Source organism: Cydia amplana, chromosome 1 (assembly GCF_948474715.1).
Source record: "Cydia amplana chromosome 1, ilCydAmpl1.1, whole genome shotgun sequence".
NCBI lineage: Eukaryota > Metazoa > Arthropoda > Insecta > Lepidoptera > Tortricidae > Cydia > Cydia amplana.
Genome location: NC_086069.1, coordinates 11,214,705 through 11,272,136, shown reverse-complemented (window position 1 = coordinate 11,272,136; position 57,432 = coordinate 11,214,705). Strand labels below are relative to the sequence as shown.

General features: G+C 39.8%; 3 protein-coding genes across 3 annotated transcripts; 2 read left to right on the top strand and 1 right to left on the bottom strand.

Moving 5' to 3' along the window:
• Positions 1-9,987: 9,987 nt before the first annotated feature.
• LOC134663200 (uncharacterized) lies at positions 9,988-16,224 on the top strand. Its single transcript, XM_063519621.1, has 7 exons — positions 9,988-10,020; positions 11,517-11,639; positions 11,774-11,881; positions 12,137-12,244; positions 14,414-14,453; positions 15,350-15,553; positions 15,941-16,224. Exons 1-7 carry the CDS (start codon positions 9,988-9,990, stop codon positions 16,138-16,140), a joined length of 816 nt encoding a protein of 271 aa, XP_063375691.1. The 3' UTR covers positions 16,141-16,224.
• Positions 16,225-23,765: 7,541 nt separating this feature from the next.
• On the bottom strand, positions 23,766-29,461 carry LOC134663128 (uncharacterized). The gene is made up of 3 exons (XM_063519497.1): positions 29,220-29,461; positions 28,682-29,093; positions 23,766-23,795 (listed from the first exon to the last, which is right to left on the bottom strand). Exons 1-3 carry the CDS (start codon positions 29,459-29,461, stop codon positions 23,766-23,768), a joined length of 684 nt encoding a protein of 227 aa, XP_063375567.1.
• Positions 29,462-32,484: 3,023 nt separating this feature from the next.
• LOC134647787 (C2 domain-containing protein 5) lies at positions 32,485-54,726 on the top strand. Its single transcript, XM_063502112.1, has 20 exons — positions 32,485-33,246; positions 35,195-35,354; positions 36,832-36,972; positions 37,640-37,800; positions 38,108-38,219; positions 38,645-38,714; positions 38,989-41,702; positions 41,990-42,136; positions 42,268-42,427; positions 42,837-42,998; positions 44,106-44,316; positions 45,533-45,658; positions 45,971-46,061; positions 46,377-46,504; positions 49,217-49,318; positions 49,643-49,798; positions 51,491-51,673; positions 52,634-52,789; positions 53,774-53,878; positions 54,656-54,726. Exons 1-20 carry the CDS (start codon positions 33,067-33,069, stop codon positions 54,704-54,706), a joined length of 5,316 nt encoding a protein of 1,771 aa, XP_063358182.1. The 5' UTR covers positions 32,485-33,066; the 3' UTR covers positions 54,707-54,726.
• The last annotated feature ends 2,706 nt before the right edge of the window (positions 54,727-57,432 follow it).

Sequence of the window (57,432 nt, the reverse complement as noted above, 5' to 3'; positions counted from 1 at the left end):
GTTATTTAATGAATAAAACTTGTTATTAAAAAAATAAGCATAAATTAAATTTATTAAAAATATACATATTTATATTGCTATATATAATCGAATAGTAGAGGGCTAAAAGTATATAGAGTCTGTGCGGAAAGAGAAGAGTTGTGGCTGAAACGGGAACTAACATTTTCAATTTTATATGGCAATCAAACCTTTGACACCTGTCTTGTAAAGAGAGAACCGGACTTAAACCTTAAACTTATGCACTATTTTTATATCCCAGATAGTTCTAGTTTTAGTAGTTTTGTCAATCGCACTGTCACTTTAGTATCGGAGACATTAAAACAAGAGTTTGTTTTAAAAAAATTAAGAAGAGGGTAGAAGAAAACTATTGCCTGCGAGCCACCACCACCAGGCTCCCTTTAGTAAGCCGTGGCAAAACACCGGAATAAAGGGATTCAAGTATCATGACCTTTAGTGTCGTACTATAATCACGTGACCAGTGTTGTCAGCATAGCAAAAAACATAAAATAGCACTGGCGCGCCCTCAAATCCCACGACTCTTCTCTTTCCGCACAGACTCTACCAATATTTTTTTTATTTTTTTCCCTTAAATAATAAAAAATTAGACATCCTTTTAGAGGGGTTCCATTGCTTTTGCTATATTCATGAATTTTGGATTTCGCTCCACCCTATTACTCATGGCCACAGACTAGCCGAGGCGAAGACGTGGCCTACGATGGAGCGAGTCTGCCCAGAAGGTGCCTGTTCACCCTTGATTTGAAGGTTGGAAAAATAAATTATGAAAGTCAGTATTTTAAAAATAAAACTCATTTACACCTCCAAATTACATATACGCAATTATATATTAAAATTAACGTAACATATAACTCTACATAAAGTAATCGTATTCGATTACTTTAGGTTACTATAATTCATTCAGTCTAAACTTGAACGAATGTTCAATACTTAATAGTTATTTAAGTCTTTTATTCGAATAAGTTATTTATTAGGGTTTCCCGCGACTGGGTTAAATTTAAAATCCCCTCCGTTTGCGTAAGTTACGGGTTACTAACTCGTAAAACGGAATATTATTACTTATGTATTAATGTACCTATATGAATACTTGGCGGTGGTGGAAAAATATATACTACCGAACTACCTGATGTTAAGCGGTCACCGCAGCCCGTAGACGTGTCTATGGTTCCATCACCGACAACAGTTTGGGCCGTCTAACTAAACCAACTTTGCACCGATGTGAATAGAACAAATTGTGGGAGTGTCATTATAGGAATTTTACATTAATCGTTGACAAATCGCAAATGCCATGCAGACTTATCTTGATCCGAAACACCTGTAGAACACATTCAACTAATGCCAAGGCGTGAGACAACTAAATATACTTATACAAAAGGGGATCTTTCTTTATGTAGGTATTTTCAGTTTCGAGATCTATTGGAAAGTTCGGATACTTAAAAGTTCGTCCAACAATGCACGCGTTCACTTCTTTATAGAATGGTTCCTAAATATTCGCGACGATTATAATGGGGTGTTGAAAGACTTGAAAGCACTTGAACACCAAGTCCAAAAACTTTCCAGCACGTAGATATAGTGCTGAAACTAGAGACAAGCAATCATGAATCGTAGTAATGTAACAAAAAGGTTATGCTTTGGAGATTGTGTTATAATATTATAATAACTCGTTTATCGTTAATTCGTAAGGTATATTACTACGTTCGATTAGTAGATACATTGAAATTTAACCTAGAAGTAGTTTACATTGCCTGTTTCCGCAATAAAACACAAAAAAAATCGGATAGGTACTTGTAAAATTTTAAGGCAGGTACTTATTTGTCGGCTTACGTTGTGTTTACGTTCCTCTGGCAACGTGCCAATAATTAGGCGGCCAATAATTTGGGTCTAATTTGACGCACTTTGGTCTACTCAGATATCAAAGTCACACATGTGGGTTTCACAGATACTGAAGTAACAATTTGAGATTAAAGAGCTATTTTGGGTTTTAAATTTTGTTTTGAAATAGTAGATTGTTCAACGAGGGACAAATGGCATCCACTTCAGTCAAAATTCGTTTGAGCCAATAGTCTATTGGAATTTCGCTTTCGAAGGTATCACGAAAACCATGAAATGATTAACGGAAGCATTTTTTGGAATTATTGAGTCATGAAGTACTCTTTCCCCCACCTACATACGGTATGTTACATTAAAAAAAGCGGGTTATAAATCTATATCCTCGTGCCTCGTGCCGCCCAAGAAAAAAAACGCGAGATCAGCTAAACGCCCAGTGTGCAATATATGAGACATAATATTTTGAAGTCGTAACTGCCCACGCACTTCAAACATTTTTTTTAATGAAAAATCCAAGCAGGATTATTTTTATTTTATTCTGGGTATATGTGAATAAAAATTAATACATTAAACTGAATTCCACCGCCATATCTTTTGTTCATTTAAATGAACATTGGGTTTTTGATTGATGTTATTTTAAATAATATAGGTATATATTTTTTTGAATCAACTTTTATTAAACTTTAAGGCACTTAATCAAACATTGCTATACTATTATAAATATCTGACTATTATAAATAGTTACATAAAAAGTAAAGAAAGTAAAAAAGGTATGTAATTTTTTTGTAAAGTACTATGTACTTTTTTATGTATGTTAAATTGTTAACCTTCATATCTGACACTAAAATGCTTTATAAAATGCTGCGTAAAATAGTTAAACAGCTTGCTTAACATAAAACTTAATATCCTTTTTATTTATATAAGTATGCTTTCTGTTTTTCAGTATCACTTTCTTCGAAACATTATTTTTAACATTATTTTTTAAATATTTGGCTCATCACCAGGAAGTTGGTATTCAGGATCGTAAATTTTATTATGTGATGGCAAAAGTCTTCCAGCTTGTATTCAACGAGTAAATCATCATGCAGACCTAAAAATAAATTCTGAAAGAAGAACCTTGAGTTGCAGGTTATGTATTTTTATAACAGTAACGCCCAGTGTGCAATACGATGTACATAATGTTACGATTAAGGAATAAAAATATTGATTAGTGCCTTTGTAAAAAAATAACAGTATATTTCAATAAAACAAACATTAAAGATAATTTTTATCTCACTCTCAAAACCAAAAAGTAATGATTCATTTAATAAATCAAGATTATATACCCATGTGTCGTGCGCGACGGCGGCATGTTTGAATAATTGCGGAAGTAGAACACTTGTCTATGAATATCTGCCAAACGTCAGCTGTCAAAATAGTCGGCAAAGAACTGACCATTCACGACCTCTAGGTAAATTCCAATTTAACGCGAAAATTTAAATCTGACATCTGATAAACTTTTATGTACAACGTATTGTACACTGGGCGTTTAGCTCTGAATTTAATTTCTAAAGTCTGGGCAGTTATGCTGAGTGTCACTTTGTACAATGTATTGCACATTGGGCGGCACGAGGATATACTTATCTTTAGGAAGTATTATTTATGACATTGACCTCCTGATCTATGCATACACATATCATAGTTATTTCTACGTCTCTGAGTTTACCAAACACTGTCTTAGATATTTGAGTCCGACCGAGATAAGTCTGCAATGATTTTGATAACACTCGCAGTGCGGGTGTTATTTTAAACGTCAAACTTCTATGAAGTTATGACGTACTTGCACTGCGTGTGCTATCAAAATCGTTGCAAACTTACCTCCGTCGTCTAACTATAGTGATATATTATAAAGGGTCAGTTATTACTCGCTTGTAACCCCGATGGAGTTGCTAGCGTCCATAGGCTAAAGTGTCCACTTATTTGTCACCGCCGTGGTATAAAAATAAAGCGAACGGCATATCCCAGCTGATCCTCGTACAAGTGTCGTGCAATGAGTGCCCTTATGAGCCGTGTAAGTGCCGATTGTTCTGTTTCAAGACTTGCAAACAATTGATTTTGAATATGGCCTTATTAATATGTAGTAGCTAGGTAGGTACTATTACCTACTTTATACTAATATTGTCAATACAAATATCTCTGATAGATTGACTGTGATGCTAAAATTCTCGAAATTCATGGAAATTAACAATTGAACTTATTTTAAATTCTATTCATCTATTATTGGAAATTCCGTATGACATCAGGACATCGGGTAATTCTAATAACCGCTAATAATTCCATCGTATCATTTTATCTATTTTAGGAATTGTCTAACGACCTAAGTTTAAACTGCCGTATTCAAACTTCAAGATATTCACAAGAGACGACACGTACTAGATCCATTCTAGATACGTTATAGTTTAGATTTCAACTAGTTCTCTTTTGCAGCGCAATTCGAGCAACCAATGTCACTTTTACGTTTAGATAGAGTTAGATATCTATTAGATGTGAATTGGATCTCTAAGCCATATTATGTGGAAATCGTTTAAGAGTATCTCCAGAATCGCGCAAATGTCAAATTTGACGGGTTAGATCTTAAACATATCGTTATCGTATCTTGGCGATGTCTAAAAGATATCTAACAGATGTCTATTTCAAAATCTGAATCGGGCCCAAAATGTACTTAAATATTTATTGTACTAGTACGATATAAATCTACTTGAAGCTAAGTACGGCTACGGGTGCTACGCCGTAGCCCGTAGCAGCAAGAACCTACTTAAGAGGGGGTTAACGCTAAATTGTAGGTAATTCTAATATGGATTTTGTATAGGTCTTAATCAAATGCAAATGCTATGAAATTTTTCACAAGAAAACTAGACTATATTTGCGAGGGCAAGTCTGCCCAGCCCACTGACAATCCAACCTCTAGACTGAGCTTAGGCCAATTCTTTCATGAAACCGATGCTGCCAAAAATACGGGGGTGCGGGGGGACGAGGTGAGCGAATCCCGTGCCGTGATTGGTCCGTTCAAAGACACGGACCAATCACGGCACGGAATTGACTCGAAGATGGAGTAACGCTACCGTATATGTGGCAGAGGGGGTAGCGCGACTATGCTATGTCTAGAGGTTGGATTGTCTGTGGCCCAGCCCAGCCTATGCAAAACGTGCAAAACCTTAAAAGGTTAACCTAAAAAGAACACGAAAACATGTATAATTTATTTTATAATAATAATAAAACGTTTAATTCAGGCAAGTACGGCTACCATCAGTTTGGCACTGACATAAACGCCGTCGAGAACGTAATTTACTTTCTATATACATCTCGCTCGTACTCGCTTATTAGTGCAAATGAGATGTATAGAAAGTAAATTACGTTCTCGATAGCGTAAATGTCAGTTATGACACTGTCAGTGACTCATGGTACGGGCTCAGGAGCCCATAAAGTTATTACATACAATTATTGTATGTAATAACTTTATGGGCTCCTTGTATTATACAATAATTAAAAATTAAATCACACAACTAACATTAAATAAAATAGAATTAAATTACACAATAATCATTCCATAAAAATGCAAAAATACAAAAAAAAAGGTAAGTAACAGCAAGAACATAAATCCATTTTCATTGTTTATTATTAGAGCCCTAGCATTATTGCCCTCCATTTATTATAAATAGGTCAAACTTACACGTCAAACTTATAATATAATTTATTTATTTATTTCAATTCCCATATAAGTGACATAACTTTCGTATTAAATAAATAGTTATATAGCCGAGGGATTTGGCGAGCATAATTTTAAACAGAACTAGGTATCTATACTTTCCGAGTTATTGGATTAAAACGATAAAAACCTCGCTTTTGATGTTTGAAGTTTAATGTTTGTTCAAAATTACGCTTGTTCATAAAACATGTTGATATTTCGCACAGAAATCGGAGACACAAGCATGTACACAATTTTTGCACAATTCCTCCAAAAACATCATTGCTGCGAAAAAGTGTGTACGGTTTGGCCAGTAAAATACGAGTGCCTATATAACAAATTGCCGATTAACTTTAAGTCACTAAATATATTATAACTAAATACATATATTATAAAATATAAGCTAATTAATGACAATATTGATTCATAAGTGCTATTTACGCTATTTGCAGATTATTAAAATGATGACTTAAAATTATATGCATATGAATGACAATTTTTTTTTGTTTCTTATTTAATTAATAGGCATCTAATTGACATAGTTAATATTTATTGATTATAATTTATACCTACTAATGATTGAAATTTCTATTTTATATTTTGACATCTAGAATAACTATAAGTACAAACTATGTACCTGATATTCATTGTTGAATTTCAATAGCTGTAGGATTGCATTAGTACTTGTACTCGGTGAGCATGTTAGTCTAGTTTCTAGCATTGGCAAGCGACAAGAGTGTGGAAGTGCCTCCATACGTTTCAAGATAGGTTAACGTTTCAAATGCAGAGTAATGAGCTTAGACAGACTATCTAGTTCAATTGCCGATACACTAAATAAACTCCTTTCAGAAAAAAAAAGCTGAATACATATTACATACCTAACCTACCAGTTGATTTTCAAAATGTCCGATCAATAGGTTAACCTATTAAGAGTTATCTCGCAAGACGATTGGCGCCGGCGGTAAGTGGCCCCCGATGGCCCAGCAGTTGTGACGTGCAAACACCTGAGAACGCCTAAATTGATTGAACGATAACAATGGCGAAAAGGGGAGTGGAGTCGACTTTATACTCTATTTTTAACCGACTTCCAAATCTCAAAGAAGGAGGTTATCAATTCGGTTGTATGTTTTTTTTTTTTTTTTTTTTTTTATGTTTGTTACTCCATATCTCCGTCATTACTGGACCGATTTTGAAAATTCTTTTTTGATTGTATGTATATGCATACAGATTGGTCCCGTTTTTGTCAAAACCCAGTTCTGATGATGGGATCCATGAGGAATCGAGGGAACTCCTCAAATCTTAAAGGCATACATATAGTGATTTTTGTGTTTTTATCAACAAATCAAGCATATACATTCAGAAACGTGACATTTGATGAAGTGGAACTGCTGATGATGATCAGAACAGAACTCTTCAACGACGCATAGTACATGTTTGGTGATTTCGAATTTCGACTTTGACTTGGACTGGGACCCGGACTCGGATCCAGATCCGGACTCGTACCCGGATCCGGTTCGGACCCGGGCCCGGACCTGGACTCGGACTCGGACCTGGACTAGACCCGGACTAGAACCCGGACTCGGACACAGACCCGGACCTTGACCCGGAAAACCACTATGATACCTAAACTAAATAAACCACTATGATTACCTACCATAAAATGTAGGTATAAAGTATGATGAGGCCAAACCCCTCCCGCTCAAACCCCCGTACACCGCACCGCATGCGCCGTTAAGTGGGTTAGGTTAGGTTTGAACTGCTATCCTCACAGAACCGAACAAAAGTGGGTTAGGTTAGGTTAGAACTGCGAGCCTTACAGAAACGAAATGCTTCCTTTTCTACATAGCGCACCATCTACAATAATCTTTCACCGGGCCGCATAGAAGTCGGTTTTTTTTTTCTTAAAAATTATTACATCCAAACTTCACTGTCGTCATACAACTTCAGAAGTTCTTGCACGCATATTGAAGATGTTAATTTGGTCCTGCCTTTAGCATGATTTAACATAATTAACTTAGTCTATTAAGCTAACTCTGTGCCGACTTTGCCAGAACAAAGTGCCACTATAACGTATAAATTTTGATTTATAGGATACAAATCTGGCTACCATATTGTTACACCAGTACCTTGTTAGTTGCTCTATTAATAGAATTTAGTATAGCAGTCAATGCAGCGTGTGTTCCACCCGAGCGTCAAAATAGTAGGTACCTACTAAGCCGATTTTGGTCAGTGAGATGTCAATCGATTCGTTTTTATGACGGGGGTGGCGTTGGCGTCATTTTTAACCGACTTACTATTTACGAGAATAACCTTAGTCCGGTTAAAGTTTTTCGAATGTTTTCCTTGTTCATTCTGGAATTGGCAGGCTGTATACCAGATTATTTTTAGCTAAAAGTTACACGTATCCTCACTTAAGATAAGCCAAGATAAAACCTGTATTTTTAAGGTTTACCTAACGTTGTACTGTTTCCTCAATCAATCGAATATACATACTTCTGAACCATTTAGTTTCTTAAACAAAATTTTATTAAGGAGTTATAGATTAGAACATAATTTTTATCGCTACTGTAACGCGTTGATGAAACTTATTACTCATCAAATACAAACAACGATTTTTAGTATACTTACGTATAAACATAAAATTAATACTTTAGTAAAATGTTACACTCCAAATAGGACCATAAATGTGCCATTCAGAAGGTGACTATGAAAGCATTAGGTACCTACTGTTGCAGCGTTATTGCTGCATTTTCGACTCGGGCGATATAACCGAATTGAAAATTCTAATCGCGACAGAGGTAAAACTGCAACGACATAAGGCAAGTGTTCTTGATAAGTGACATTGTAACAAACTAAAAAAAACTTATTAAACGCTGCTTTTCAATGGTTTTTCATGTTCCTAAGTCGATAGGAGAACAAGATAGACGTAAAACGGACGTCACATTAAATGTAAAGAGCATTTGTTAATCGAATTCGTCCTTATACCAATAGGTACTTTTCATAAATGTATTGATTTAATATTTCTTATATTTTATTTTTACAATCGGACTTAAATTTTTAAAATTAAATTTCATCGTGTATAATATAATTATCTATTTTTTAGCGCATAGAAACCCTTTAAAAATACCAACTTTAAGCGATATTTTTAAATCGCAATTAAACATGGCGTACTACGTGGTACTACAATAATTATACCTACCTGCCTAGTGCCTACATAGCTTCATCACTGACTGAATCTCTCGCAATAAGTTTGTTAGTAAATTGATCTACATTTAGTTTGTGAGATAGTACCTATGCAAATGTTCTATTTATGTAGATAGTGTTATGTGGGTAGGCTGAGACTGTTCATGCTAGTAATTACCGTGTGAAATTTGATTAATTTTAATAGTGATATTAGGGAACGCACATTGACTGAAGATTTAAATCCCTCCATTTTCTTGTATATAATAAACCTCCGTTTCTAATATCTAGTAATCTAATATACTCATTAGTTAGTAGGTAGTTAGGTCGCTACACCTAGCCAGTTAAATAGACACGCAGCGCGCAGTACTGTTCGATAATTTATGTAGGCGTATTTATATAGACATCATCTTACATGTTGTAAACCTGATAGTACTCTTCTCACGTTTTAACACATCGGCAAGCACTTTAGGTCTACCATTCACATCAATTTGTGTCGTGTCGCCAATCGCGTGACTAAACTTTCAATGTAGCAGTCATTCATAAATACCTACAGAACGAACCCCCATCACTTGCCGCGGACGTTCTGTTGAACGCACTGGCTTTTTACTGTTTTTTTTTTCTGCCATAGGAAATGCTATGGAACGCTCATTTGTTTCATACATAAAACATGCAGGGCGTTGTAAATATTTTACAGTAAAAAAAACTGGAACATATTATTTTAATACTTAATTCAATACCTATTTATTTAAAAGATTTCTAACAAACAATTTTTCAAGTAATACCTAATCTTACACTAAACTGAAAATCGTAATTAGATTCCAAAAAAAGTAAGACAATGTTGCCACTTTTTACTAGCTCGTCTTGTATTTATGTAAAAATAAGTAAATAAAACTATACTTTTTTAAATCGTAGGAGTAAAATTACCAATAAATAGACTGTCTTAGCGTGTTTATTTATAAAAAGGAATTTACTATTTAACAAACAAATTATTGCACTGGCAACATTGTCTTACTTTTTTGGAATCTAATTACGATTTTCAGTATACTGATTTTAGAATTCGTCCAATTCATATTGCAAAAAAATAAAATCAATAAATGTTCGCGAAGAAATAAATGTTTTCGCTCCGGCAGCGGAAGAATAACTGAGTACGTGAACACTGTGCGTGTGCCCCGCAGCGAGTCCATCGCTGGAATGAGTGCGCGCACACGAGTTCGCGGTTGTGCGCGAACATTGCCATAATGTGCGCGCACGTTTTGTTCATGTTCACGCGCGTGAGTCCTTCAAGTGATGTGCCATACAATGTGCAGCACAGTGCGGCACAGTGCCCCGCCTTCCGCCGCCGCCGCCTTTAAACTACTACAGTTTAAAGGCAAATCCGCAATTGGAGATGTCTGGTTGATGCAGGGTTTCGAAAACAGAATAAATAGATGATGCTAAAAATGTATCAAGTCGGTCAAAAGTAATTTAGCATTCAGTAATAAGAATAACCTTATTGCTGACAAAAGCTGTTACTATCAAATACATTACTTTGTTACTTATTACGTTGTGATGTTTAGATAAGGTACTGCTACATCTAGTTACACAGAGACGCTGCAACCTACTAGAGTCCGTTTAAGCTAACTTTGTCAAAAGTGACATTTCTTCAACCAAAAACATCACTTTTTACACTGACAGATCAGTATCGTGTCGGAATCGGGGTCCCGTTGTTTCCCATAAAGTTTTAAGTCATAATGTATTGTTTGTCATATTATCGTTAGTCATAAAACTGAAACCGTTAACATTTCAGGATTTTTGTTAGGTTATCCTATAGATAGGTTAGGTTAGGTTTGTTTTATGGCAATCCTGAAAAGTGACGCGTTTCTGAACCAAATTTATTATGAATAACGAAAATTCGGGCAAACAATACATTATGGCTTAAAACTATTTGGGAAACAATAGAGACCCGTCGGAATGAGATCGCATAACTAAAACTCGAATTGGCCCGTGGTGACAGTGACCTACGTAGTTATGACAAAATACATGAAGTTAACGGGGTGTGTTCACTAGCGTATATGAGTTGTACGTGGAAGTACGTCTTTGCAGTTTGTATGGTAATTTAACTGTTATCTCTGTTTCAGACCAAACGGGCTAACATACTGTTATGGTAAGTATGATGTCTTGTTTACACCTACATTTTATGTTTGTATCGTGTTATCAAAATTGTGTATGAATATTTAAGTGTGTGGTTGGACAAGCCGGAGCTATTTGGGTGACATTTTCTGATTATAAAATAAGTTTGTCTCAAATTAGATCGTCAAATATCTGTTCTAATATACCTATAGATTGATGTCTCTGAGGGTTGAGTCGATAAGTCGATACGACCATATGGTGTACCTAACGACACTGTCTCACTACTTCCGAGTTCCCTAGAGACTTGCTAGACAATTTTCAATGTGAGTAATTTAAGGTTTATGATTGAAAATTTAAAACCAAGCTTTCTATTAAGCGAAAACCCAACTGAATTACGGTTTCAGAAATACTTATGTACGTAGGTATAATATTAATAATACTTATGTTACACTGTAGGCGGTTTTGTCTGAAGCTGAATCTAGATCAAGGGCTTGTCTAACAACGCGCGGCTAGCTCAAATTGAGAGATTAATGTACAACCTAGGTATATATTGGTAACACAGATCATGGGACCTGAACCTAGTATAAAACCTTCACCAAAATTAGATATAACAGCTTCGCATATTGGTTCATAAGAACACCATAATTTACATCTGCAGAAATTCAAGTTCTGTTCGGATGGCGACTGCCCGCTGTGGGCGCTGGCGGCGCTGCACGCGCTCGGCAGCCTGCCCGCCGCCGTGTTCCGCGCGCTGCTGCAGCACATCGTGGAGGAGCTGCCTGTGAGTACACAAGTCCTGCTCGGCCTGCCCGCTGTGGGCGCTGGCGGCGCTGCACGCGCTCGGCAGCCTGCCCGCCGCCGTGTTCCGCGCGCTGCTGCAGCACATCGTGGACGAGCTGCCTGTGAATACACAAGTCCTGCTCGGCCTGCCCATTGAGGGCGCTGGCGGCGCAGCACGCGCTCGGCAGCCTGCTCGCCGCCGTGTTCCGCGCGCTGCTGCAGCACATCGTGGAGGAGCTGCCTGTGAGTACACAAGTTCTGCCCGGCCTGCCCGCTGTGGGCGCTGGCGGCGCTGCACGCGCTCGGCAGCCTGCCCGCCGCCATGTTCCGCGCGCTGCTGCAGCACATCGTGGAGGAGCTGCCTGTGAGTACACAAGTCCTGCTCGGCCTGCCCGCTGTGGGCGCTGGCGGCGCTGCACGCGCTCGGCAGCCTGCCCGCCGCCGTGTTCCGCGCGCTGCTGCAGCACATCGTGGACGAGCTGCCTGTGAATACACAAGTCCTGCTCGGCCTGCCCACTGAGGACGCTGGCGGCGCTGCACGCGCTCGGCATCCTGCCCGCCACCGTGTTCCGCGCGCTGCTGCAGCATATCGTGGACGAGCTGCCTGTGAGTACATAAGTATTGCCCGGAATACCCTACTGGAAATAACTTCAGACTTCTTTACTACTTTTACCTACATAGTTTTTGATGTTTGTGAATTTTTGAGGAAATAATAAAGTAAGGTCAATGTGTCTAATTCCGTCATAGGGTAGGTATATTCCGTCTACTAGCGTTTTTCTCGAACAACAAATAAAATTGATAATTTCATCGATAATTGCTTTTAGTTTCAGCAATCAAAAGACTGTGTTTGTTTCCTACGATTAATTGAATATCAAAGAAATACCGCTCGTGGACGGAAAAGTCCCTATGACGGAATTAGCCACATTTAGCTTACTTAGCTAGAGTTATAGCGTTTAGTATGCTAGAAGTATTGCATCGAGAAGTCTGTAGACTAGTCCGAAATAAAGTTGAAATACTCGTACACTGTTCACACGGAATATCATATTTTAAGACAGTTCAATTCAATTTTAAAAGACGCGACTAAATAAAGTTGCAAATTTGTGTTTATGGAATAGAAAAATATGCACACAAAATGTGTTTCATATTCACATATAAATGCATCCATTTTTCTACCTAGTTTGTGTTTTATTACATATACGAGTAGGTACATTCACTATTTTAATATAGGTACCTACTTAAATATAAAAATATGTTTAGAGGTGTGTTTCTTTTGTAAATAGATTGATATAAGTAAATATTTCTAAGCAACATGTTCCAGAACAGACGGATTTAGTTACATGGAGGCGGAAAAACGGCCTTTCCAATTTGACCACGCATTTTGTGAGAAAATAGCATTTGGCTTTTTGCTATAACTAATCCACTATTCTTCGTCACAAGGTAATTTCATTGTGTATCTTTTGAAGATTCATGACCTTCAGTGGAAAGTACCAACAACGCACTTTTACAACTAATTTTATTATTTCTTTGCTTGGTACTTTGCAGTTACAACTAGGTAATTTGAATTCCCGATTTTGTGACAATAGAAATACATTTTGTTATAGTTATTTGTACAAGAAGAGATCAAAGTTTGATATTTCTTCGAGTGCTTATTTTGAGTCCCGTGCAAGCGAAAGATTCTATAATAGATTCACTCGCTACGCTCGTGAATCTAATTTAGAATCTTGAGCGTAGTAAGGGACTCAAAAGCGCACGAGATGTAAATAACTTTGATCTCGTGTAGTTCACAAAACTTTTCACCTCAGCAGTGAGAATATATTAGAGAACCCGAAAAATGTATTCCTTCTTCATCACTTACCTCTATTCACTCATGTTTTCTTAAGATATACCAACAATTAAATTTTCACCTCAGCATCTCGAACAAGGGTACTTTGCTACTTAAAAACAGTGAGCAAAATCGCATATTGCTCATTTTGTCTCACTCAGTGAGCAAAATGCGATTTTGCTCACTGTTTTTAAGTAGCAAAGTACCCTTGTTCGAGCTGCTGAGGTGAAAAAGATTTTTCTCATGGTTATATTTTATCGTTGGTTAGTTGTTGTATTAGCTGGTTATATATTAGTTGTGTTAGCTGGTGGCCTAGCGGTAAGAGCGTGCGACTTGCAATCCGGAGGTCGCGGGTGCGAACCCCGGCTCGTACCAATGAGTTTTTCGGAACTTATGTACGAAATATCATTTGATATTTACCAGTCGCTTTTCGGTGAAGGAAAACATCGTGAGGAAACCGGACTAATCCCAATACGGGCCTAGTTTACCCTCTGGGTTGGAAGGTCAGATGGCAGTCGCTTTCGTAAAACTAGTGCCCACGCCAATTACTGGGATTAGTTGCCAAGCGGACCCCAGGCTCCCATGAGCCGTGGCAAAATGCCGGGACAACGCGAGGAAGATGATGGTTAGTTGTTGTATTAGGCAGGGATCGGATACCGGTATTTTTTGTATGGGAACGGAAACGGTATTTTTTCGTTCTTTGCTAATTGCTTCATTTCTAATTGGGCAATCTAATAATACGAAGTCGTAACCTAAAAACACAACTGAGTCCTACATTTCGAGTATAAAATAATTGGAAAAATATGGTTATTTCTAAGTTTTTGCAAAAAACCGGTTCCGATCCCTGGTATTAGGTACTCGTACATTTTCAAAAACCCTATCCTATGTGCATGCTGTAATGACTGTGATGTACTTACGTACTGCACAAAATTAACATGAGTTTATGTTTATAGGAAGACGGAATCATGGATATATTAAAGGACACTAGTTTATGTAAGTAACATACTTGTGTTTGTTTAGAAAAAATATTAATCGATGTACCTATGTAGGTACTTAATCATCCTATTTTGGACCACCTAAACAGGTTAATTATTTCTACATGCATTATACATCTGCATACATCTGCGAAGAAATTCAAAGGTGTATGTGAAGTCCCCAATCCGCATTGGGCTAGCGTGGCGACTATAGCCCAAGCCCTCTCGCACATGAGATGAGAGGAGGCCTGTGCCCAGCAGTGGGACGTATAAAGGCTGAATTATTATTATTTTATTATTTATGCATAACAAACTTGACACCTTAATACCTATAATGCATTATGTCTGGACGTAGGATGTATATTTAAATCTTACATCTTTTGTATGAATGCAAGGAACATGAGTCATGAGACATAAGTTCGGCAAGTTGTAAACGCATAGTGGAACTTGGCACCTATTGTCATAAAACGAGGCTGTGCGAGTTAGTTCGGATTTTACAAAGTTTCAGCGTCACTCATGAAGGGACGAATTCACTCTATCTGATATGCGTAAAGCCATTATGAAATTGTATTATCCTTTGATTAAGCCAGAAGTAAAACTAAATCAAGGCTTTCATCCAAAAATAAGTGCAGAACAAGATATGAGTACCTAATTTGACTAATATAGCTGCATTTCGTTTAGTAGTTTGGCCTATAAAAATATTTTCATCGCCCACACTGTTAACTATAGGTACATCGGTGGACCTTATGCCTTTTGTAATAAGGCTCTAGATCATCAAATTCATGTTGTCAATAATGTCAATAAATTCCGAACACGTTTTTTTTGTGATGTGCGGTTGGAAAGAAGTATTTTTTTTTTCTACCAAAAAGATCAAAACCAATCAAAGTGGATTGAAAAACGAATAATCTATTTTAGCGTCTCGCGAGGAATCCGCTAGAGCTGCAGCAGCCATTCGCTGGGTGTTGCGGCAGACCTGGCGCGGCGGCTGCCCCGGCTCCCAACTAACTCGTGATCTCCTGGTACTCGGTCTGCCGAGGACACACGCGTCAGCGCTGGCTGAAGCGGCAGACAATGGCAGGGAGGCGTATGAGGCCAAAATACTGACCAGCGGATTCATGGGTAAGTGCACATTGTTATCTATTGCCTTTTTCTGTTTCGTGAAGCAGCATTCATTCTGTCCTAGCTCATTCGTGACCTTCTCGGTCTGAGTGGAACACTTACGCCTGCGGCTGTGCGCTAAATAAGGCGGCCGCAACACTACGGAAGTTACGAAGTTACGAAGCTACGGTACTTATGGCGTTACGTATTCGCTTTTCAACTCTAACAAGCCCTTGATAATCGTTTGTCCGTATCCGTCATTTTGACATCCGTGTTTGATAGATTTTAACAAAGGTTTGCCAAGTTGTATATATAAGGGGGTTAGCCTGTAGACTTAAAAAGTATAAAGCTGTGTAATTCAGTAGCAGTAAAATTAGTATTAACACAATAAATATTCTTTTATTTCAGTCAACAGGCTGACAGACGTGACCACGAGCCCTGGACCCGAAGGAACAGTGGACACAATAAAGCTGGCACTACACTCGGAAGATGTCACCGGTGAACACGCGCAGGACACCTTGCTGGTTCACAAATCGCAGGTGACGACCCTGCTTAAGGAGTTGAAGCAGGCGTATCGGAAAATGGAAGGGTTGGATAATATGGAATAGACGCACTTGTTAATTATACGTGTAAACTCGCATATTTAATTAAGATTAAGCTATTTATTAAGGTATACAGATCGTTTGCCTCAATAACCCCACATTTCTGAAAATATATTTAGCCATAAATTCAGACCTTCAAGACTTGCTTATTTTAATTTAATAAATAAGTTGTCATCGATATCTGTGGTTAAAGTCTGGTGGACGACGGTTGAAAAAGACCTAAAAGATTGATGGAAATTGAGGACAAGGAAGGCCGACCCCAAGTACTTAAATGGGAACAGGTCTAGCAGGAAGAAGAAGATCTATGGTTAAAGTCTAATTAAGTACTGAGGCCTCAACTTTTTGTCAGTAATCTATATATATAAATGCAAGTGTCCTGACTGACTGACTGACTGACTGACTGACTGACTGATTCATCAACGCAGAGCCGAAACTACAAAAGCTAGAAAGTTGAAATTTGCACACTAGGTTGCATTTATAAAGTGTACAAGAGATAAGAAGCGATTTTGAAAAATTCAACCCCTAAGGGGGTTAAAAAGGGGATGAAAGGTTGTATGGGGTACAAGTTTTATTTTAAGCTAGGAATTTATAACTTTGTAAAAATGTATTATATTAAAAAACAAGAAAACTAATTACAGCGTTTTTGAAAATTCATCCCCCAAGGTGGTGAAAAAGGGGTTGAAAGTTTGTATGGAGATCAAATATTTTTGTGAGTGTGGGACTTGAAACTTTGTATATGGGGATATTATTATAAGACAAGAAAAGTAATTTCAGCGTTTTTGAAAATTCATCCCCTAACAGGGTTAAAAAGGGGTTGAAAGATTGAATCCATTACAAATGCTTTGAAACTTCTTAGAAAGGCATAATAGCCGATTACAAAATAAAGTAATTGCGACGTTTTTGGAAATCCAACCCCTAAGGGGGTTAAAAAGGGGATGAAAGTTCGTCTTGGGGTGCAAATTTCATTTTAAGCTAGGAACTTGAAACTTTGCAAATAGATATTAAATTTAAATACAAGAAAACTAATTTCAGCGTTTTTGAAAATTCATCCCCTAAGGTGGTGAAAAAAGGGTTGAAAGTTTGTATGGATATCAAACATTTTTTCGAGCGCGGGACTTGAATCTTTGTATTTGGGGATATTATTAAAAGACAAGAAAAGTAATTTCAGCCTTTTGTAAAATTCATCCCCTAACAGGGTTAAAAAGAGGTTGAAAGTTTGTATGTGGTTCAAATTTTATTTTAAGCTAGGTACTTAAAAGTTCGTAAAAAGATATATTATTAAAATACAAGAAAACTAATTTCAGCGTTTTTGAAAATTCATCCCTTAAGGTGGTGAAAAAAGGGTTGAAAGTTTGTATGGATATCAAACATTTTTTCGAGCGCGGGACTGGAATCTTTGTATTTGGGGATATTATTAAAAGACAGGAAAAGTAATTTCAGCGTTTTGTAAAATTCATCCCCTAACAGGGTTAAAAAGAGGTTGAAAGTTTGTATGTGGTTCAAATTTTATTTTAAGCTAGGTACTTGAAAGTTCGTAAAAAGATATATTATTAAAATGCAAGAAAACTAATTTCAGCGTTTTTGAAAGTTCATCCCCTAAGGTGGTGAAAAAAGGGTTGAAAGTTTGTATGGATATCAAACATTTTTTCGAGCGCGGGGACTTGAATCTTTGTATTTGGGGATATTATTAAAAGACAAGAAAAGTAATTTCAGCGTTTTGTAAAATTCATCCCCTAACAGGGTTAAAAAGAGGTTGAAAGTTTGTATGTGGTTCAAATTTTATTTTAAGCTAGGTACTTGAAAGTTCGTAAAAAGATATATTATTAAAATATAAGAAAACTAATTTCTGCGTTTTTGAAAATTCATCCCGTAAAGTGGTAAAAAAGGGGGTGAAAGTTTGTATGGATATCAAACATTTTTTCGAACGCGGGACTTGAATCTTTGTATTTGGGGATATTATTAAAAGACAGGAAAAGTAATTTCAGCGTTTTGTAAAATTCATCCCCTAACAGGGTTAAAAAGGGGTTAAAAGTTTGAATCCATAACAAATGCTTTGAAACTTCTTAGAAAGGCATAATAGCCGATTACAAAATAAAGTAATTGCAACGTTTTTGGAAGTTCAAACCCCTAAGGGATTTAAAAAGGGGATGAAAGTTCGTCTTGGGGTGCAAATTTTATTTTAAGGTAGGAACTTGAAAATTTGCAAAAAGATATTAAATTTAAACACAAGAAAACTAATTTCAGTGTTTTTGAAAATTCATCCCCTAAGGTGACGAAAAAGGGGTTGAAAGTTTGTATGGATATCAAAAATTTTTTAGAGCGCGGAACTTGAATCTTTGTATTTGGGGATATTATTAGAAGATAATACAAGTAATTTCAGCGTTTTGTAAAATTCATCCCCTAACAGGTTTAAAAAGGGGTTGAAAATTTGTACAGGGTACAAATTTTATTTTAAGCTAGGAACTTGAAACTTCATAAAAAGGTATTATTTTAAAACGAAAAAAAAAATTCAGCGTTTTTGAAAATTTATATCTCAAGGTGGTGAAAAAGGGGTTGAAAGTTTGTATGGAGTTCAAACATTTTTGTGAGAACGGGCTTGAATCTTTGTACAGAGGCATATTATTAGAATACAAGAAAAGTAATTTCAGCGTTTTTAAAAATTCATCCCCTAAAATGGTTAAAAAGGGGTTGAAAGTTTATTATAGGGTTCAAATTTTATTTACTATCAACTTCGTAAATAGGTAGTTAGGTAGTAGGTCTTATTAAATAGAGGACATGAAAATCTTCTAAGGGGGTTGAGAGGGATTATGTAGAGAACAATTTTATTTAGTTAGGGGCTAGAAACTTCGTAGGTTGTGAAAGACAAATCTCATGCGTTGTATAATATTAATAATTAACAAATGATTAACCGTCCTACTGCAATATTTTGCTGCATAATGTTCTAAGCTAATGTAGAATATATAACCACCAATATACAAATCCACGCGTACGAACTCGCGGGCAACAGCTATCTATCTATCTATTCTATATATATAAATGCACGTGTCCTGACTGATTGACTGACTGACTGACTCATCAACGCAGAGCCGAAACTACAAATGCTAGAAAGTTGAAATTTGGACACGAGGTTGCATTTATAAAATGTATAAGAGCTAAGAAGCGATTTTGAGAAATTCTACCCCTAAGGGGGTTAAAAAGGGCATGAAAGTTTGTATGGGGTTCAAGTTTATTTTGAACTAGGAATTAGAAACTTTATCAAAAGGTATAATATTAAAAAACAAGAAAACTAATTTCAGCGTCTTTGAAAATTCATCCCCTAAGGTGGTGAAAAAGGGGTTGAAAGTTTGTATGGAGAAGAAAAATTTTTTTGATTGCGGGACTTGAAACTTTGTATATGGAGATATTATTAGAATACAAGAAAAGTCATTTCAGCGTTTTTGAAAATTCATCCCCTAAAAGGGATAAAAAGGGGTTGAAAGTTTGAATCCATTACAAATGCTTTGAAACTTCTTAGAAAGGCATAATAGCCGATTACAAAAAAAAGCTATGGGACGTTTTTTGGAAATTCAACCCCTAAGGGGGTTAAAAAGGGGATGAAAGTTTGTCTTGGGGTTCAAATTTTATTGTAAGCTAGGAACTTGACACTTCGTAAAAAGGTATTATAATAAAAGAGAAGAAAACTAATTTCAGCGTTTTCGAAAATTCATCCCTCAAGGTGGTGAAAAAGGGGTTGAAAGTTTGTATGCACATCGAATATTTTTTGAGTGTTGAAAGTTTGTATGGAGATCAAACATTTTTTTTCAGTGCGGGACTTGAATCTTTGTATAAAGGCATATTATTAGAATACAAGAAAAGTAATTTCAGCGTTTTTGAAAATTCATCCCCCAAGGTGGTGAAAAAGGGGTTGAAAGTTTGTATGGATATCAAACATTTTTTCGAGCGCGGGACTTGAATCTTTGTATTTGGGGATATTATTAAAAGACAAGAAAAGTAATTTCAGCCTATTATAAGATACAAGAAAACTGATTTTAGCGTTTTTAAAAATTCATCCCTTAAAAGGGTTAAATAGGGGTTGAAAGTTTGTATGGAGATCAAACATTTTTGTGTGCGGGACTTGAATCTTTGTATAAAGACATATTATTAGAATACAAGAAAAGTAATTTCGGCATTTTTGAAAATTCTTCCCTCAAGTTGGTAAAAAAGGGGTTGAAAATTTGTATGGAGGTCAAACATTTTTTTGAGTGCGGGGCTTGAATCGTTGTATAAAGGCATATTATTATAATCAGGGGTCGGACAAAAAGTGCCGATGACGTAAAAATGACGTAGTCTTGCACACAGGATGATGTTTGAGTTTGTATTTAAACTTCCGTGTGACATGTAGTAACAAAGTAGTATTAATGAAGTAACAAAATAATCGTAAATAAATCCATGGAATTAATAATACAGGTGGTAGGGTGATGTAGTGAATGCCGGCCACAATATTCGAGTACAGATGACATTTTAGAGCGTTTTCTTATACATTAGTAAATATAAATTTTAGCTAAATATAATCGTGAAGATACAATAGCTAAACAATAACGATGTCAATTTATTGTTCATCTGATTGACAATGTGTCAGTCAAAAACGTACTTACTCATTTCAAGTGGCGATATCGTTTAATAAAGAGTTGATAAATGATAAGTGATAATTGTTTATGAAAATCAAAAATACTATTTGAAATCATCCTATAAGTGGTTTGACGTCATCCGCACTTTTTGTCCGACCCCTGATTATAATACATAATAAGTAATTTCAGCTTTTTTAAAAATTCATCCCCTAAAAGGTTTAAGAAGGGGTTGAAAGTTGGTAGAGAGTTCAAATTTTATTTAAAGCTAGGAACTTCAAACTTCGTAAATAGGTAGTTAGGTAGTAGGTTTTACTAAATAGTGGACTTGAAAATATGCTGGGGGTTGAGAGGGATTATATCGAGAACAATTTTATTCAGTTAGGGGCTTGAAACTTCGTAGCCAGGTTGTGTATAATAATTAACAAATGATTAACTGCAGTCCCTACTGCTGTCGTTTTCTGCATAATGTTCTAAGCTAATATAGAATATATAACCACCAATATACAAATCCACGCGTACGAAGTCGCGGGCAACAGCTAGTGATATATAATGACTGCACTCATAAATTAAACGACATTCCAAGAAAGAAAGATTTTTATTTTCTTTCCCTGAATTATCTTTGAACTCAATTTTTAAATAAAGTAAGCCAACTTTGCACTTTGAAATTCGCAAATTGCGGCGATCTTTCTCTTGTGCTCCAATGAAGGCATAATTAGAGTGACAGAGAAAGATGCCCGCAAATTTCGAACTTCGATTCTCGCGGTTATAGCCCTGATATCTACTATACTTAGGTACCTACTATTTAAAAAAGGATTTATGCGAAAAAATTACATGTTACAAATTTATCATCACTGTTCCCTTGTCGCATACGCCCGTAGATTTAAAATGTCTCTTGTTAGAAGGGCAAATTATATAGACGGTCGTAAAAATGTCGAAGGCGTTAACAACGCCATTTTCTTTTTACTCGCAACTTGCTAGGTTTGATAATTTAGTTAGGGGCTGTTCATAAATTACGTCATCTATTTTTGACGATTTTTGACCGTTTCCTCCTACGTCATGCTACCAGACCCCCCCCCCCCCCCCACATTTGAAATGACGTAATTTGTGAATAGCCCCTTACCTGTGTTGATTATTTAGGCACTACGGCATTTTGTGTATAATATGGTCATCGAAGTTATCATTTCATTTAAATCAGAATAAGAATAATAAATCGGCCAAGAACATGTCAGGCCATGCTCAGTGTAAGGTTCCGTAGTTACCATTCTGTTAGAATAGGCTAAACGGGGGCTACCTTTAGTAAGTATCTGTACATTACATAGCGCTTTGTACGTCTTCACTAAAAGAGCAGACTTTTTACAATAACTCAGAAACTGCTAGACAGATCATGTTCGCTATAGTTTTCATTGGAAGAATTTATTAAGCGTGTGTTTTACGACCTTTTTTATATTTTTGGACCCATGGTTCAAAAGATAGAGGGTTGCCTACGGACTAAAACCTCCGCCCTGTGCAGTTTTGATTGTACCCATGGTATAATTTATATTTATTTATTTATATTTATTGTGAAAACCAACAGCGATACAGAGTTTTTTATTTCCTTATGCTAATTTATACAATAGTATGGCCAATTACAGGTTTTCCTGTGTAACTTGAAATTGTATACAGAACATCGAACGGACTTATATCTAGTTAGTAATATAAGTTATTCAAGGAAGTTAGGTACATTGAGTGCAGATATATATATAATATATGTTGGGAACATGATGTGATTGGTGAGAATTGGGATAAGAAGTAACGATGTTATAATATTAATAGTTATAGTAGGTACTTATGTTTTAGAGGAGCCGTGCTGCTTACTTTTAACACTATTTATAATTCGTGTCTTAAAAGACCCTTTTGAAAATCTAAAGATGTCTATGTTAGCAAATACGGAGTTATATATACGAACAATCCGTGTGAGTACATTATTCTTGGCATAATTTGTACCATGTCTTGGCACGTGCAACATCGGAGTATGACGAGTGCGACGAAGCGGAGTATTAAACGTTACCAGAGCAACCAATTCGGGACTGTCTAAACGGCCGTTGAGAATATCATATAACAAACACATGTCCGTGACCTTGCGCCTGTCCTCCAAAGGCAGCAGATTGTGTCTGCGACAGGCATCCTCATAGGACGTAGGAGGTCTACGAAGTCGATAGTTAAGGTGGTTGACGAATTTTTTTTGGGTACGTTCAAGTTGATGGTTGTATGTAATATAGTGCGGGGACCAAATTGGAGAGGCATATTCGAGAGTACTGCGTACGTATGCAATGTAAAGTAGTTTAAGAACTTCTGTGTTTTTAAATACCTTACAGGATCTTAATATGAATCCAAGATTTTTATAGCCCTTATTACTAATATAATCTATATGATCGGAGAATGTCAATTTACTATCAAACAGAACACCTAAGTCTCGAACCACTTCAACTTTGCTAATTGTGATCCCATTAAAGTTATAAGAAAAATTCAAAGGTTGTTTTTTGCGAGTATAACTGACACTTTGACATTTTTTGACATTAACAGTTATTTTATTTTTAGTATAATATTCGTGTAGTTGATTTAGATCAGCTTGAAGGGCCGTACAGTCATCAATGTTCCTGATCCTATAATATATCTTTTTGTCATCGGCATAAAGTAAGTGTTTAGCGTGGGTTAGAGAGTCTGTTATGTCGTATAAGTATGCGCAGTAAAATAACGGTCCCAAATGTGAGCCTTGTGGGACTCCGCTAGGGACTTCACAAAAGTTTGACCGATACCCTCCAAGAACTACAGCCTGTGCCCTTTTAGAAAGGTACGATTTTACCCAACGTAAAAGGTCTCCGCGTATCCCCAATTTAAATAACTTTTCTAGTAGGATGACGTGGTCCACACGATCGAAAGCCTTTTCAAAATCAGTGTAGATCACGTCAACCTGACCACCTCTATCCATGTTGCTAAGAACGTAATTAGAGAACAAAGCCAGATTTGATATTGTAGAACGTTTCCTCAAGAACCCATGCTGTTTGTCGGATATACCTGCAATGATACATGAGTAAATAGCGTTATATACAATTTTTTCGAATACTTTACCAACAGTGTTTAACACAGAGATGCCCCTATAATTTTCTATGTTTGTACGAGACCCCTTTTTGTGTATGGGGACAATGTTAGCCTTTTTCCATGCTAGGGGAAATGTTCCTAGAGTAAGAGAACGATTAAATAGTATGGTGATAGGTAATGCAAGTGATTTCGCGCAGTTTTTCCAGAATATCGGTGGTATCCCGTCAGGGCCGGGACCTTTATCGGTAACCAGTTTGCTTAGTGACCATTCAACAGTAGTTTTAGATACATGTAACGTTGAAATCGAAGTATTACCATTGTCTACAAAGTCAGGTTCGATTGTATGGTCATCGGGAATTGAGCCTTCAATAAATACGGAGTTAAAAAAATTACTAAATGCTTCGCATATACTGATACCATCACAATACCTTCTGTTGTTGTAGGTTAACATTTGAGGATAGTTAGAACCACCGCGAATAGTTTTAATGTATGACCAGAAGTTTTTATTAGGATTAGTTTTCAAATTGTTTTCTGTTGTTTGTAGGTAATTATTAAAACAAGATTTTTGTACTTGTCGTTGTCTTGACCTTAGTAATGAAAATTCGTCATAGTCTATTAAGTTTCCATATTTTTTCCAACGCTTATGAGCTCTCATTTTTTCTTTAATAATTTTTATCAAAGGTGAACTATACCATTTTGGGAATTTTCGCGGGCCCGTGTTACGGTTTAAGGGAACGAATTGGTTAATACCTGCTTGAATTCGTTCATAAAAATAGTGCACAGCATCGTCTATTGAGTCTATTATATTTAACACTTGCCAGTCGTCATTACCGTAATGGTCATTTAAAGATTTGTAATCAGCTTTGCGGTAGTTAAATTTGGGATTTATCAACTCTCTGAGTGGGGAGACTTTCAAGTCACAGACTTCAGCGACGAACACGGGGTGGAAGGAGTCAACTATAGTTAGGGACTGTTCCGGTTGTAATTGTAACGGTAAGCTGGAGAAAATTAAGTCTAATGTGTTTCCTTTATGGTTCAAAAGAGTATTGTATTGAGTTAAACCTAGATAATAAAGTTCATTTACTAAATTTATGGCCGAATTCTGAATTTCTACAGGGCCCTTTTTATGAAATACGGGTCTCCCGGTCTCCCAGGATATGCACGGTAGGTTAAAATCGCCTACTAAGATATGATTCATGTGATTAAATGTTTCGCTACTGTCGGAAAGACTAGACTTGATACTTTGTAACACGTTATCAACATCAGAAGGTATTTTGTGGTGGTCAGGAGGTATATAGACTACGCTAACATAAAGGTCGGAGGTAGCGGACAGCGCGCGAGCAGGTATCACAATCGTTAACAATTCTGTGTCAGAATTCGCGTCGCGCTGGAGACACCAAGCGCCTAATTCGTGTCGCGAAAGTATCATAACACCACCCCCCTTTTTTTTACCCGAGGTAACAAAGTCACGATCGTTGCGAAATACGTCGTACCGGTCGTCACATAATTCACCGTCAAAAATACTAGAACATAACCAGGTTTCGGTAATTATTATTAAATCATACTGAATTTCCTGTATATGTTGACTAAACTGCGTTAGTTTCGTTCTTAATCCCCGACAGTTTTGGTAATATAAGATAAGGTTATGGGGAGTCACCGTGAATAGTCAGAACAAACAGTCGTATAACAATAAGCGTGTTTAAATGACAACATCGCAAAACCGGCGAGGAGCATTTGTAATAAAAAATAGTAGTTGTTTATTAGTACAAAAATGGCCAGCAAACATTTATGTGATAAGTTGCACCCTCCGGTTAAGTGATACTTTTTACAAACTTGTCTGAATGCAGCAAAAAGTGAAATATGTGAAAAAGGTTCAATTAATGAGTGTTTATTAGTCAGAATACACGATACACGATTATACATATTATTGGTTGCTATGAGGAATGTATTGTTTGAGGTATACCCGCGCTTCGGATGGTTAAAACGTAAACAACTTGAACATATGTAGTACAAGAATGCGCCACGGAGAATGGCCGTACAGTATTTATATTTTATTATTATGCGTAAAGGGTCGTTCTCGCATTTCGTGCAAATCGGTGTTTTCGGAAATTTACCAAAAATGTGGTGGCGTTTTCAAATATCTGTTAATGCAAGGTTGTAACATAGGGCCTAAAGTATATGTCTCTCCAATTAACAATTCTAAAAAGGTATGTATTTTCTTTATATGTACAATTAACACCCAATTTTTTCATTCATCTCTACATGTAACGCGTGAAGATATAACTTTGACCTACATTTTAACCTTAAGATACTACAAATAGAAAATTCGTTGTTTGTTCAATAAATGACTTATTTAGTTATGTTTTAAATCGTATAATATTAGAAGCTAGAAATAAATAATAAAAACTATACAGCCTTATAAGTGTATGGTTCAAGTAATTTCTTCATTACCGACGCGAGAAATAGATTAGCTATATTTTGCTATATAGCGAGGGTATATAGCGCCTACCGTCGATGCAACACATTGTTCGTCAGTCAGTTGGCCGCGTGATCTCGTAGCGGACGCCCGTGTGCCGCTGTTAGCGAAAATATATACGATCTCTCGGGTCGGGAAGGAGTGTGGTTCTCGTTAGTCTTCATCGCCATCGCATGATTTATACAGTAAGTAGCAAGTGTACATTATTATAATTATACGTAATGAAGTGTTTTAGTGTCGCCTTTCAGATGGTTTATTCTACAAAATTAAGGTCCGATGCCAACTGATGTAGGCGACAAAAACTTCCAAAACTTCATTCATATCGGTTTCATTCACTTCTTTTCCTTCCAATTTTACTGGGGAAGGTAATGAATGACTTAAGAAGGTAATGATAATATATTCGAGGCAATGCATTTAATGGAAAGAGGCTTAGTTATTATAAATATTACGTTGTTATAACATTTAAAACTGTATATGATAATAGGGGAGCCCAACCGGGGAGCCTTTGTAGTCTAAGATGGTCGAGCTTCACCGATATGTCTGACGGATGAAACTTACATATTATGAAAGAAAATATGTTCCTGAACATAAATAAATAGGGTTGCTTAAAGAAATATGGTCAAGACTATTTTTAATTATTTTTTGAAAAAAAAATTTTTTTCTTCAAATTTCACCGATCTGTCTGACAAACGAAATAAGTTCAATTGGAAAGTATACAACTTGTACAATATAAATCAACTAGGTTGCCTATCTTTTTCCGGTCACTATTATGTGGTTATAGGGTTTCTTGCGAAAATCCGGTCACAAATAAGGGTTGCCAGGCTTTTAAATAAAATAAGAAGGGAAGACTATTAGCGATAACTCATAAACGGCTTAACTTATCAAGTTTGCTTTAATTTTGTTTGAATGAGTTTATTAAGCACTATTTTTATGATTTTTTTCATATTTTTTGGATCGATTTTTCAAAAGTTAGAAGGAATAACCGTTTTTTATTCTTTCTAAATTATTATTTCCGAAATGATTCACTTTATCAAAAAATGTTGTTTGCAAACTCCTATTTATTTTTAAAGACCTATCCAACGACACCCCACACTATAGGGTTAAAACGATAAAAAAAAATTACATAGGTACAAAACGCGAATGATTTAAATATATTGGTCACTGCTAATTTTTGAAAATTTGAAAACTATGTTTTATGTGATATGGTGCGCAGATGATCAAACCGACTTAACAAACACTTGGGGTTAACAATCTCGACTTATAATGATGATAAGTAAATGGTAAATGTACCATCTAGCTTGAACATTATAAGTTGAGATTGTCAACTCCAAGTGTATGTCAAGTCGGTTTGATCATCTCCGCAGTGCTTAAGACACATGTTTTTAATATTGTTGATTTTAATTGGTGTTAATTTTCTTGAAATACAGTTTTTTTTATGTTCGATTTCATAAGTTTGTTTCATTACCGTCCACTGATAAAATTACCATCTCGGCCGAATTCATTACCAGCGCGTACTTCATTACCAGTAGCCTTATTAAATGAAAAGTAATAACGTTACAAAGGTGCCTTTAGCAGAAAAATGTTAATAAATGAATCCACAAATTGACGAAACTCAAAAGTTTACCATTTAAAAGAAAAATTACAAATCGAGAGAATCTCACCGATTTGCACGAAATGAGAGAATGACCCAAACACGTAAATATAACAGACATTTTTTTAACATTAGTATTTGTTACTTTAATGCTCCAGAATAGTACTATTATTCTAAGATGGTGATAATCGCAAGTGGCAGGTTGAAATTTAATTTGATTTAAGTGTATAAGTATGCGAATATTTGTGAGTTTTTGTATAATATAACCTGATAATAGGGCTGTAAGGGGATTATTAATATATGATTGTGTCGGGTATTTCAAGTTATGGAATGTATTCGTTAAGTGTCTACCTCTCATCGGCCGCGTGTTGTTTACACTTGCAAAACATAATGCACGGACAGGGGTCATAGACCACATGATATGAACAGAAGCGGCATTGAAAAATAATAAGTAAAAGTAAGCAGCATTAATCAAAAACACATGTAAGATAGAAATGAGTGAATAACGGTAATGACAAGGTGTGCATGGCACCAAAATGAGGATTCTTACTAAATATTCTCGCTCTAAGAAATCATAAAGCTCACCGAAATACCGTTCTAGTATTAAATAATTTTTTTGAGATCTTCTTCTGTCGTGATTAGAATTGCGGACATCGTCGGCGCTTTTCTCACATAGATTCTTCCGTTTTTTATCCATGTATACTGGTACTCCTTGAGATTCGCTACTTCCTTTGCTTTTTTAAGTAGATTTTTGTTGAAAAAGGTTAGGTGCTCGTTAACGTAGACCGGAGTTACCTTGCCTTGAATGTCCAGATCCTTGGTACTTAAGCGACATTTCCGAGCTTGAGAGATAATGTTGTCCTTAAGTTGACGCATACGCAGTTTGGCGATAATATTTCTAGGTCTGCCTTGAATCTTCAATTTGGGCGTTACTCTGTTAACTTGAATGATATCGGCTATTGTTAAGTGTACTTCAGTACATTCACCCAATTTCAGTATTACTCCAGTCAGGTCCTCGTTGTTGGTTTCAGGTACACCCACTATTTCGATGTTTAGCAATCTATCTCTTTGCTCATTAGAGTTGAAATCAGACAAGAGTTTCATATTCTGCTTTTTAAGTTCGGTTATTTCCGCGTTCATGGTGGAGATGGCCTTAATTTCTTTTGATTGGTCTTCTAACTTCTTTGCGACAGCATCGTATTGGTCACTGTTGAATTATACAGAGTTCTTCATAGTATTAAATTCTTGTTGTATGGCGTTGAAAGTACTTTGAAGGTTGCCCACTGAACTTCTGATTCCCAGGTAGTCATTTTTGATACTGGTAAGTTCCGACTTCAGTTCTTGAGAAGAGTCTTGTAGCTTGTTTAGTTTGTCGTTAATTTGCGAAGTTTCTTGTGTGAACTCGACCTTCCAATCTTTCATCATAGTTTTTATCTGGCTTGTGAACTGGGCGAAGGCTTCCGTGAATTCATCGTTATGGCCGCGCTTGCGGCGATTGGCGATCATTCTTTCTTCATGTGCTGGGTTTTCTGAAGAAAGATCAGGAGCCGAACCACTTAGTTTTTCATCACTCATCCTGTCTGTTTGTTGCTAGGTCTATGGTACAGCGATAACGTAGGTAGTAGATAATGCACAACAAAAAGTACTGCACCGCAACTTTGAACTGTCAAATATTATGATTATAAGGATCGTTTTCGACTGTAGCTATTTAAAGGATTTTTAGAAAAGTGTGAATGCGTCCGTTCGCGTCGAGTCTAAGCGTCTAAATAATAATATACTCCGCCTGGTACTCTCTTCCGAGATTCGCGAATGACCTAACTGGCACTTGCCTACGTCATCATGCTGTTTACAGGTTCTCAAACTTTAAAATGTGGGAGAATTTTAACCAACAGTGAAAATTATTTTAACGGCATTAATTTTAAGTTATTCATGTAGAAACATAGTAAAATAAATCAAATCTATACTGCGACTGCTGACACTGAGCGAGAAGGAAATAACAATTAACACGCGTTCGACAAGGACGGTCGGTCAGGGACAAAATGGCGGATTGTCATTAGTGACAGCGCTATCCTGTGTTGCCAGTAGTGTAAACAGAATTACCCGAACGTCTGAAATTTCTTTCGTAAATCGGAAGATATTGCTAACGAATAATTAAAAATGACGTGTTATTGTAAAATTTAAGATAAAATACATATAAATGAAAATTATTAAATTATAAAGAAATAAATTAACTTATTAACCATAGATATAATGTACCCATGTAACATGTTATGTTGAAATAAAGTGGCAATGTTATTGTGACGTAGGCAAGTGACACTCTGGGAAGAGAAGACCATGTTTTATTAGACCATGGATTGTACCAGGGACGCGGTGCTAATGGTATACACGTTGTCCATGGGTGTGATTTGTGTGGGAATTTTAATGATTTAGTGTGGTAGGACATTTTTCTTCGGAGCAGTTATTTCCGAAAATGATTACTTTACCCAAAATCCATCCAACGATACTCCACACCATTGGATTAAAGTGAAAAAATAATCATAAAAAAAAAAAAAACATTTTGTAGGTATGGGAAAATTGGGAAATACAGTCAGCAACAATAGTTGCTAAGCGGACAAGGTGTTCAAAATTACCTCGACACGCTCTTATTCTCTTAACAATAAAGCCGCCTTAGCAACTATTGCTGCTGACTGTACCTACCCTATTTTTCTTTTGTAGTTTTTATGTTACCATTCTGTCGCCATGCATGTACCTACCCTAAAAAGGAAGTGAAATAAATAAAAGACGCGTGGCTATTAGGCTCTAGCTTGGAGGATACAACTAAACGGAGTAGCCATTAACAGGCTTTCCCCTCTGTCGAAAATAGGCGGCCAACGGTCATACACAATGTATGGACTGACGTTTATCTGACATGGCTATTTTTACGTTACGCATACATTTGACGTTCCCCTCCCCCGCAAAAATCGGCAGACTGTTTTGTACAGAAAATTACAGACATGGCGTCTCCGTTTGATTATATCCTCCAAGGGCTCTAGTTTGTACTAGGTAGGTACCTATTATACTTTAGACTGTATACTTTTCAAGTAAAATTAAAATTGCAAGAAATGTCGATAATTTATCGATATGACTTTATCGACATGGCCACAGCAAGGTGGTTACTTATTGTTAATCGTACATAAAAAAACCGGCCAAGTGCGAGTCGGACTCGCGCACCGAGGGTTCCGCACCATCAACAAAAAATAGAGCAAAACGAGCAAAAAAACGGTCACCCATCCAAGTACTGACCCCGCCTACGTTGCTTAACTTCGGTCAAAAATCACGTTTGTTATATGGGAGTCCCAATTAAATCTTTATTTTATTCTGTTTTTAGTATTTGTTGTTATAGCGGCAACAGAAATACATCATCTGTGAAAATTTCAACTGTCTAGCTATCACGGTTCGTGAGATACAGCCTGGTGACAGACGGACGGACGGACGGACGGACAGCGGAGTCTTAGTAATAGGGTCCCGTTTTTACCCTTTGGGTACGGAACCCTAAAAACGGTCACCCATCCAAGTTCTGACCCCGCCCGACGTTGCTTAACTTCGGTCAAAAATCACGTTTGTTGTATGGGAGCCCCACTTAAATCTTTATTTTATTCTATTTTTAGTATGTTTTGTTATAGCGGCAACAGAAATACATCATCTGTGAAAATTTCAACTGTCTAGCTATCACGGTTCGTGAGATACAGCCTAGTGACAGACGGACGGACGGACGGACGGACGGACAGACGGACAGACGGACGGACGGACGGACAGCGGAGTCTTAGTAATAGAGTCCCGTTTTTACCCTTTGGGTACGGAACCCTAAAAACAAAGTGGCAACAGTGACAGCTCGCCACCAGCTCGCTTAAGCTTTGGTTTCCTCCGATAGCGGTGCCGTCATATAGCGGCCGTCTCCATACAAATACTACGACATCCATATTTAGCCGTATTATTTAGTATGGAGACGGCCGCTATATTATGACGGCACCGCTATCCTAGGAAAACCGATCTTTAAGCTTTGGATTCCTCCGAAAACGGTGCCGTCATATGACGGCCGCTAGCGGTGAATGACGTCACTAGAACGTTGTCTATGCTACCGAACACCGTCTAGAGTCAGACCAAGAAAAGTCTGCAGCGGATTTGACAGCCCTCGCAGTGCCAGTGTTATTTTAAACGTCAAACTTCTATGAAATGATGACGTGTAAATAACACTTGCACTGCGTGGGCTATCAAATCCGCTGCAGACTTTTCTTGGTCTGACTCTATACATCACCGACGATCTTTATCAGACTGGCCGTGTGTTATCCAACCGCGCACTGGCGGAATCATCAAGCCCTGATGGAGCCATAATACACAAAAATTGATTGATTGACGTTGTCTATGTAAACAAGGTGGCCCGGTTTCCGGTTTTCTCGGTTTCTCTGAGGTGCGGAAACATTTTGTTCGAGATGTCGTCTCTTGTTAAATACCTCCATGGTAAATGTATGGCAGCCATAATTGTGATCCTCAAAAGCGCTGCTGCTTTTTTTCAACTACGTTTTCTGAACCTACTGCACCTTAATAATGTTGATATTTCCTTAATACAATTTGGAACGAACCCTTATATTGTTGACAACAGATTTGACATTTACTTTCACAACTGTCACTAATTGTCACTGTCGTGCTCGTGCTGTTGCACCTATCACTTACAAATTATTTATAAAAGCTTCATTTGTCTATTAATAAACCTACTCATTACTTTTAGAACAGTTTCGACATTACAGAGGCGCTTAAAGGTGCAGTGTTTATACTACACCGTCGCGTAATACGCATCCCAAATGCGTACAAGGCCCAAATATTTTCTCTCAAAATAACATTGTTTTACTCGAAAATGTGCAGTAAACAGTTGACTATATTGGCTTGATACGCTCAAAATATTAGTGCCGCTTGATACGATAAAGACGTAGTTATCGCCAGATCTATCTGTGCGTCGTCTACACATCTATTCTTTGATAAGAATCCAATCAGTATTTGTGTTCCAAATTTTCGGATAAAATGTGCTAATCTATTGTGTGAAGAGGTGATAATGCGGGTTAACATGTCGTGAAAACCGTTTGGGAATATTTAAATAACACTTGAACGTTAATTTATGTTGTATTAAGAGTTGTTTATAAGTCAATATGCCTGGGAAAATCAAAGTGAAGGTGCTAGCCGGGCGGAACCTGCCGGTGATGGACCGCGCAAGCGACACCACGGATGCCTTCGTGGAGATCAAGTTTGGGAGTGTCACACACAAAACTGATGTGTGCAGAAAATCTCTAAACCCGCATTGGAGCAGCACAGAATGGTATCGGTTTGAGGTAAACAATGACTAATATACCTACACACAAGTAGTTATTACAACATAGAATACACGTTTTGATGCAAGTACCACTGTGATTAAATTTATTCTAGCTTTTTTTTTACTTAAATATTCAGTGGGTAGTTTTGAATTGTATTTAGCTCTGTCATTGATTTGTTTAGAGTAGGTATTAAATTATGTTTTCACTCTACATTACCATCACTAAAACTAAGTATGTCTGAAATTTCTGAAATTGTGGTAGAAATAATAAATAAACATTGCAGGCTGTAGACCACGCGAGCATAGCTTAAAACTCAATAAATGTATGGCCGCCATAACCACCATTTTGAAAAAATCCAAAATTGAATCGACAAAAAAGTTTAGTCATCCCACCTGCTCACAAAATTTCGATTGCCCAGGTTGTGACAGATAAATGGTTATTAAATTGTTATGTAATTTTTTACAGAGCCCCAGGGGCCCATTTCTCAAAAGTTTGTAATACAAGCGGATGTCACTTTTTGACAGCTTTTGTTAGAAAGGGACTTCCACTTGTATTACAAGTTACAAGCTTTTGAGAAACGGGCCCCAGGTAGTAGTAACCAGTATTAAAAAAACATTACCAATGTTTAATTTTTGTAATATAGACTTTATGCATATTGTTATAAGGTAGGAAATCAAATGTATAAAACTTATCACAAATAAGAGGTTGATCAGAGGTTGTAAAACTAGTTTGTGATTGACTGAGGTTTTTAGTTCATTTGACGTTTTATTTTTTATGATAATGTTGAGAGAGCTAACAGGTATACTTTACACTAACATTGTACATCTAACTAGTAAGTAACTTTATTTAATGGTAGAAAATCAATGTTACAACCATGTGTTGATCATAAACTCAAAGTGATTGTGACATAGAAGCATCCCACATACCACTTGTAAAATCATTATTGTTTATGTTTCACTAAAAGCAAATTCTTTGCCAAGCCATGTTCATTCTAAATGGCACAGTAAAGACAAACAAGAATCAATGTACATATTATGTTTGACAATAATTCATTCAAATTACCTATTCAACAACTAAACAAGAAATCATTAATATTTAATATTCAACAATACCTTAATGTTATGCTAAAATATGAAAAACAATCAAATCTTTAGCATTTTAATTTTATTATAAGGATCAGAACCAACAGAATTATAGGATGGTGATAATGTAACAAATTGTTGTGTTTTTGCTATTAAACTTTTAAGTATATTTTAGAATTTTTAGTTTTGAACAAACTCAGGCTACCACAAAATACAATCATTTTAATGAAATATAATAAATAAATAAAATATTCTGTTTTATTTCAAAAGGCGTGTATATTGTATAATTGAATCACTCTGTGCAATACTGAGTCACTGCACTCTTATTACAACTTAAAGTAGGTAATGGAAAATAGAACAATACTGTATTAACCTAGTCTAGGCAGATTCATAATATGGTTCCAAAACTTGGCTCAGGCACAAATGCCATATGTTTGGTTTATTTTCGTAAATGTCTGGCGACCGTCTGCTAGTACCTAGCTCTTTATTTGTGTTGCTCTAGACAGTTTTATTAGCTAAAATACCATTTACGTATACTTAACGGATGCTTGACGTTTATGTTCCTTTGTTGTAGATATTTACTTCCATGTACGAACGAGATTATAATTACGTAAAACTTTCAAACATATTTTAAAATTAGATGAATTACAATTTGTATTTAAAGGTATAAAAACAGTGGTGCTATTTCGAAATTACTACCCTTTATTCTTGACATTCTGTTTTTACCAGAAATTTGACGCTAAACTATCCAAAACTATTAGAGTTCACCATTCCCGGGTACCCGGGAATTTCCCTAGCACGCAAATAAAAGTACCCGGTACCCGGGAACGGAATATGTCCGGGAATTAGGTCACAACAGTCTATGCCAATTGATACTATCGCAGGTGGACGAATCCGAGCTGCAAGACGAGCCGCTGCAGCTGCGCCTGATGGACCACGACACGTACTCTGCCAACGACGCTATCGGGAAGGTCGTCATCAGCCTTGCGCCGCTGCTGGCTAGGGTAGCCAACACGAAAGGTGGAGCTGCCGCGCCGCACGGAGGTATGAATCGTTTATCAACGTGATAAGGTTGAATTTACAACTTTGCCGCACGGAGAGCACAGAATAAGTAATATCACTATAGTCCGTTTTTTTAGCATTAGAAATAAGGTAAACAATCTTGACGTGTCTTTTTATTGAAAAACACGTATTAAAAATAAATAATGGCAAATATGTAACAACTATGAATCTAATACGATCATTTATTCTTCTGCTTTCATAAGCAATACTTAGTTACTGATTTTTAAGCGTTTTTCAATTAAAAGACATGTCAAGATCGCTTACCTTCTTTCTAATGCTAAAAAAACGAACTACAGAGTACAGAAGATTTACTCGTCCAATGATGACCTTTAAGCTACTTTAGAGGTTTTCAACACATGTTACTTGTATACTCGTAGTAAATAAAATTAATCATATTGATTAGCCCTTATCGCTTAGTGGGAATGGGCTGGTCATATGGCACGAAAGACCGACTCGTGGAGTAAAAGAATACTCGAGTGGCGACCATGGGGGGAAGAACGTCCTCCAAGTAGACCCAATATGCGTTGGGAAGACGACATCAAAAGGGCTGCGGGGATGAGATGGCTCCAGGTTGCACAGAACCGTGACGAATGGAGAAGAATGAAGGAGGCCTACACCCGAAGGGTAGAAAAGGGCTAAAGAGAGAGAGAGCCCTTATCGCACCAAAACCCTCAATGTACAATGAGAGGAGGCCTATGCAGAGCAGTGGGACACATGACATATGTAGGGTGATGATGATGGTGATAATGAATTCTTATGTTTTCGCCTGTAGACAGTTGCAATGGTATTCTGCAATATGACTGGTGCTAATGCTAAGTATAGGTAATGGTTTAATTTTGTTTTATTTATTTTGTCCCAATTGTTCTGTTGCGATTATACTCCAATAAAATGAACGCAAAGAGTTTTATCTCATAATAAATGAAATCTTGTTAAAATAAAAACCCGTACATACATGTATCGATCGCCAAAGGTCACACATACAACTCTTGATACCTACTAAGAACTCAATAGATCGACAATTGAATTAATTTAGTAATACACTAATCGTATACACGGAAGCGTAACTACTATGTACTTTCTAGACTCTATAGAGTCTAGAGCAGTGGTTCCTAACCTTTTCAGTCCGGTTACCCCTATGACTAACTAGGGAACCTGATTTTACCCCTCCTCCCAATAATGGTAATAAAAAATAAAACGTGTACGATTGTTGTATTGTTATATTAGGTTAGCTTATTACCCCCGTAAAATACCAGTTTTACCCCCACGGGGGTAATTACCCCCAGGTTAGGAACCACTGGTCTAGAGCAATAGAATCGGATGGCGTTACATGAAAATTTGTTTACAGGCTGACCTTTTATTGCTCTTTAGTATCCCTAATCCATACACGGAATAAGAACAATGACTGTCAGGAGCCTCACGCTTTTAAGGATTATAATTACTAATGATTTTTGTTTTATAGGAGCCATGATGTCAGGATGGATCCCGGTGTTCGACACGATGCACGGGATCCGCGGCGAGCTGAACGTCATCGTGAAGGTGGAGCTGTTCTCGGACTTCAACAAGTACAAGACGTCCAGCTGCGGCGTACAGTTCTTCCACTGTGAGTGTCTGTTCCACCTACGAACACGCGGTTTGTAGCGAAAAAGGTCTTCGGACAGAGAACCCACCACAGACAAGACATCCTCCATACTGAGCATAGTAGCGCTACCCCCTCTGCCACAAATGTGACGGTAGTTTTACTCCATTTTCGAGTCAAAGTGTCTTTGTATGACGTCCGTGTCTTTGAACGGACCAATCACGGCACGGGACTCGCTCACCTCGTCCCCCGCACCCCAGTATTTTTGGCAGCATCGGTTTCATGAAATAATTGCTCTAAACTCCGTCTAGAGGATTCCTAGTCTATAGTTTCACCTACGAACACTCGGTTTGTAGCGAAAAAGGTCTTCGGACAGAGAACCCACCTAGCAGGTCTTGCATTCAAGGCGAAGGATTTGCTCGGACGTGTCTGTTTTGTTTAATATTTACCTATCTCTGTTACCTATATTTTGTCCCAAGTTTTCCTCTTAAGGCGCCGTGAGTTTAGATCCTCCTCCGAACGCAACTCGCTGAGCACTGAGCGGACGGCCGTGCTGCCAGGGGTACGGATATTATTGTTTTTGAATTGTTATTTTTAGTTAGTTTTAACAAAAAAAGTAAACAATTACTCGTAGTTCGATCGAAAATAAAATTACACATTTTAGAAGCAATTTTCATGTATTACTCTCCAGGTCCGATGATACCGCCGGGCTACAAAGTGACCGCTATACACGGGTTCGTTGAAGAGCTGGTAGTCAACGATGACCCCGAGTACCAGTGGATCGACAAGATCAGAACACCGAGGGCTTCCAACGAGGCGCGGCAGGTCGCATTCATCAAACTGAGTAATCAGGTATTAACATTATAAATAATGTTTAGATACATTTTGCTTAGTTTAAGTAGTAAGTAGTAAAAAGCACTATTTTTTTTAACGTTTTCATCTTAGATATGGATCCGCATGCCGCTCCAGTGTGCGAGCGGGATATCGCTATGAGCATCCATAGCACTGTCTCAGTCACGAAACGGAGAGTGTGATAACCGCCTTATATTTAAATTCATGTCACACCACAATAAATCAGTCTCACTACCAACAATAGTAATCCATAATGTTCAGGAATTTGTATGTAAATACTGTAAATAAATGAATGTATAATATTTAGGTACAACGATTGGTAGGCCTTAAGGCGGCCGAGTTGGGAGCCAACGCAGTGGTGGGATACCAGCAAGACTTCGACCTGGAAGGGGAAGCGGGGGTGGTCGCCAGGGCCATTGGTTAGTATTTTTATCTAAACCTTCTACCCAAAGACGACCACAGACGCACACGGTTACAGTTGAATATTAACCTTTATGTATTGCAACAAGGTTTACGATAGGGCGTTCAAAGGGTTTAGGTCGAGGCACACAGCATACTTAACGCAGCGCGGCACAGGATTCCTACGCAGAGGGCCAGAGACGTGCAGCATTCGCATTCGGTGTGGCCTGGCCTTAAGACTTACCTAGTCACAGTGAACCCTAGTCGTCAGTCATTACACATAAACTCAAAATTTTAGTAATCAACAAACTACTGCGACTAATATATAGTCGTTGTTATCTCAGAGTTAACGACGCTTTAACAATCTAACTACAGTCTTCATCATTCAATCAATTAGTATTTGAAAATCAGGGCTTCACATTTGAATTAAATGTTTAATGAACAGGTACAGCAGTCAGCATCTCCGCGTCGCCCTTGGCCAACCAACCTCCCAGCGTGCCGCCCTGCTCGCAACAGTGAGTCTTATGTTCATTTAATACGCGATCAAATATCTATTATTGGTTCAAGGGAAGAATACTGTTTTACCTTGCGGGATTTTTACAAAACCGATACCTAGTTAAACAAAATGGTTGCACATTTTAATAATTGGAAACTGAATCAGCTCGTAAAAGCACCGCTTTAAATGTGCATTTATATGTCGTTACAACTAAAAAACTATAAAAATGAAATGTTTTAAAAATACTCATGAATTTATGTTTGCATGGTGTGTCGTGTCGCTTCATAACATAGACAACTCAATAAGTACTTGGACATTTTAGCGATCGAAAACGAAAGTACGACCGATCTGAACGAATACTTCCAAGCTCATCAAGACGAGCTACAGAAATTACTGTACATACTTAACCCGAAAACATCGTCAATGCTCGACGAAACTGAGAATATTGAAGATGAAGAGAATGAGAAAAGCTTCGAGTTAACCAGACAAACTAGCATCAAAACTTACACGGGAAATTATTCTATTTATCAAAATGAATATGGCCCTTATGATAGCATGAGGCACTTGTCCGAGGATCAGACAGATTTGAACAGGCTTCTCAACCGCAATGAAGATAACAATAATTCTATGGGGCCCTTGAAAAAGATAAAACAATTTAAAACCAATATATTTAGACTCGGCAGCATGAAATCACGAAAATCTGATCAAGCCGATGATGCAATATCTATAAAGTCCAATGTTTCCGATACGTCAAAGATATCTTTATCCGATATAAAAAATGAGTTCAAAAAATTGAAAAGATTAAAAACGCCCAAATTACGAAAAACTTTTGCTAATAAATCAGATGAAGGCATTGGTATGGCCTCGGTGCTTGCTAGATCAGTCATTCACGCTCAAACGAGTCTCGCGCGCATCTCTGAAACTCAAGATTCTGACGCTTCTCCGAGCTCGACCCTCAGAAGGACCAGTGAATCTGAGCCCGCTATTAATATATCCGATGAAGAACAAACTAACAGAGATTCAGAATCGTATGATAATAAATCTCTCGGTAGCGATAAGAGGACATTGCCAGCTATAAAGTTTTCATCTTTGAAAAACGTCTCTACTGACGAGGAAACAGAGCCAACCGAAGGTCGTCAGCGAAAATTATCTGAATCTTGTCCATCGACTCCAGTAGTTGCTAGAAAAAATTTTCTTAAGCTTCCTGGAGATGTTGGCTATTTCGGCTCAGTTTCGTCTGCCTTGTCTGCTGATAGTTCAGAAGCATACTCTAGTTCTGAAGGAGATGACGAGAGCTCCATAAAAACGGATACTGAAAAAGCATATGAAACTACAAGTTCAGTAGTAAAGTCGGTCCTTAACAACAAAGTAAATCCAGTTTTTATAGCACAAATGGATAAAAAACTAAGTGTGTTGGAATGTCATACTCTTGATCTTCACGATGACGAAAATCAGCAAGTCATTGAAAGCGACACTAGTCCACAAGAATCATCCCAAGAGACCCCTGAAGCAGATGAAGATCGTAACAGCAATGATAAGAAAACAGACATCTTGAACCCGGGACTTAATTTGCCAGAAGCGTCGACCAGTGTTGAAGAAACCCACACGTTTGTAGAACCGAAATCTCATAGTCTCCATTTCAAATTTCACAACCCATTCTCACATAAGAAGTTATCACAGAGCATCAGCGCCCCATCGTCTCCCGTAGAGAAGAAAGGCTTTGTATATCGTTCCTCATCCAAGATCAAACACCAGCTCTCGAAAATATCCAAGAGCAGCATGATCAAAAGCCTGTCTCATTATTCCTTGATGCCGAAAAGAAAACACAGCGACCCGAAACCTGCTTTGAGCCAACCCGGATCAGCTTCCGATGTCCCTTCTAAAGCACCCAGCGAAACCGTACTAGGATCCGCTTTTCTGTCATATTCTGATTTGCTTAGTCTTGACAAGGAAGGTATTGATACTAACAATCGTCTTCATAGAAGTGATGAATTTACGCATTCAAGGGTTTCGATGTACATTGGTTCTGAACCTGTTTCCAGAGCTTCTGTGAGCGGTCCATCTTCTCCTAACCATGGAAAAGACGATTACCATCCACATGAGCACAGAACTTTCAAGAAACGACCAAGCATTCATCCAAGTGGATTGATTGCTACTGCAATGGAGACGATTTTAATTGATAAAGTACAGAATCTGCTAGTACCGACATCGCCAAATCCAGCGCAACAGGACGAAAAGAAGTTCTTTGATGACGTCAACGAAAAATTAGAGAAAGTCGAAGAGGCGAGAAATAGAAACGACTTTGAAAATGAAAACATAAAGGCAACTGATACTTCATCTAAAGATAATGTAGAACATGTGAAAGATACAAAGGAAAATACACCTCAAACTATTTCTGACGGGAATAAAGGTGCGAGTGATTCGAAATCTAAGCAACAGGAAATGTCCGCAGACATTTCTAATAAAACTATCAAACATTCTGAATCGGAAAAAGTTGAATTAGACGACACAAATCATAAGAAACTTGCCAGGCAGGATAGTGTACATTCAAACGGGTCGCATAAAATGTCCAACGAAACCGACTTTAACCTCGTTTCATCCGCTCAACCCGCGCCTATGTTGCAACACTTTCATCCCGTCCTTAGCGGCGTGCCCAAGTTAGCGACCATACCCTCATTGCCAGAGACTAGTATAGACCAAACCGAGAGTATAGACACCGACGGTACATGTCTATGTAATGATAAGTGTGAGTGTAGCGACACTAACAAGGCTAGTGTGTGTGATAACTCGCATGCAGCGTGCGATGTTGACAGGGACAGGGAGCGGGAGAGAGAGAAGAACGTTGAGAAGGGTTCGCCGAGGCACGCTCGGCACGAGTCGTACGGCAATCGGGACGGGATCGGCTCGGCGCAGGCGCACGCACCCAACTCCTCGCTGGAGGCCGCATCTACGCCGCAAGGGATTCACCGTCGGTCGTCGGACTCTGATCTTAGTGTAACACCAAAAGGTTACTTTATAAACTCTCCTTAATTCGTACATAGGTTTTTTTTTAATTTCTTTATTTTATTTTTCTACATCGTTTGCCAATTTCTCTCATCATCATCTCATATTTCAAGTATCGTTATTGTACGTTGTCTGGATGGATCGCATCATACGAATCCATGTCATTTCATGTCATGTCATGAATTTCTTGTATCAAACATTTTATAAGCGATGAAGTCTCCTATTATTCTTATCTATCGGTCTTGATTTTATAACCATATTGAATATTTCTGATTTGTTGTATAAAACCAGGTGGTTCACTAAACGCGTCAGTGGGCAACGCGGGCAGCGGCGGCGGCGCCATCTTGCGGCCGTCGATGAATAGCAACAACCTCGAGATGCTCGAGTATCCGTTCCTCACTATGTCGGAGTATCCACCAGGCTTCATTGTTCACATTGGTAAGTGAAACTTGTAATATTATGAAGGTTGTTTTCACTTCTCTATTTTGCTCTGGTTAATTTACAGTTTTTACACTGTCAGTAGGATCTCTTTGTAAATTTAATCATTTTATGATGATTTGGTTTACTAGGGGGTACAGTTTGCGCCCGTTCAGTGAAGCTGATGGACGGTGGCGGTGAGAGTAGCTCTAGAGCGGCGTGGTGGGCCGAGCTGCGGACTGAGCTCAGAGCGCACGCGCGTGCACTGCGATGTAACGCCGTCATAGCGTACACCGAGACCGCAGCTATATGGTAAAATAATTACTACATTACAGATTTGTTTGAAAAGTTTTTACTATGTTTGGTATGAATGTTACATTTGCTGAATGTCCTCTAGATGCATGCAAAGTATTTTACAGTACATATGGGGCTACCTTTCCGCACTAGTGCGTAAAATAGCACTTTTCGTGCGTATGTCGAAACTTTAAAAGTGCCATATGTACTGTAAAACGTTGTTCGATACACGTGCGAATAGGTAATTCGCAACTCGTGTCGATTTAAAACACTCCCTTCGGTCGTGTTTTAATTTATCGCCACTCGTTTCGAATTTCCTCTTTTTCGCACTTGTATCGAAAATAACTATTGACGATTCATAAGAAAATATCTTTTCAGCAGTGGATATTTGTCTGAATGGTACGCAGACACTGTTCTTGTGTTGTAGTGAGGATGTATGCGTGCTGTCCGCGTCGGGCACGGCCGCAGTGATCGACCTGGAGTGCGGCTGGGAGCGGCGCGAGGAGGACACGTGCTCGCTCGCGCACGTGCCCTACTCGCCGGGCGCCGGGCCCTACCGCGCAGAGCTCTCCGTCTGCCAGGGCTGCAGGTATTACTAGCACATAGTGAGGATGTATGCGTGCTGTCCGCGTCGGGCACGGCCGCAGTGATCGACCTGGAGTGCGGCTGGGAGCGGCGCGAGGAGGACACGTGCTCGCTCGCGCACGTGCCCTACTCGCCGGGCGCCGGGCCCTACCGCGCAGAGCTCTGTGTCTGCCAGGGCTGCAGGTATTACTAGCACAGTACACTATATGTATGTATGTAAGGCTTAGTAAGTTGGTATGGTCGGTTAGAAAATGGTAACCAAAATTAGGTAAGCAGGACAGAAGAGGAAGCTAAGTATATTATCGACTATTACGACCCGCCTCGCTAGCCAAAGTCAGAAACACTCCAGATGTCGTCTACACCGCATTGACGCGTCGTTTCTGTGTGTTTTTAGAGCCAGTATATACCAAAACTTTCATGCGCTCCGGTGAAAAACATTGATCTTTCAAACTTTGAAACATTGATGATTGGCTAGATGACAAATTTTCATTTATGATATCAATCAATTAGGTTAGTTTTTAGGATCAAATGTCTATATGGGACCCATTGCATTAAAGCAATACAAAAGTCAGAAATGATAGTCAAAGTCCGACAGTCGTACTTCACTCGCGAAACGCCCCTAACAAATCGCTATATGAACGTGACGTCAAGGTCACTGAGAGCGCATCTTGAAGTATGAACAAAACAAGAAAATTGCATTTTTGCCGGTGAAATATTGCGTTTATGTATATGGTTGCTATATAATCTTTTTTTGCATAAAATGTGAGGAATCGAATGGTATCCTTACTTATTTCGTTTTTAAAAGTTAAAAAAAAAAACTTTAATTTGGAAACTTTCAGGGTCTGTATTTTTGTATTATTTCCATATATATTTTTAATATCTACAATATTATGTTAAATTGCTCATTTACTATCTATTTTACTAGATTTTGTTATAAAATTCAACATGTGTCATCATCCCTATTGTACGTAAAGTGTCATTCAATAGAACTTGCTAACTATGTAAACAAACCGCCATTCTAAAATTGACACTGAATGTCAAATTACTAGTAAGTTTTGTTTACATAGTTCGCAAGTTCTATTGAATGACACTTTATGTAACATTATCCCAGACGCGCCCGCGTGCCCGCGGTGCTGCTCGCGACGTGCGCCATGCCGGGCAGCCTGGCGGCCTACAGCGCGGCCGTGCCGCTAACCGCCGTGGCGGCCCGGGCGCGCCGCGCGCCGCCGCAGGCCGAGCCCGGCGCGCGGGACATCTCCGACCAGCTGCCCTTCCTCGAGTACGAGCTGCACAAGCTGCTGCTCGCTAAACTGAGGATGCAGGTTGAGCGACTGCCTGAGTCACAAAATAGATACAGTACAGAAATCAATCTACATACAAAGTGCGCTCGAGCGATTATGATTAAGTTATTGTATAATTGATTAATTTCTTTAGTTAAGTATATTTGCTTGTAATAATGTAATTTAATTGGTATGTGTATACCTAATTTCAAATTTGTATGCCGACCGGCGAAACATAGCGTTCTCAAATACTTTTTGTACCTATCCAACACTGTTACCTATGTTTACAAATAAATAATTTGTCTTGTCTTGTCTTGTCTTGAGCAACGCACACATAGACACTGCTCACGGACACGATATCTCGGACCGGTTGGGACCAGTGCGAGCGCGAGTGCCATCCGCTTGAGACACGCGTCTGTGAACTTTTTTGTGCAATAATGGAGAAACAAAAAAAAGTTATTATAACTGTTCAGTGGACGGTTGTTTGAATTCAACATAAAACGATGAATTGTCGTTTTTTAAGCTACCAGTGGTTTCAGAGAGGTAAGTAAGTATCTGCTTGTATTTCGATGGTTCGTTTTAACTTTAAACAGAACAGTTAGGTAGGTAGGTACCTATGCACCCCGCCCCGGCCACTACTAGATACGAGTGCCACTATCACGTTACTACGATAGTTTTTTGTGCATAAATCATAGTTGACAACCCTAGAGCGACCGCCGAGCGTAGGTATGAAAAGTGAAGTACATACATGTGATTGACTTCTGTACTGTATCTATTTTGTGCCTGAGTGGACGCTCGAGTTGGGCGTGCAGCGGGGCGGGGCGTGCGGCGTGCATGTTAAACAAATGCAAGCGTATAGGAGCGGCCTTAGTGCACGCTGCTCAAATTACTTGTGAGCCCGACGCCACGCTGCACGCCCCGCCGAACGCTCCGCTTCAAGCGTCCACTCAGGCCTTACACTAAAGTAGACGTGTTTATTAGGCCCACTTGCGCCATTAGCGGTTAAACCATTAAACCGGTGTCAAATTGTACTGGTAACCATGGTTACTCTAGGTTTAACCGGTTAACCCCGGGTTAGTGGAATGGTGCAAGTGGCGCTTAGTGTCCCGCTTAGATACTGATGTTGTAAATCTTTGTTTAAAGACCAAATAAAAATTACTAGGAAGTTCCCTAGCGGCTCTTCTCTTTAGTAGTCGCTAGAAGAATAACTTTACGTATAATATCCCCCTTTCTCTCTCTAACTTATATATATTTCCAGGGTGCGAACGCTCTGTTCTCGTTGCAAACGCAAGTGGCAGTAGGGGAGCGTTGCGTGATGGCGATCGCGAGCGGCACGGCCGTGCGGATCTGCGCGCTGCCGCCGCCCATGCCGCCGAGGATTAAGGTAACACACTGATTTAAACCTTCACGATTTTTAATTATTATTATTTAGCAAGACGGGATTCAATCGCGTATAGTTCAGTTTTTAAATTTATCTTTGACGTTTCGAGGACGGCGTTGTCCTCGTGGCCTATTGTAAAAGTCAAGGATCTTACGTACAGAAATACAAGAGTCGTCTCTTTTTTAATCTGACAACAAATCTCATTAAATATGTACACATATGTATATCTACCGACTAACTAGGACTAGGACGTAGTATCTTATTTGTGACTTATATGGGCCAAAACCCCCACTGACGTAGTTATTTCTTTCCTAGGCAACAGAAAACGACAAGGAAGCGTTAGAAATTCAGAAGGCGTTATGGGACGCGTTCACTGCCAATAAGGCAGCGAACGGGTACGACGTTGGTAAGACAAACTACAGTGCTCTAATATTTATGTAAAAATTACTCTTTCAAAAATGTCGTAGTTGTAGTTGACTAAATATAATTTGTACCCATTCGACATACAAGTTGTTCGAGAAATCGGTGCATAATATACCTATACAGTTTGTCTAACAAAACAAAAGTAAATCATAATACCTACATTTCTACGGCGATACTGTGTAGTTGTATGCCGAAGGTGTTGATAAATTGAATTTCAACGTTCGATATGATACTAGTACAATCACAATATTCACAATCCTATAGCCAAAAAATACGTAAGTATTACTTTCATATACAGTTCTTCCCGAGATGAGCACTAACGGCGCCCTAACCGAAGCGGACGGTGAGCGAGGTGACGAGGCACCGGCGCTCGACCTGTGTGCCGACAAGGACGCCTGCGTGCTCGAACTCGACGAGGCGGAGGACGTAAGTCGAGGGTTATTCTAGAACAACATAGAATTAGAGCGTAAGAGATGGTGAGCGAGGTGACGAGGCGCTGGCGCTCGACCTGTGTGCCGACAAGGACGCCTGCGTGCTCGAACTGGACGAGGCGGAGGACGTAAGTCGAGGGTTATTCTAGAACAACATAGAATAAGAGAGTAAGAGACGGTGAGCGAGGTGACGAGGCGCCGGCGCTCGACCTGTGTGCCGACAAGGATGCCTGCGTGCTCGAACTGGACGAGGCGGAGGACGTAAGTCGAGGGTTATTCTAGAACAACATAGAATAAGAGCGTAAGAGACGGTGAGCGAGGCGACGAGGCGCCGGCGCTCGACCTGTGTGCCGACAAGGACGCCTGCGTGCTCGACCTGGACGAGGCGGAGGACGTAAGTCGAGGGTTATTCTAGAACAACATAGAATAAGAGAGTAAGAGACGGTGAGCGAGGTGACGAGGCGCCGGCGCTCGACCTGTGTGCCGACAAGGACGCCTGCGTGCTCGAACTGGACGAGGCGGAGGACGTAAGTCGAGGGTTATTCTAGAACAACATAGAATTAGAGCGTAAGAGATGGTGAGCGAGGTGACGAGGCGCCGGCGCTCGACCTGTGTGCCGACAAGGACGCCTGCGTGCTCGAACTGGACGAGGCGGAGGACGTAAGTCGAGGGTTATTCTAGAACAACATAGAATAAGAGCGTAAGAGACGGTGAGCGAGGTGACGAGGCGCCGGCGCTCGACCTGTGTGCCGACAAGGATGCCTGCGTGCTCGAACTGGACGAGGCGGAGGACGTAAGTCGAGGGTTATTCTAGAACAACATAGAATAAGAGCGTAAGAGACGGTGAGCGAGGTGACGAGGCGCCGGCGCTCGACCTGTGTGCCGACAAGGACGCCTGCGTGCTCGAACTGGACGAGGCGGAGGACGTAAGTCGAGGGTTATTCTAGAACAACATAGAATAAGAGCGTAAGAGACGGTGAGCGAGGTGACGAGGCGCCGGCGCTCGACCTGTGTGCCGACAAGGATGCCTGCGTGCTCGAACTGGACGAGGCGGAGGACGTAAGTCGAGGGTTATTCTAGAACAACATAGAATAAGAGCGTAAGAGACGGTGAGCGAGGTGACGAGGCGCCGGCGCTCGACCTGTGTGCCGACAAGGATGCCTGCGTGCTCGAACTGGACGAGGCGGAGGACGTAAGTCGAGGGTTATTCTAGAACAACATAGAATAAGAGCGTAAGAGACGGTGAGCGAGGTGACGAGGCGCCGGCGCTCGACCTGTGTGCCGACAAGGATGCCTGCGTGCTCGAACTGGACGAGGCGGAGGACGTAAGTCGAGGGTTATTCTAGAACAACATAGAATAAGAGCGTAAGAGACGGTGAGCGAGGTGACGAGGCGTCGGCGCTCAACCTGTGTGCCGACAAGGACGCCTGCGTGCTCGAACTGGACGAGGCGGAGGACGTAAGTCGAGGGTTATTCTAGAACAACATAGAATAAGAGCGTAAGAGACGGTAAGCGAGGTGACGAGGCGCCGGCGCTCGACCTGTGTGCCGACAAGGATGCCTCCGTGCTCGAACTGGACGAGGCGGAGGACGTAAGTCGAGGGTTATTCTAGAACAACATAGAATAAGAGAGTAAGAGACGGTGAGCGAGGTGACGAGGCGCTGGCGCTCGACCTGTGTGCCGACAAGGACGCCTGCGTGCTCGAACTGGACGAGGCGGAGGACGTAAGTCGAGGGTTATTCTAGAACAACATAGAATTAGAGCGTAAGAGACGGTGAGCGAGGTGACGAGGCGCCGGCGCTCGACTGTGTGCCGACAAGGATGCCTGCGTGCTCGAACTGGACGAGGCGGAGGACGTAAGTCGAGGGTTATTCTAGAACAACATAGAATAAGAGCGTAAGAGACGGTGAGCGAGGCGACGAGGCGCCGGCGCTCGACCAGTGTGCCGACAAGGACGCCTGCGTGCTCGAACTGGACGAGGCGGAGGACGTAAGTCGAGGGTTATTCTAGAACAACATAGAATAAGAGCGTAAGAGACGGTGAGCGAGGTGACGAGGCGCCGGCGCTCGACTGTGTGCCGACAAGGATGCCTGCGTGCTCGAACTGGACGAGGCGGAGGACGTAAGTCGAGGGTTATTCTAGAACAACATAGAATAAGAGCGTAAGAGACGGTGAGCGAGGCGACGAGGCGCCGGCGCTCGACCAGTGTGCCGACAAGGACGCCTGCGTGCTCGAACTGGACGAGGCGGAGGACGTAAGTCGAGGGTTATTCTAGAACAACATAGAATAAGAGCGTAAGAGATGGCGAGCGAGATGACGAAGCGCCGGCGCTCAACCACTCCGCCGAAAGGACGACGCTTGCGACTTGGAACTAGACGAGGCGGTAGATTTAAGTCGAGAGATTTTGCAAAATATGGGCGCGTTGGCCGAGACGGTGGGTGAGTGATGAGGTTGCTGGCGCTCGACCTTCATGCAGCCATCAGACTCATTTCGCCTGTTTTGATACATGTTGTGTAATTAGAGAAAATGTTAACAATAGTACGCAAAAATAGCATTGTGCGTACATTTTGCTCATTATTAACATAGTTTGGAACAATGTAAAAATACCTGTTTGTTACAAACAGAAACAGGATGATTACTAGTTAATGTCACTTGCAAAACACTAAACAATTTCAATGTGACGAAATGCAATGAATATTTCTGGCAGGTGGAGACGGCGAAGGTGCTGGCTAAGCGACGGCCGCACATGCAGGTGTTCACCAACAACTCCAAAGCGCTTCCTGGCGCGCCACCGCAGGCATTTGCACAGGTATGTTTCAAGAACCCACCTCACGTGAAAGTTCAGATCCTTGGGGCCGCTTTTATAAAAGGAACTTCGTCCAATTTCAATACAATAGTAGCGGTCCACAGATGTTTCGAGTATCTCATAGAAACACGATTTTTATGTAAATTTGTAGTGTTTTTCTTCTTCAAATACTTAATACTTGATAGATATGTCTCGACTTTTGTAGTAAAAAAAACATTAAACGATTAAAACATTCTTTGGAAGGCACAACCGTTGAAAGCCATTAACCTTTTTGGTACCTACCTATACCTATTAAATGTTCAATAGGTATGTATCTTTATGATATAGGTGTGGCGAGCTCGCCTTCAGCTGTCGGGGCAGGGCGGCGCCAGCACGGCGGGCGAGCGGCACGTGGCGCGCGCGCTGGACGGCGTGGCCTACAAGCTGCGCCGGCTGCGGCCCTGCGCGCTGCTCGCGCCCAGGATACAGCTCGAGCTGCCGGAGGTATAGTAACACTAGACATAGCTGTCACTAGGTATAGCTGTCGGGGCAGGGCGGCGCCAGCACGGCGGGCGAGCGGCACGTGGCGCGCGCGCTGGACGGCGTGGCCTACAAGCTGCGCCGGCTGCGGCCCTGCGCGCTGCTCGCGCCCAGGATACAGCTCGAGCTGCCGGAGGTATAGTAACACTAGACATAGCTGTCACTAGGTATAGCTGTCGGGGCAGGGCGGCGCCAGCACGGCGGGCGAGCGGCACGTGGCGCGCGCGCTGGACGGCGTGGCCTACAAGCTGCGCCGGCTGCGGCCCTGCGCGCTGCTCGCGCCCAGGATACAGCTCGAGCTGCCGGAGGTATAGTAACACTAGACATAGCTGTCACTAGGTATAGCTGTCGGGGCAGGGCGGCGCCAGCACGGCGGGCGAGCGGCACGTGGCGCGCGCGCTGGACGGCGTGGCCTACAAGCTGCGCCGGCTGCGGCCCTGCGCGCTGCTCGCGCCCAGGATACAGCTCGAGCTGCCGGAGGTATAGTAACACTAGACATAGCTGTCACTAGGTATAGCTGTCGGGGCAGGGCGGCGCCAGCACGGCGGGCGAGCGGCACGTGGCGCGCGCGCTGGACGGCGTGGCCTACAAGCTGCGCCGGCTGCGGCCCTGCGCGCTGCTCGCGCCCAGGATACAGCTCGAGCTGCCGGAGGTATAGTAACACTAGACATAGCTGTCACTAGGTATAGCTGTCGGGGCAGGGCGGCGCCAGCACGGCGGGCGAGCGGCACGTGGCGCGCGCGCTGGACGGCGTGGCCTACAAGCTGCGCCGGCTGCGGCCCTGCGCGCTGCTCGCGCCCAGGATACAGCTCGAGCTGCCGGAGGTATAGTAACACTAGACATAGCTGTCACTAGGTATAGCTGTCGGGGCAGGGCGGCGCCAGCACGGCGGGCGAGCGGCACGTGGCGCGCGCGCTGGACGGCGTGGCCTACAAGCTGCGCCGGCTGCGGCCCTGCGCGCTGCTCGCGCCCAGGATACAGCTCGAGCTGCCGGAGGTATAGTAACACTAGACATAGCTGTCACTAGGTATAGACAAAACAATAGCCGTAAAGGGCCATCTGAAAACTGATGACTATACAGGCGTATCTGCACTGGCTTTAGGTTGATCTGCGCAAATTAGACCCGTTGAAGCGGAAACTAAATGTCATAAATATCGATACAAGGCAAAATTGCACTATAATTTGTACTTATTTAAAACCTGCCACTTGTTAGGCCATAAGGTTAACTTAACAAAAAATAGAAATAAACCTAGCCAAGTTTCCTCCGTTTTTAGGGTTCCGTACCCAAAAGGTAAAAACGGGACCCTATTACTAAGACTCCGCTGTCCGTCCGTCCGTCCGTCTGTCACCAGGCTGTATCTCACGAACCGTGATAGCTAGACAGTTGAAATTTTCACAGATGATGTATTTCTGTTGCCGCTATAACAACAAATACTAAAAACAGAATAAAATAAAGATTTAAGTGGGGGCTCCCATACAACAAACGTGATTTTTGACCGAAGTTAAGCAACGTCGGGCGGGGTCAGTACTTGGATGGGTGACCGTTTTTTTGGTTGTTTTGCTCTATTTTTTGTTGGTGGTGCGTAACCCTCCGTGTGCGAGTCCGACTCGCACTTGGCCGAGTTTTTTAAATACTGTAGCATGTTTGTTATACAGGATGAAATCCAGCTGGTGGTATCCGGGGCCGCAATCCGGCTGGTGGACCCGAGCAAGGCGGAGCCCGGCGAGAACGGCCACCCCCCGCACCCCGCCGAGGACGACGACATCTTCGCGCTCGACGAGGAACAACTCGTCAAGAGCCAGGAGGAGGATAAGACCGTCGTTCCTGCGAATGGACAAGTTAGTATTTAACGAAAAAAAAAAAAAAAAAACTTTATTTCAGACCAAAAGACGATCCATATTTTGTTAGTAACATTTTAGACTTAACACTATGTTAGTAACCTATATCTACTTAGACCTACCGATGACTAGTTCTACCCAGTATTTAATGAGCGGGCAGTCGAGGCGCTCGTCTAACGCCCTTAGCATGCTGTTAGTGCTGCCGCGCACACGTCGTAGTAATGAGGCCACTCTTTTTCGTCTGATGGCATAAAAGTCGTCCGTTCGCGCCTCGGCGAACATGCCTGACGCACTACAGTGCCTCGGCAGCCTTAACAGCATTCTAAGGATGTTATTGTATTGGACTCGCAACGTGTTGTAGGCCCTTTGTGTAAAACTACTTACACACTCTGTCGGTGACACAAAATGAGACTAAGCCTCCGACACAAGATAACGCTACGGTATCGAGGGCGTCCGAGCCTAAGTACGCCCTTTTCACATTCCAATCTTCATCCATTCTCTAAAGATGGCTTAACCCGTTGGTTAGACCAAACTCCGAAACACCCAAAACCCCGTTGGGTTTTTGGGAGTTTCGGAGTTTTGTCTCTCCCATGATGTTAGGTTCACTAGGTCTTCAACTACGTGGTTCCTAAAGATCGGTTTTCCTAGGATAGCGGTGCCGTCATATAGCGGCCGTCTCCATATTAAATAATACGGCTAAATATGGATGTCGTAGTATTTGTATGGAGACGTCCGCTATGTGACGGCACCGCTATCGGAGGAAACCAAAGCTACAAAGCTACCATCCGGTTTTCGTTTAGGCCCCAGTAATTTAACTAACAGCATATTTACTTAAAAATTATTAATCTAGATATCAAACTACTTACACTAACTATAAATAGTTACGATTGAGGAGTTTTCCATTTTTGAACGAAACAAGCGACAAAATAGGCCACCTATACACGGCTGATGATATTCCAGGTCCCGACGAGTGTGTCGCTGACGTCGCTGTGCTACTGCTCGGGCGCGGGCACGGCGCGGCGCGTGTGCGCGCTGCGGCTGCTGTTCGTGCGCGAGACCACGGCCGTGCGCGAGCTGGGCGGCCTCAGCGGGTTCCTGCACACCTTCACGTGCGAGGTGACTAACCTCAATTACGTGTGGTCTCTGATGTCGCTGTGCTACTGCTCGGGCGCGGGCACGGCGCGGCGCGTGTGCGCGCTGCGGCTGTTGTTCGTGCGCGAGACCACGGCCGTGCGCGAGCTGGGCGGCCTCAGCGGGTTCCTGCACACCTTCACGTGCGAGGTGACTAACCTCAATTACGTGTGGTCTCTGATGTCGCTGTGCTACTGCTCGGGCGCGGGCACGGCGCGGCGCGTGTGCGCGCTGCGGCTGCTGTTCGTGCGCGAGACCACGGCCGTGCGCGAGCTGGGCGGCCTCAGCGGGTTCCTGCACACCTTCACGTGCGAGGTGACTAACCTCAATTACGTGTGGTCTCTGATGTCGCTGTGCTACTGCTCGGGCGCGGGCACGGCGCGGCGCGTGTGCGCGCTGCGGCTGCTGTTCGTGCGCGAGACCACGGCCGTGCGCGAGCTGGGCGGCCTCAGCGGGTTCCTGCACACCTTCACGTGCGAGGTGACTAACCTCAATTACGACTCGCCCTTTCCTCACTATCCACTTATCGAGTTGTGTCAGTAGCTAACCCTAATTTGAATTTATCGCTGCGATAAACGCATCATTTCAACATTTCGACGTTGCTCAAGAGTTTTTTTTTTATCGTGATTTGCTTTGAAGAAGTTTTACTATTTATTTGACTATTAGCAGTTGGCTATTTAGAAAAAAACAGTGTACACAATGAATTCATATCCATAACAAAAATGCGACCCTTTGGATCAAGAACAATTTATTAAATAAAACTAGCTTCGCACGGGTTAACAAACTGTACATAAACCTTCCTCTTGAATCAATCTATTAAAAAAAAAACCCGCATTAAAATCCGTTGCGTAGTTTTAAAGATCTAAGCATACATAAGGACAGACAGACAGCGGGAAGCGACTTTGTTTTATACTATGTAGGTAGTGATAGCTGTAACACGTAGTAATGCTTAATATGTATTGGTGGCAGGTGCTGGCAATAGCCCGCGCGTACACGGCAGCTTTGGGTGGAAACGCTCTGACGTCTTTCTATATCACGCAGCTCATGCTGCAGGACAACGCGCACAAGAACCAGGTACTGTTTCAACTTAACAAAGAAAATAGAGTGAATGTCATGCTAAATTATGTAGCCCCAGTACATTTACTGCCATCTTTTGACAAAAGATTAAAACTGTTAAAACGCCATTTGACTTTGACTATTATTCTTTCACTGATATGTGTTAATTTGTTAAATATTGAAATTAACGCCATCTACCCGAGAGTATGCCAAAGGTATGGTGCAATCTTTTCGAGTGATGGCGCCATAACCTTTGGCCTACACTCGGCTACTATAACAGTTTTAATATTTTGTCAAAAGATGGCAGTGAATTTACTGTGGCTACATGTGGTTACTGTGGCTGTGGCTTTGACAATCCGCCTCTATTTCAAATTTTCTTTGAACTTACTTACTGTTTTTTTTATTATTTTGTATCACTTGTGTGAGTCAATAGGTCCTTGCTTGTTAGTCTGTGTTTGACTCGTACGCTGCGTAAAGCATCACAGATGTAAGAAGATAGAAACACATTTATATTATACAACAAAACGCTTTAAATAATATACAATGTTAATTCGAAAATCATTACATACTTTTCCCGTTACCTAGCAAGCGTTTTAATGTGTAGTCGAGGGTGGGCCTAGTTCATGTTACAATGGTTTTCTTTTGTTAATTGTGGTTTCAGTCCACAATATAAACAATTATATGAACTGAGGGATAACTAATAGTGTACATATTAATAAAATAAAGTCGATATAGCAAAATTGTACACGAACATTTAAAAAACGCAACAAAATTTCATTAACTTTTTTTTTACAGGGTCAATGTCTTCTATCTGTAGGAGGTGACGTGGTGCACATGACATATTAAGGTTTATTATTAAATCTACATTTACTTATCGTATTGTATCACCACTATAATTTATAAATCAACGAAAATATCCATATTATTTTATTAGATAAATTCTGGTATCTACTGGTTTTTACGCACATGGAGGTATGTGAGCTAAACGTGTAGAACTCACCTTTATATATCTTTGAATCATATCTGAATATATATCTTCAAATAATATGGTTTTCATTTGTTCTGAGTGTATTTTTAATGACCGAAGCGTTAGCGACGGTCTCCGTTTTAACTCTGGCATTTTGCTTTCGTATGTCCTGATGTTGTCCTCTACAGGTCGAAATTCTTAACCTATTCTCATAAAATTTTGTGACCAGATTATATGATTAAATATATTTTTGTGTAAATATTTTTAAAATGTGGAAATTGGCATAAAGGACTTAGCGTCTATGGCGCTTAAGACCATTGTGAGTTCACTGTGTCAACGAACTAAGTATTCTTCACTTTTATATTTTCTAAGCTTAACGCGAGGTCTGTGGAGCCGTAGCTCACAGAGCCACTAGTTAATTTTAGAATCTGAATCTAAATAAAAAAAAAGAGAAGTTATTTATATGAAATCAGAAAGGTTACTTTCTGAAATAAATTGTAATAATCACTGTCAAATCGTACAGTTTGCTTGTTTGAAACCGCAATTTTGAAGCTTCCAGACTTTTATAGTATCCGTATGACCATGACCAATTTAATTTTCTCTTCTACTTCCTTATGATATTTCTCATGCGTTTCATTAAATCGTCATATTATATGACTACCGTGGACCGTGGACCACAATAACCCGTCAATATTTTTTAGTTCAAATAGGCAATGGATTCAATGGGATCTATAGTTTATTCGGGCCCACGGTGTACGCACTCAGGACATATGTTTTATATATCCTGTCAATTAATTGTAATAATACCTAATTAAGAAACTGTATTATGTTATATTTGAGTGCGACTGTATGTGAATCACTGTTTTTAAGAGATTGAGAGAGACTGTTAAAGTTATTAAGTATAAAAATTTTCTACAGTCGATTTGTGTTTCGTATAGGTACCTATGTAAATTAATTGATAATAAGTGAAAAAGTATATATTTTCAATTACGTATTTGTATTAAATTCGAACCTATAAAAAGACAAATCACCTATTCAGCATTAAAAAGCTTGTTTACGCAACGATTTTTGGAACATTTTTCTGAAATAAATAATAGGCCTTGATCGACGTATGCACTTTGTTATATATATTTTTTAATTTATATGTGAGCTATCCTACTCGTATTATTGAAATTTCTTACATATTTAATTACAAAATTGTGTAGAGTTTAGATTATGTTATTTTATTCTTATTTATTAAGTGTTATTTTTATTTAGTATTTTCAACCCTATATTTTAGTTAGCTTGTCACAGGTTATATAGGTAGTTGAAATTTCGTGTGGGGTTACGTAAGGACAGTTTTTAAAATAATTTTAACTGTAGAAACCAAAAATAAACGCACAAAAATGACAATTAGAATAGAATAGTTACTCTAAAATACAAAAAAAAAACTAATATTAAATTAACAGGCATTTCTTTAATTATAATTGAATATTTTCATTTCCAGATTCTATTGAATTTTTTATCTAATATGGTATGTCCATTAGTACTTACTATATATGTAATCTACTACTACTTGTTCTAACGCCATAAGGCGTAGGTATATTGAGTTAAAAATACGTAGGTACTATTGTTTTTAATTTTTGTACTTAGGTACCTATTTTACTGTCTTTGAATTTTGGTGCTATTTATTGTATTTTTCTGTTTGTATTATAAAAGACACAAGAAGTTCAATACATTTGTACCTATTGTAAGATATTACAGTTATTTAAATAACAATGTCGTTGTAGTACCTATATTCATAAACGCCACACGGCGGCTACATAAATATTAGAACTCATACATACCTGTTTCGATGCTAACTTTTAACATTTTATAGAATCTGTTTGTAAAATCATGACTGATGCTCCAGGAGTACGCGAAAATGCATGTTTTTTTTCACAACATAGGTACAGGTTAAGGATAGTGTAAAGTGACCGATATCATGCTGTTCAATAGGGGTCATCCATTAATTACGTCACACGAATTTCTAGGTTTTTTAACCCCTCCCCCCCCCCCCTCCTTCTCACACTTGGTCACATTTGGCAAACCCCTCCCCCCTAGTGTGACGTCACATTTTTTCTACGAAATCGCCAAATCGAATTAAGTAAGTACCTAAGTATTATTAATATTTTATCAAAATATTTTTGACGATATCAATATTAGTAATTTTATAACCCAAAACTGCTTAAGAAAGAAAATTAAACGAATTAAACGATTATCGTTTTAAAAACTTGTTATTTAAATGTACAGCGAATAAAATAATTTAAATAAATTTTCGGTTCTGATGAAGTTAAAGTGACGTCACAAAGTTCCCCTCTCCCATGTCACAATATGGTACATTTTCTTGACCCCCTCCCTCCCCCTAAACGTGTGATGTAATTAATGGATGACCCCTGACAGTTGTTAAAAGAATGATATTATACCGTCTTATAATAGGTACTCGTAACTTACAAATTGGAGACTTGCAAAATTGTTCATGTAATAAAATGAAGTAATGCGGTTATTTTGGATTGCTCACTAAAATAGAAAACTGTGAAGCCGAAATGTTATTTATCAGTGGTCGATACTAGGTATGTATAAATAG

What these genes read in the sequence shown, in the direction of transcription:
- LOC134663200 (XM_063519621.1), top strand. Translation starts at nt 9,988, where the DNA reads ATGTGCGCGCACGTTTTGTTCATGTTCACGCGC. An exon ending in ACATCGTGGAGGAGCTGCCT is followed by an intron (nt 11,882 to 12,136) that starts GTGAGTACACAA and finishes TGAATACACAAG; the next exon opens with TCCTGCTCGGCCTGCCCACT. An exon ending in ATTAAAGGACACTAGTTTAT is followed by an intron (nt 14,454 to 15,349) that starts GTAAGTAACATA and finishes AATCTATTTTAG; the next exon opens with CGTCTCGCGAGGAATCCGCT.
- LOC134663128 (XM_063519497.1), bottom strand. Translation starts at nt 29,461, where the DNA reads ATGAGTGATGAAAAACTAAGTGGTTCGGCTCCTGATCTTTCTTCAGAA. An exon ending in GACTCTTCTCAAGAACTGAA is followed by an intron (nt 29,094 to 29,219) that starts GTCGGAACTTAC and finishes ATAATTCAACAG; the next exon opens with TGACCAATACGATGCTGTCG. An exon ending in ATCTGGACATTCAAGGCAAG is followed by an intron (nt 23,796 to 28,681) that starts GTAACTCCGGTC and finishes GTATCATTGCAG; the next exon opens with GTATATCCGACAAACAGCAT.
- LOC134647787 (XM_063502112.1), top strand. Translation starts at nt 33,067, where the DNA reads ATGCCTGGGAAAATCAAAGTGAAGGTGCTAGCCGGGCGGAACCTGCCG. An exon ending in CGGCGTACAGTTCTTCCACT is followed by an intron (nt 36,973 to 37,639) that starts GTGAGTGTCTGT and finishes ATTACTCTCCAG; the next exon opens with GTCCGATGATACCGCCGGGC. An exon ending in AGCGAACGGGTACGACGTTG is followed by an intron (nt 46,062 to 46,376) that starts GTAAGACAAACT and finishes TTTCATATACAG; the next exon opens with TTCTTCCCGAGATGAGCACT.